The sequence below is a fragment of the Anabrus simplex genome, chromosome 2 (assembly GCF_040414725.1).
Source record: "Anabrus simplex isolate iqAnaSimp1 chromosome 2, ASM4041472v1, whole genome shotgun sequence".
In the NCBI taxonomy this organism is placed as follows: domain Eukaryota; kingdom Metazoa; phylum Arthropoda; class Insecta; order Orthoptera; family Tettigoniidae; genus Anabrus; species Anabrus simplex.
Window position 1 is genome coordinate 1,165,779,493 of NC_090266.1, and position 72,089 is coordinate 1,165,851,581.

Here is a 72,089-nt window from a genome sequence, read left to right on the forward strand (position 1 = left end):
TCTACTTCCTTGGTAAAAATTGACATAACCCTACTCTGACTATGAATTTTCACCTTTGGTGATATCAGTTTGGCTTTCCTTAACTGAGAGCCATCAGGAAAATCTTTATTGAAAGCACTCTGGTTAGTGTCATGATGGCGTTTTAGATTACTGGCCTTGAACTGTGACAAAGTTGTTTGACACAAAAGACATATTGGCTTACCGTTTCTTTCTACAAAAATGAATTCCTCCTCCCAGTGAGTATTAAAGAGTCGATTGTCCTCTTCATATTTACGCTTCTTAGACAGCATCGTAACTGTTCGGACAGCAGACCACAACTGTAATCAAACAGCATAGAACAACTGCACACAGAAAAGTATCGGCACTCGCCATTGCCTACACGTGAACGCGATTGACTTCACCTCACGACACTGACTCACTGACACACTCTCGCTCTCAAAGCACTATCTAACGGAAGGTCCCGGAACTATCTTCACCTCCCATCTCTCACCACTGACCTACAGGGTTAATAACGTCAAGCCGCACACCGTTGCTACTGACCGTGAGATGATGTTAGTTTCCATTAATTATATCAATTAATTTTACTCTAAGCTTGGTGTCAAGGGCCGCATGCGTCTCGGGAGCCTCGTTGTGGACAGCCCGGTTATAGAGTGTACGCCATTTTACCTACACTGTAGGCACCAGTCCACGAACTTGTTAACTGTAGTTCGTAGTGTGCACAGTACAGCCACATTTCATAAATAATTAGAGAAGTGGACTCCGCTGTACATGAAGGAATACAGTGTTTTTTTTAAGATCGACGACACTTACTTCTTCTTGTGTAGTATTTGCCTTGTACTGGGAAGCATACATCAGGGTATATGAACACCGAACCTCACAATAATTGGATGGCAAAGACGTATACATTCTTGTAACTTGAGAATATTCGTACACTGTGGATAGCCGGTGGCCGGAGATGGAGATATGATATTTGGAATCCTATCAAGAAACAATCCAAACTAAACCCCATGGCGTAACAGCCCCGAAGAGCCATGGCATACCAAACGGCCGCTGCTCAGCCCGAAGGCCTCAAGACTGTTAGGCGTTGTGTGATGAGCAGGACGAATCCTCTAGGCCGTTATTCTTCGCTTTCTAGACTGGGATCGCCGTTTCACCGCCAGATGGCTCCTTAACTGTAATCACATACGTTGAATGGACCTTGAACCAGCCCTCGATCCAGGTTAAAATCCCTCACCGGGCGGGGATCGAACCCGGGGCTTCCGGATAAGAGGCAGGCACGTTACCCCCTACACAGCGGGACCGGCTATTTGGAATCCTATCACCTGCACAATATGTTAATCCTATTTCAAATAATAGGATTTTGAAAGAATGTTATTTTCTGTGATGGCCAATTTTTGTGTAGTTTAATTTTAACAGGAGAGGCCTGGTGTAGGTATTCAAAATTGACGACCTATAGGCGACCTGCGCGTCTATTAGGCTGGGGCCATATCTAAGATGAATTCTAATGACGAAGGCGGCACACACAGTCCCCAAGCCAGAGGAATTAACCAATTAAGGTTAAAATTCACAACTCGGCAAAGAATCAAGCCCGGGACCCCTTAGACCAAAGGCCATTATGCTAACCGTTTAGCCATGAATCCGAACATTTGTGTGGTTTCTTGTAAACAACATTGCTGAATGATATTGTTCAATATACGACTAATAGATATTTCACCGAGCTCGATAGCTGCAGTCGTTTAAGTGCGGCCAGTATCCTGTAATCGGGAGATAGTGGGTTCGAGCCCCACTGTCGGCAGCCCTGAAGATGGTTTTCCGTGGTTTTCCATTTTCACATCAGGCAAATGGTGGGGCTGTTCCTTAATTAAGGCCACGGCCGCTTCCTTCCCAGTCCTAGCCCTTTCCTGTCCCATCGTCGCCATAAGACATACCTGTGTCGGTGCGACGTAAAGCCAATAGTAAAAAAAAGAAGAGATATTTGAATCGTAGCAGGTTACATGTGTTCAAGAAAAAAGAGGACCAAGTGATTCATCCGATGTAGTACGAAGTTGTACTTCAAAAGAGTAAGATAAAGGTAATCAGTCATTCTGTCTTTGAGGATCACTCGCCAATAACCAAAATAAAATCCATGTAGGCCTATACGCAGAAATCATAAATCCTAGCTATACTTCTTAGAAGTGAATATGTTTAATATGTGTAGAATGGGTTACTTTAAATGTGTTAAATACGGGAATTGTCGTTTTGTCCCAGTATTTTTATATCTTACAAGAAAGAATAGGTTAGCTGTACGCTTCCCGTCTAATATCATGATGGCGGTGCGGTGAAATTCTCATCTCGAAAGCCATGCTGGATTACGTGTTCCTCAACCCAGTCTGACCGGAATGTAGCATGCTGGAAGATAAGTATTTCTTAACACGGTGTGATTGGAAACAATGCTTCATAAACAATGTATTTCGTGTCAACAAATATAAAAGCATTCCGGCACGAAAAACTTCATGTAGTTCCTTCTATGTTTAACACGCAAGTCTTACAGCTAATGTCAAATGTAATGTAGAGGGAACACTTGACCCTAATTTCAACTTTTTCAGTATTAGGCAGTTTCGAGTCTTAATTTTCTACTAACACGACCACTATACTATGTTCCACGGTCTTCGATAGCTGTAGACCTCTTGCATATCGTGGTGATTACCGCACACTCGTTAATATGCGAGGCGAACATGTAGCGATAAAACAGCTATTAAACCGTGCACAGCAGCATTCTAAGGTTAATTAGCTCCTGTAATCTAATACCTCCAATGGAGCGGGAGGAGCAGGATGCTCTACTCTACTTGATCGACCGCGCTTTACGATCCAAGAGTTATGCGTACATTAGATCTCTGTAGTTCACTCCATCTCGTCTTACAGTATTGAGTACATGCACTTTCAAACTCAGTTAGTCGCTGCCGCTCTGATTTCAAGGTATTGGGCTCGATTCAAGCTGAAGGTGGTGGTAATTCAGGGTGTTTCAATATGACAACTCCACGTCGTCGGCTTTCGACATGCTAAAGACCTCGCGCTAGGCACGATTCTTACGCCTCGTCGTTTCATAAAAAATCCACAATAATTGAAGGAACTTAAAAAGCATACTCTTATTATTATTATTATTATTATTATTATTATTATTATTATTATTATTATTATTATTATTATGTCCGACTCGTTGGCTGAACGGTCAGCGTACTGGCCTTCGATTCAGAGGGTCCCGGGTTCGATTCCCGGCCGGGTCGGAGATTTTAACCTTAATTGGTTAATTCCAGTTGCATGGGGGCTGGGTGTATGTGTTGTCTTCATCATCATTTCATCCTTATTACGACGCGCAGGTCGCCTACGGGAGTCAAAAAGAAAGACCTGCACCTGGAGAGCCGAACCCGTCCTGGGATATCCCGGCACTAAAAGCCATACGACATTTCATTTCATTATTATTATTATTATTATTATTATTATTATTATTATTATTATTATTATTATTCCCGACCCAATCGAATGACTGGAATCACGCTGTGGATTTTCATAATATAATTCATATTATTATTATTATTATTATTATTATTATTATTATTATTATTATTATTATTATTATTATTATTATTATTATTTCATTATAGTATCCGCCTCTGTGGTGTAGTGGTTAGTGTGGCTAGCTGCCACCCCCAGAAGCCTGGGTTCGATTTGCGTCTCTGCCACGAAATTTGAAAACGGGTACGTGCGCTGGAGCGGGGATCACTCACCCTCGGGAAGTCAACTGAGTAGAAGAGGGTTCGATTCCTACCTGGGCTATCATCGAAGTGGTTTTCCGTGGTTTCCAATTCTCCTCCAGGCAAATGGCCGAATGGTACCTAACTTAAGATCACGGCCGCTTCTTTCCCTCTTCCTTGTCTATCTCTTCCTATCTTCCCATCCCCCCTACAAGGCCCCTATTCAGCATAGCAGGTTAGGCCGCCTGTGCGAGGTACTGGTCCGCCTTTCCAGCTGTATCCCCTTGCTGAAAGTCTCCTGCTCCAGGACACTGCCTTTGAGGCGATAGAGGTGGTATCCGTCGCCGAGTCCGAGGGAAAACCAACCCTGGTGGGTAAACAGATTAAGAAAGAAAGCAAAAAAGGCATTATTATTATTATTATTATTATTATTATTATTATTATCATTATTATTAGATTTCAACGAAAATAAAATAAATAAAATATCTGAATTACAGGAGAATTATTTACAATTCATCAGGGTAATCGATAATACCTTCATGTTACCCTCACTGTATGTTGATATACTAGTCAAGAAATTTTGAAAAAGAAAGAACAAATCTACTTTAATGTAGGCTTACAACTCTTTTTTATTAATTATGTTTTACGTCGCACCGACACAGAGGTCTTATAGCAACGATGGGAGTGGGAAAGTACCAGGAGTGGTAGGGAAGTGGCCGTGACCTTAATTTAGGTACAGATCCAGAATTTGTCTGGTGTGAAAATGACCATCCTCTCCCTCTGATTAGGATGATCAGCTGTGAGAAATATGAGTAACACTTCACAGAGTTGTTATCGTGAGAGTTCACTCAATGATTATTAGTATTCCAACGTCGTTGACAGGATTGAAAATATATGGGAGGAAATCACAGCAGGTAATTAGAAATGGAAGTGATAATCTAAACAATGATAGAACTAAATTACGTCTCAAAATTAAAAAAAACAAGGATTTAAGAAATGAAGAAGCATACAATTGCCACACAGAAGTCCATTTAAGACCATGCCTATGAACATTTTAACATAAAAATAATATTTCCATGAGAAAATCAAGTTACATCTTCTACGTATTGTGCATACAGCTTGACTACCTGTGCTGGGGTAACAGAAAATTAAGGACGCAAAGAGTGTTCTATATGCACTGGTCAAAACAATTAGGGGATCAGTTAAGATATCTAGGTACTGAAGTATTGTCATCGGCAGAATAAACTGGAATGGTTCGACGTCTTTCTGTCGGTTCTACGGAGTGGAGAAAACAAACATACTGTAGGCGAGATAGTGGTATTAACATAATGTTGCTGCAGAGGGTTTGGTGTTGACTTGTGTTTACTCCACCAAACGAATTACACAAGCAGCTGGCTTCAGATAGTGTAGTGAGCAGGTAGTGCAGTGCAACAATAACGTGACTTACCCGAAGCTATGGCATGGAGAGCCATAGGAAGCTTGGAAGCGGGACAGACACCGAGGTAGTTGGCTGCAGCTATTGGTGTCCCAAAGTGTAAATTCCAGGACCTAGACGCGACTTCAGACAACAGGAATCGTTAAAAGAAGGCAAGGCCAAGGTCGTCCACGGGTAACATCAGCAAGAGATGACCGTTATCTCCGGTTAACAGCCCGTCGAGACAGGAGGCTGAATGCAACTCAGATGCAACGCACCCTCCAGTCAGCAACAGAACGCGCAATATCAACATAAACAGTCCGAAATCGCCTTCGGGAATGTGGCCTCTACGCACGGAGGCCTATGGTGTGTGTCACATTAAAACCATGACACCGTTTAGCCCGCAGAAACTGGGCGGAGGAAAATCAGGATTGGAGTCGTAAAGAATGGCGCCGGGTTCTGTTCACAGATGAGTCAAGATTTTGTGTTCAGCCGACCAATTATCGTTCCCTCACCTGGAGAGAACGTGGAACTCGGAACAATCCTGCTTATGTGCAGGAAACACCACCATATAATGGTGGTGGACGAATGGTGTGGGCAGGAGTCAGTAGTGGCGGACGTACGGACCATTATGTCGAACAGAATGGCGCTTTGACTGCTCAGAGGTATAGAGACGAGGTCCTTCGACTTTTCGTTGTGCCCTACGCTGGTACCATATGAGATGGGTTCCTTCTGTGAGGCTGAGGGAGGTGCCAGCATGTTCACCGGACTTAAACCCGATTGGGCATGTCTGGGATGCACTTGGCAGGCGCATTGCAGCCAGACAAGAACCTCCCAGAGGTGGATATTACACTCATGGAAGAATGGCCAAATATCCCTCAAGAGCTGATTGATAACCTCATACTGTCAATGCCACGCAGGTGTGCAACTCTACTGGCCGTCCGAGGTGATCACATACCATATTAGAGTAGCCCCATATGGTAGCCCCATGTTGCCTCGCTCTAAGTAAACGCCATGTAAACCTCAAGTAAAGAGTTGAGATAGCAAAATATCGTACTGTATCACACACAAATTACAATTGTAACCAATATCTGAATCAAATACGTTACCATATGTGTATTGTGTATGATATCTCACCTGATCCCTTAATTGTTTTGAGCAGTGTATATGAGCGGGAATGTGTTTAATGATCCTTGCTCATTCAATGGCGCCAATGTAAATAATTATCTCACGATGCGCCTAAATATGGAGAGGAAAGTCCTGTTGATTGTAACGACCCACAAATGGAGTTGTGAGCCGTTATAGGATAAGGCAGAAATGCACTTGGTGTTATTAAAAATTAAAGCCTGCCCATCATGTGTGTTATATTCGGTAGTTTTCTTTATGAATTCTTCCATGACTTGAAGAATGTTCTACCTAATATTGAGTAGATAGTGAAGAATGTTCAATTGATGTTCAGTAGGTGTTCCGACTATCCCTTATGTAGACAATTAGGTATATTGCCACCATCACTGGTTATGTGTCCCTCGGATGCTACAACTTTCCATTGGATTCTCCCGTCCGTGTACTAATCATGCTTTACTATGTATGCGGCTAATATGAACATATGTTCCATATATGCATACACTGGGTCACTCTCATCATTTGTAAAGCGAATTACCCGGCGAATACTCGCAGTGTTGCATCTGTGTATCAGGTAGCGGATGAATGGAGTGAAATTACATGACTTGAGAATATTATCTCTGGACCTGTCTGATATTTCTTAAGAGTAGCAATTTTTTTAACTCTTACTTGAGTAGGGTTATAGGGTAATGTAACCAGGTTCATACCTTTAATCAGACTTCATTTTAATTGGGCCTATTAACCGAATATTATTCAACTACCACATAGACCGACTGAGTTGGCTATATGAGGTTAGATGTGCGCGGCTGTGAGCTTGCATCCGGGAGATAGTGGGTTCGAATCCCACTATCGGCAGCCCTAAAGATGGTTTTCCGTGGTTTCCCATTTTCACACCAGGCAAATGCTGGGACTGTACCTTAATTAATGCCACGACTGCTTCCTTCCAACTCCTAGGTTTTTCTTATTCCATCGTCGCCATAAGAGCTGTCTGTGTCAGTGTGAGGTGAAGCCACTTGCAAAAATAAAACTCCCACATAGATACTAATTCTGCGGGTACGCACAGCAAACATGTTTGTAGGTACAATTGCTTCTGAGAAAAGTGCTCCTCGGAGGAACTCACACTACATAATGCGGTCTTTTTTCTTGAGTGACTGCTCATCGTCTGCATGAAACACCTCAATAGGCACTAACCTACCGTGCCCGTGTTTACACAGCTGAATCTTGGGACAGTCAAGGAGGATTTACGAAAGTGGAAATGCTAGAAACGAGAGGAACTTATGGCACTCTGATGTTTCTTGAGGCCATCAACAGGCGAGGATACCTTAAAATGCATGTTATTCTTATTATTCTTATTCTTATTATTATGATTATTATTATTTAGTTTAATTACCTTAAAACATGGGCCTTAATGCAGGAGTAATTGTTTTCCGTGTTATTAATTCAGACATCTTTTGTTTTGGAAAATTCTAAATTACTATGGAGGGAATTATATATTTTTCACCAATAGGGAGCGTGCACGGCCGCTCTTAGCGCCTCTAGTGGAAAAAATCTGTAACATTTTGGTGATCTTGTCTTGAGCGGTCAGTCCAGGCTGTGTAACTGTGGGTGTGAAATTGTATTAGTAGTAGTAGTAGTAGTAGTAGTAGTAGTAGTAGTAGTAGTAGTAGTAGTAGTATATCAAAATGCCTAAATCAAATAGAAACTGTTGTGCAGTGAACTGTCACAACACACAAAGAAACACGCGTGGAAAGGAATTACATTTCACACATTTCCTGGTCGTCAATAGGAATCGGACATATGCAGGAAGTGGATTTCGGCTGTTGGAAGGATAGAGTAAGTACAGTAGGCTACCTTATTTCATTTGTGACGTAAATCACACATTTCAAACATATCAGGTATGCCAAGTCAAGAACACGATCATTTAAGTACACTTTGAAATACCGTAGTACATTTCATTTCAATTATGCATTGCAGCAAGTTCGTATGTTTACATTCATGTCCTTCCATGCGCATGTGTCTTGACTACGCCGAATAATAATAATAATAATAATAATAATAATAATAATAATAATAATAATAATAATAATAATAATAATAATAATAATAATAACACCTAATGAATGTTTTCCTGCATTTCAGTGCAGACGGAACTCCATCGGAACCCACCAAATGCTCCGTCATTTGCAGTGAACATTTTGTTGGAGTAAAGCCTAGTAATATTGAAAATCATCCATCATATATACCATCTGTGTTTCAAGAGAGCTATAAGAAGAAACCGAAAAGAGAATGTGATGTATCCCGGTTTTAAGAGCGAGTAAACGAATGAAATGTTCAAATATACAGACGTCTTCTAATCAGGAAACTCATGAATTTATTGTGAAAAATGAGTGTGAAAAACTACATAAGTCGGTGCAAGCAGCATTTGAGATTGAAGCAACGACTTTCGAATTCACTTGTGTTTTTAGTGGGAATGATGTAGGCACACAGTGCTAGTCAATCACAGTACCGGTACCTCCAAATTTTTCGGAAAAGGTGGATAAAAGTTGTGGTCCCAAAACCCCCTTGGACATATGCAGAGGATTTTATGGATACCAGAGCATAAAAAATGAGGCACAGTTTAATTTGAAACATTCCGTTTTTTACTTTCTTTCTTTGTTACTAAAGTGTCTGTAAATATAAGTAATAACGATGTTTTTAATGAAAATGAAATTGGGTATAACCTATGCTGCCTTGGCATTCATATTTGGTGTACATCGGACTACTGCTCCGCGAATATTTTTTACTGCTCTCGGAGTAGTCAGAAACGCATTACTAATGTTATTTTGTGGTCTAGCAAACTATCCCTGCAATATACTTTGCCTAGCGCTTTTAAAACATTTTATCCTGATGCAAGGGTTATAATAGATTGCACAGAAATGAAATTAGAAACGCCAGCAAGAACAGATGAGAGATGTTACATGTATTATTCGTACAAGTCATGTTATACATTTAAATTTTTATTAGCTGTGGCCCCAAACGGAACTATTGTTTTTGTTTCCCCTTGTTATGGTGGAAGAACTAATGATACTTTTATTGTTAACAATTCAGGCTCCCCAAATCTTTTGAGTGTAGGGAACGTCATATTAGCCGACAAGGTTTTCCCAGGTTTTAAAACACGGTCACCTCATTCTTTACTTGTTATGCTGACTTTTCTTCACAATGGGAGATTTACAGAAGATGATGTGTTACAAACTCAGAGTGTAGCAAGCGTGCGAATTCATGATGACAGATGCATACACAGGGTGACCGTTTTCAAAATCTTGAAAAATATTCCTCAAGATCTGTATCCGTATATCAGCGACATTGTTTACGTAGCTTGTGTGCTAGCAAATTTCTTGGCACCAATAATAAAGAACGTAGAACTGTAACCCCTGCACATAATACACTCGTATAAATCTTTCTTATCAGAACTTCGCTTAGCAAGATGACGTGTTATCTACTTATTCCAACTGAATTCCTGTTTATTTGCTTACCGGATGCTGTCTGTCAATAGTTTGTCAAATGCACAGTCAATTTTACCAGAAATCTCACTCGCGAAATTTGACTTTTCACAGATTCATAGATATGAGGTAGTTACAATATTGTTCCTTTCGTCCTGTGACAACAATATCAGGTTTAAATGTATTTTTATATGTACAGCATTACAACTTCCATAGAATTACTTCAAATTTATCTTGACGACAAGATGCAACGATATTTTTTGCCATAACTATGAAGCAGGTCTTCCAGCGGAACGCACTCTCACCGTATTAATTCTCGAAACTCCGCCAGAGCGCTCTGTTACTAGTACCGTGCACGCTCCCTATAGAGCATGTCAAAAACGTATCAGATGTAAGGCTTTTCAGACGTTTGCTCTATAAACCAGCGTTTCGTCTTAGGTCTGACACTGAGTCATCAGAGTGGGATGTGTCAGACCCTACCCACTGACGCTGGGGTGAATGCAGGTGTACTTGTCGGAAGCCCTTATAAGAGGCACAGTCTGATAACTGCATACGGGAGATAAATCTCCACCTACATCCATCTACACCTGCATACACCCTAGCGTCAGTCTTTTCTTGAGGATGTTTCAATTTTGGGAAGAGGCACCTTAACCTTATCAAGTATTGCATTCCAATTATCAGTTCCCGATTTACAGACGAAATTTCCAATAGTTTGTTTTCTCTCAATCTATCCTACCTCTTGCTTTCATGAATGACCGGTCCTGGTTATCAAAGCAAGGACTGTCATATTAAAAATTAGCTACAGTTCCCCATGTACTGAAAGTCTGCATGGTTGAGTACAAGTGTTCCGCTCACGTAACAATAATGATACTTGAATGTAATATAGTTCAAAGTCATTTCAGGCCTGAGTGTTACGTTTTCCACTGAGATTTATCGTAATTTACTACAATCGATTTCACCGAGTTAGTGTATAATCCGCTTGTTAACTGTTCGATGGGGCATCAATTAGTAGGCTAAGCTTGATCAGAAATCTACTCCCATTTCTGTCCGCTATGTAACTGGTTGTATTTTTTGTTTGATATTTTGTTGGAGATGAGGAAAATTACCAATGCGTCTGGTATTTGATGTAACCCTGTTGATATTCCGTGTTGTATTTCTCCTCTTCCTCGGGGTTCTCTGCCGTTGTTTTGGTGTATTGCCATGGTAACGTGCAAACTCCTTCAGTGATGCTCCCCAAGTTTATAGTCTAAGGGGAAAAGAGTGCCTGCTGGGAGCTCCGAAACTATGAAAGGGATAGTTCTATAGATACCTGAATTAACTGAGGACTTAACTTTGTAAAGAGGTTAAGTGTCAATGATATCAAAACCGAGGCAGAAGTATCTTTACCCGTAATAGCATAAGACCATTAAGGAACGAATATCCTTGATCTGTGGAAATAAATATGATACAGAACGAACCACCAGAAGAGATATCATATAGACTAACATATCTTTCCTGAAAGTGCTACTTGTACCTTAGCACATTGTTGTTGTACTTGTGACTGTGAATCATGCACACCTACACTAGTGTCCCGAGAAATAAGCTTCTGTGGTACGCAACATAACATCAGTGAGTACGGTTATACTACGTATATAAGTGTCTTGACAATTTCCTTTTGACACTTATTGACACTTATCTGTAATGTTTAATAATAATAATAATAATAATAATAATAATAATAATAATAATAATAATAATAATAATAATAATAATAATAATAATAATAATAATAATAATATGGAGGTTTCACGCAAACAGATCAAGGATACTCAGAGGTTCCGAGGTAGGTACATACAAATGAGAATCTTCAATCAAGACTGATAAATGTATTTTAAACCAGCAAAACATAAACAGGAAAAAGAAGGACCGCTGATTTTATTACCTTAAAAGGCTGAAGATCACTGACCATCAACAGCCGCATGAAGTCAGATGACAAACCAGAATTAAATGTCAAAAACACAATTTAACAAAATTGAGCAAGTCATAACACATGAAAAAGTAAAGAATCTAATATAATCAAAGGAAAAGAAGGACACAGGCAGGAATGGGAAGCGAAGAATTCATTCGGCAAAGGAAAAACATGGAATAAAAAGAGAACTATCACCACTTGATTAAAGAGTACATGAAGTTTTGATGGAAAATAATACTTAGAAAATTCTGGCAGTCAATCATCACGATGTACAATTTTCAATCACAGCACTCGCAGCCATTACACAGGGAGAGGGTAAAATATGATCCCCTGAGTAGAGGCCAGTAATAAGAGCCTGACTAGGCCCCGGGAATTTAGAAAATCCTTTGCTCTCCGAATGTCTTCCTCTGAAGTTCAATAATAAAGATGGAAATAGCGCATGACCAGCCCTCCACACACGCCACAATCGAAGCTGAACTGAAGAATAGGTGGAAAAGCCTCAGTTTATATTGGGCGTGTGTGGAAGGTGCTGGAAGTATGCACAATTTGTTCGAGAAAGTAGACAAGAGATGACGTAGCACTGACGCGGTGAGCAGGTGAAAAGAAGCTTGCAATCACCAGTTGTATGACGACCAGCAGAGCAAGATGTTGGTGAACTGTAGCGATGTAAAAAGTGGACGAAAAAGGTAAATGACATAGAATCTTGAATACACTTTTGGGGAACGTTATATATCTTCTTTATAAAATACAGCTTTTTGAGTGAGGCGTGACACTGACGCGTCACTTGAATGTTAAGTCTCATATACATGGTGTACCAGAAATAAATACCTAATTGAAGAAATGCCCGGAAAACTACTTAATCCTCAATATAAAAAAATAGGCTTAAGTGCTGCTATATCTTGAAGTATTCCTATGGTTACGTGTAAAGGAAACTGGACCTATCCACACAGTACATGAATGAATGAATGCTAGTTGCTTTACGTCGCACCGACACAGATAGGTCTTATGACGACGATGGGACAGGAAAGGGCTAGGAGTGGGAAGGAAGCGGCTGTGGCCTTAATTAAGGTACAGCCTCAGCATTTTCCTGGTGTGAAAATGGGAAACCACGGAAAACCATCTTCAGGGATGCCGATAGTGGGATTCGAACCTACTATCTCCCGAATACTGGATACTGGCCGCACTTAAGCGACTGCAGCTATCGAGCTCGGTCCATACAGTACTGTAAGGACGTGCGTATGCATGTTTTCCCTTATACACAGGGTTACCAAAATGAACACAACGGAAATTGTTCTGATGGACTGCATATTCGTACGGGGCCGGGAGGCGTGCGCAGTCTTAAGGAAACTAATGGAGAGGAAGTTAATAATAATAATAATAATAATAATAATAATAATAATAATAATAATAATTATAATAATAATAATAATAATTGTTACGGAGATATCCGTGGATCAGAAAGAGGTGAAAGAAGGTGCTGGGGTGAATGGGTCTAACTACAATATCAAGAATTGAATTAAAACTTTAAAAGGTTATATTTCCTTTAGAATATCCAACTTAACAATTTTCTTCACTTCGTTAACATAACAACATGACAGGTACAATTAGCAATCTTGAAACAAGATTAGAAAATCCCAAATTAGTGAATTTTACACCTTTTGGGCTTCAAGCCCTTAATTTACAATTTCTGAGATACCGGATCCAGTTTACAAAACTTACGAAATCTCAATTGTTAGATAGGGACGGAAATATACCGATTTAAGAGCACTTGCTTCAAAAGTTACAATATTTAGCCTTCTAGAGGTACCCTTCAGTATTATAAAACTTTGAAAAGAGCTTACATGCTCTCGATTTCTTACAGCCCACTGAAGGCAAAATTACATCACAATCTTACACTCACTGGCCTCACAAGGCACGAATTACAAATGGAAATAATTTTACATAGGGTTATCTAGTACCCAACCCAATGGGCCTTTGCGGACAAAGAACACGTTAAATAAATGGCCCGAACACAAACGGAATGGAGGCGTACACTTGCGCTCCTAGGTAATGAAATATTTACACCCTAACAGGCTCTGGGCCCGACGAAACAGGGGCTGGTCCCAAGCTACTGAGGTGACTCGCATGGAAATAATATTTAATACATTACAGTAAGAAAACAGTTACGAAATCGTAGTCACCTCAAACCAAGATGAAGGGGAGCTCGAGAGGGTAACTCACTTTCTATCCCCGATTTACAGTTATACATTAACCGAAAGAAAATTTACATTTTAGAACGTTTTGTTACAAATTTAAAAATTCGGACCTTCCCCTCAGTAAGTCTGCGGAGGAAGCTACAGAAAAGCTATCTCTAGTATTGTGATGTTTGGGACATCACTGAATATTTTTAATTATTGAACTATATATTTAATTGATAATATGTATATATTTAATCACTGATAGGTCACTTTAAATTAATATGTATATATATAGGGCTTTTATCATCCATTTCAATCATCATTTCATTTCTTTGTATCGCGGCTATAACGTATTCTGAACGAACAAATTATTGGGTAAAGTATTTCAACATCACGCATATTTATAACTTGCAGTAAATTTTCCAATAGCCGTTGTGAAGTGACCAGAGTCAGCAGGCTAATTTCAGCCCAGTTCCAGGAAAAGTACGTCATCGAGGTTACGAGAGATATTACCCTCTCCACCTCATGAAAAGACAGTTGATACATTATTAACACCCACTTTTCAAACTCAGCTTCGAGACGCTTTATTTCAGCGGGAAAGTTCAGCCTATGTGAATGAACGTAATGAAGCAACGTGATGGATTCACAGCTGTACATCGGAGAAGGGATGAGACCTCGAATCTTACTGGACCATGTGATATGGCTGATGGAAGGAGACTTTTGAACCAATATATACCACCGACAAGGGCTGGAGAGGACACTAACTAACATTTTCACATTCAGACTCTCATTCAGACTCACATTCAGATTCGTATTCGGAGATTCGGACATTCTGATTCTGATTCTCAAGCTTGGAAGATACTCTTACTACGATTCTACGTCTACACATCGGAGAAGATTTTAACTTAGTTCACTTCGCATCTGAGTATATTCTACTCAAAAGTTACTCTCATTGGGACTTGTTATCTCAATGACGAGAGGTAGTCAACGGGAGACCGGTTCTGACTGGTATAGGGCAGGAGAGCTTTTATTATGAGTTTAGCTGCGCTACTGTTCCGTAATTCGGAAGAATACAAGTGTATTCTCTCCATGAACATAACCCATGGTGGTTTTGCACTTAAAATTAGGACTCATTACGACTTTATGTAAGGAGTACAATAGGAAGTGTTAAAGACAGGAAATGTGGAGGTAGGACTGGAATCCAACAACAGATGAGGCAGCCTGTACGAGAGATCCACCCATCTTCAGCTTCAATACAACAGAGTCTACATTTGGTGAGCTTATGGCATAAGTTACTGCAAGTCTTCGCGCAACAGTTCATTTTCTTAAAGTTAATTTCATTCACTTTTTCTTTTGCTTCCGTAAGTTCAGATTTCGTTAATACGCCGTTACGTCACGTTTTTCATCTTAATAAATAGCTGTTTTAATTTGTATTTTATGAAATGATTATTAGTGATCCTTAAATTACAAGTTAGTGTACTTAATGATTTGTGTTCCGTTCACCTCACCCCTGGGAGTTTTTGAGTCTAATTACGAATTTTTTATTTATTATTATTATTATTATTATTAATTATCTACTTTTGTTTTCAAGCCATAAGCTTGAAGACTGGCGCCCTTGGGATACTGTTTCTGGAGAAACCATGACATATCATTTATTTATTTTAATATTAAAGTGACCCGCCACGTTATAAATTTGTCATTAATCTGTGGGCCAAGTGGGTACGTCACATATTGTCGCCACAACTGAGGGGCTCGTAAATCATTAAGTACTGGTATAGAAGGATAAAATCAGTAGTTTGGGGGTAACTGTTGTGTATCCACAGTATATTTTTCTGGTGTGTTTGATTTTGGGGGTAACATGGCTGAGCAAGAGGAGAAAGACATGACGCTGCGTAGTGGACACGTGCTGAAGGGTAGTACTTTAAGTAATTCTAAGGAAGAGTTAGATAAATGTGTAGAGGAAGAAACTGATATTAGGAGCGAAGATAGCGAAGGGAATAAGAGTAGGAATGACGAAGTTACGTTAGATTCAGACGATAGTACGATGGGGGGCGAGACGGAGGTTAGGGTTAGTCCTAACAGTGAGAGTAATAATAATCAGTTACTTGAAATGATGCAGTTAATGTTAAGTAAGATAGAGGATAGTAAATCTGAAATAAAAAATGAAATGGAACAAAATAAATCCGAAATAAAAAAGGAATTGGAACAAATTAAAACAGATGTAGAACAAACTAAATCAGAAATAAAAAATGAAGTAGAACAAACTAAATCAGAAATTAAAAATGAAGTAGAACAAACTAAACGAGAATTAAGTAAGGCATTGAATGAACACAAGGTCGAAGCTAATAAAAGGATGGACGAACATAGCAAACAGTTACAAGAATTATTTAAGCAAAATGAAAGATTTAACAAGCAGATGGAGGAATAGAAAGAGACAACTAAGCAAAACAAACAAGAGGTAGAAAAGAAATTTGTAGAGCAGAGGAGTGAGTTGTTGGGATTAATGGAAAAAGAAAGCAACAACACTAGACAGGAGTTAGAGACACAAGTGACAAGTATTAAAAATAAAGTTGAGATCCAAAAGGAAGAAATAAAAGAATTTAAAGATCAGGTACAAAACAAGATCGATACCGTTAAGTGTATAATAGAAGACAACACTAGGGAACAAAGAGAAAAGTTTGCGATAGTAGAAGGCAATACAGTGGAAATTAAGACATTGAAAGAAAAACAGAACACTGTAGTGAATGAAATTGAAAGAAGAGATAAAGATGTAGATAACCGCATAGCGATGGCAGAAGCACGCATACGACGAGAAGTAAGAGAAAGGCAAGGTAACACTGAGAGACAAAGTCATGGAGGGATTTACAGCAAGGAAATCGAATTACCGAAGTTCAATGGGAAACAAACTAACCCATTAGAATTTCTTAAAATAGTAGAAAAACGGTTTGGGAAACGGATTGAGGAAGGGTTTATGGACTGGGAAAAGGCGATCGACATTATTGATCATGCTTTTGTGGGAGAGACGCGTTCCTGGTTTTCAGTCTATAAATGTAACATAAAAAGTCTGGAGGAATTTAAGACGAAGTTCACAGACAAATACTGGAACGAAAACGTTCAAAGCCGTGAAAGAGAAAGGGTAGTATTTGGGAAATTCAAACATAATGAATGTGTCTCTATGACTGAGTATTTTTTGTCACATGTTATGATTTGCCAGAATTTAGACGGAATCACGGCTGATTCAGATGTAGTCAGATTACTGTTACGACATTTTCCAGACAGGGTACGCGAAGCAGCGTGTATGCAAAGTATAAAAACTATTCAGGAAATGGAGCAGTTATTAGGGAGTTTTGATGCACTAGGAAACATTGGGCATAGAACAGGAATCTCACATAATTTTGTTCCTCATAGTGAACCAAGGGACAATAGGAGACAGCCAAACTACGAGAATCGTAATCAGTTTCAGCCAAGGCATAACGGTAAGGGTGGTGCACCTGCAAATAGATCGGGAAATGCCCAACAAGTCAGAGGACAAGTTACTAACGAGCCAAGTGTAGGTACACGATCGCAACCTTTAAACTAAATGCAGGCTGTAATGATGGGTCAGAATTCCAGCCTTACCAGAAAGTAGTTAGGAATTGTGTTATGAAACTATTGCCATATGACCTAGATGTTAAGGGAGACCTTATGTGTGAGCCAGATAATAATTATTTAGATTCGGGTGAAGAAGTGATTAATCCTGTGGTTCAATTAGAAGTTTGGGGGGCGTATGTTCACGCGTTAATTGATACTGGAAGTCAGAAATCATGTATAAGTTCAGAATGGTATGACTCTTTAGTTAAACAGGGTATTATGATAGAAGAGATGCCTGTTAAGTCTACATTCATTATTACAGCTGTTGGTAAAAAGTCGAAACAAATATGCAAGCAGGTTGCGGTACCGATTTGTATAGAGGGTTTTATTTCAGTACAGGTATGTTTGGTTATTCCTCACCTTGTATTTGATCTCATCTTGGGATGTGACTGGCTGACTTTAAAATCGGCTCAGCTAGATTACGATGATGCAACGGTAAATCTGAAGTGGGATAATAAGTATGTCAAACTCGAACTGAAAAATGAAATTCAGAGGAAAACGAATGTTTGTTCTATGTGGAGTGTTATTGAGGTTTCTAGATATGAGGAGAAACCCAGTGAGGGGTTTAATTTGTGCCAGTTGTGGTTGAAATAGGATCAGAAGGATGCCTTATTTGAAGCTGCGAGTAACAGTAAATTAGAGGAAGTCCAGAGGGACGAATTGTTGGCAGTGTTATGTGAACACGCTGTGATTTTTTCTAAGAAACCCGGTAAAACACATGTTTTTGAACATTCTTTTTCAGTGCTGGATGACAGTCCTTTCAGCGGGCCACGCTATGCTATCCCACACAAATATGCCAAGGCAGTTGACGATCAGATACAAGCTATGTTAGCTGATGGGATAATTGAAGTGTCTAATAGCCAGTATGTAAATTCTTTAATCGTTGTGCCTAAGAGTGATGGGAGCGTTAGAATTTGCATTGATGGGAGGGATATGAATAGACGTATTTGTACTGACCAGTTAAAATCACAGACTGTTGAAGAGTTAATTCAGGGCTTTGAGGGTAAAAAATGGTTTTCATCTGTTGATTTAAGAAGTAGTTTTTGGCAGATTCCTTTGAGAGTAGAGGACAGGCCTCTGACAGCATTTAGTCATAAGTACAGCTTGTATCAGTTTCAGCGCGTTCCCTACGGGACGAAGAATAGTTCTGCAGCCTTAATTAGAGCATTAAATATTGCATTAGGTGATGATACAGGTGATTTCGCCACGGTTTATATTGATGATCTGGTGATTGCGTCTAGGACCTTTGAAGAGCATTTGTGTCACTTAGAGAAGGTGTTTACTAAGTTAGAGCGTGCTGGTTTTACTTTGAAGTTAGATAAGTGTGTTTTTGGTAGACAGGAGGTCACATTTTTGGGACACCGTGTATCTGCGATAGGGGTTACGCCTGAGAATACAAGGATTGAGAAAATATTGAATACCAGTACACCTAGAAATATCAAGGAATTAAGGTCGTATATTGGAGTATGCAATTTCTTTAGACGCTTTGTACTAAGATTTGCAAACTTACTTGAGCCGTTTAGAGACTTGTTAAAAGCCGGCAGTAAGTGGAAATGGACAGAAGGTCACCACAAAGCTTTTAGTGATTTAAAGGAAGGTTTCAGGCAAGCAGTTGTTCTTAAGTACCCCGTGGCAAATAAGAAGTATGTGTTACTCACTGACGCATCTCACTATGGTCTGGCTGGTGTATTATGTCAAGAGGATGACAACGGAGACCTAGGAATAGTGTCATTAGCGTCTAGAGGTTTAAGTGGACCGGAGAAACGGTATTCCATTACCGAGCTTGAATTCTTAGCTATTGTGTATTCCTTAAGTAAATTTAGGATGTATGTTTTAGGTGTTAAATTTGAGATTAGGACTGATCACCATGCTCTTTCATTTATACCTACATGTAAGCTATCATCCAATAGGGTTAGTAGGTGGATACTGGCCTTACAGGAGTACGATTTTTCTGTTGTGCATATAAAAGGAAAAGACAATGTCCTTGCTGATCTGTTGTCCAGAGATCAGAAATTGTGTGATGAAGGAAGTTTCCTGAAAACACAGGAAGACATTTTAATTTGTGCATGCCTTAGTAAGGACAATAAGCCTGCTCTAAACAGATTACGCAACCTGTTGGTGGAACAGTCTGTGGACGAAGAATGTAGGGAACCTTTGTCTGTACTTCAGGGAGGTGAGCAGGTTACTGTGACTCGCGGTAGACACGTTTTTAAATTGTTAGACGGATTTCTAGCTAGAAAATGTAGCGAACATAAATGGGCTATATGTGTACCCAAATCGCTACGTGTGGAGTTAATTTGGTTCATCCACAGGGAATTAGGGCATTATGGTGCTAATAAGGTTCTGTATGAAATCCAACAGAATTTTATCTGGGACAAGATGGGAAGAGAAATCAAAAAGGTTCTTGCCACTTGTGATCTATGTCAGAGAAGTAAGATACCGAACCGTTACTTAGAGGGACCTCGTCAGGCAGTAATTGCAGAAAGATCTGGTGACTTGGTGTGTATCGACCTTTTCGGTCCTATTGTAAAAGGACAATACGGCTTTCAATATATTTTCGTTTTGATAGACGCTTTTTCTAAATTGGTCAGATTATACCCTATGAGGAAAGCAACAAGAAAATCCTGTAGTCGTATAATCCAAGAGAAGTATGTCCCTGAATTAGGTACTCCTCAAAGAATATTGTCAGACAGTGGACCACAGTTTACATCGAAGAAGTGGAAAGCCGTAATTAGAGAATTAGGTATTACTCAGGTCCATTCATCCATCAGAAATCCTCAGGGGAACATGTGTGAACGGGTGATGAAGGAGCTAGCGCGCATGTTTAGGTCACTAGTTCACGAGAGGCATTCCGCTTGGGTAGCGAATTTATCCCTTATAGAGACATGGATCAATGCCGTTCAGCACGAAAGTACTAGATTGACACCTTTGCAAGTTCATTTCGGTACTAAGCCACAAAATGAATTGGTGAGAGTATTGGGTATTACTGAGGTGCCGCAGCGTAATGCTGAATTTTATGTTAGATTGGCCAGAGAAAACCTAGTAAAAGCTGGCAACCTTCGAAAGAAGCAGCAAAAACGTAAGGTATTGGATGAATTTGAGATAGGTGACCTTGTTCTTTTGAGAGTTCCCATGTTATCTAACAGTGAAGATAAAGTCACAAAAAAGTTTTTCCTTTTATATCAAGGACCAAATCGTATACATAAGAAACTAGGACCTTGTGCTTATAAATTATCTGACGGTGATTGCATTTTAATGGGTACGTACAACATTAGAAGTTTACGTAAATATATTACGAGTCCTGTGGATTTTCCATAGTGCTGGAATATAGGTCAGTGAGCCAGCCCACGCTTATCTCTTATATAATATACACCTGTCGCAGCGTGGAGTGACTGCTCTCTGGTAGGTGGAGTTTCCCAAGTTTTGTTTTGCTTGCTACATGATGTGTGTATACGATTGACACGAGTTCATTACCAAGGTTACGTCTGTTCTCTTTACGTAACGCCATGTATGGGTAATTTAGTATTTGATTTTATATAACGAGGATCATTAATATTGCAGTTTAAAATTTGTAAATTCCCCGTAGACAATAAGAAGTCATCATAAAGACTTGCAATAATTTTACCCTAGGCTAAAACCACGTGAATGTGTTAGCGTGTGTGAAGTGACAGTCATACAGCAAGAACGTATAAACACTTGAAAGAGTAATACGATGCATTTTGTTTGTGTAAATTTTGTACAGATCTAAATTGAATTGTCAAGTATTGCATACACTGGATTGATAAAATCAGCAAGAGGTGACGAACATTTGAGAAAGTGAGACATCAGAAACTCGCTAAGTTTTAATATTGTGTTTTAATGGAAATTTTGAAGTATTATATATTATCTGTTATTAAGTTGTAGGTGGAATCATCAAGTTGTAATTTTGTAAAATAGTGTTGTGTTGTATACAGTAATGAATGAATGTACAGTTGTTTTGGAAACAAGTGTATCGTAAGTGGCAATGTGTGGGTGTGAGCCCTCAACGAAGTACTACTTGTTTCAGGCTCAGAGGGGCGAATGTGATGTTTGGGACATCACTGAATGTTTTTAATTATTGAACTATATATTTAATTGCTAATATTTATATATTTAATCACTGATAGGTCATTTTAAATTAATATGTATATATATAGGGCTTTTATCATCCATTTCAATCATCATTTCATTTCTTTGTATCGCGGCTATAACGTATTCTGAACGAACAAATTATTGGGTAAAGTATTTCAACATCACGCATATTTATAACTTGCAGTAAATTTTCCAATAGCCGTTGTGAGGTGACCAGAGTCAGCAGGCTAATTTCAGCCCAGTTCCAGGAAAAGTACGTCATCGAGGTTACGAGAGATATTACCCTCTCCACCTCATGAAAAGACAGTTGATACATTATTAACACCCACTTTTCAAACTCAGCTTCGAGACGCTTTATTTCAGCGGGAAAGTTCAGCCTATGTGAATGAACGTAATGAAGCAACGTGATGGATTCACAGCTGTACATCGGAGAAGGGATGAGACCTCGAATCTTACTGGACCATGTGATATGGCTGATGGAAGGAGACTTTTGAACCAATATATACCACCGACAAGGGCTGGAGAGAACACTAACTAACATTCTCACATTCAGACTCTCATTCAGACTCACATTCAGATTCGTATTCGGAGATTCGGACATTCTGATTCTGATTCTCACGCTTGGAAGATACTCTTACTACGATTCTACGTCTACACATCGGAGAAGATTTTAACTTAGTTCACTTCGCATCTGAGTATATTCTACTCAAAAGTTACTCTCATTGGGACTTGTTATCTCAATGACGAGAGGTAGTCAACGGGAGACCGGTTCTGACTGGTACAGGGCAGGAGAGCTTTTATTATGAGTTTAGCTACGCTACTGTTCCGTAATTCGGAAGAATACAAGTGTATTCTCTCCATGAACATAACCCATGGTGGTTTTGCACTTAAAATTAGGACTCATTACGACTTTATGTAAGGAGTACAATAGGAAGTGTTAAAGACAGGAAATGTGGAGGTAGGACTGGAATCCAACAACAGATGAGGCAGCCTGTACGAGAGATCCACCCATCTTCAGCTTCAAGACAACAGAGTCTACATTTGGTGAGCTTATGGCATAAGTTACTGCAAGTCTTCGCGCAACAGTTCATTTTCTTAAAGTTAATTTCATTCACTTTTTCTTTTGCTTCCGTAAGTTCAGATTTCGTTAATACGCCGTTACGTCACGTTTTTCATCTTAATAAATAGCTGTTTTAATTTGTATTTTATGAAATGATTATTAGTGATCCTTAAATTACAAGTTAGTGTACTTAATGATTTGTGTTCCGTTCACCTCACCCCTGGGAGTTTTTTGAGTCTCATTACGTATTTTTTATTTATTATTATTATTATTAATTATCTACTTTTGTTTTCAAGCCATAAGCTTGAAGACTGGCGCCCTTGGGATACTGTTTCTGGAGAAACCATGACATATCATTTATTTATTTTAATATTAAAGTGACCCGCCACGTTATAAATTTGTCATTAATCTGTGGGCCAAGTGGGTACGTCACAGTATTAATAATAATATTTATATTCTCTACTAACAGAAGAGTAATCATTGCCATCTTTCTTTTAACCTCCTTTGAATATATTACACTAAGTTTATTGCATTTCACATTTTATTTCACCCAGGAAATTTATGGTTGAAATTCGCACATGTAACACAGACCTATAGTGTTTCGCACTTTGTGGCGCCATTTACAGGTAACGCAAACATACGGTGTTCATCACATAAGTGTACTAACCACAGGGAATCGTACTATCACCTGGTGTTCCTCATATAATGGGTACTAATCATAGGCAAGCCAGCACCATGGCGTCGCTCCTATAGAGGTACTAATCACAGGTACTATAAAAACCGACAGCGCACTCTATTGCTACTAATCACAAACCTATTGTGTACCTAACATAGTGGTACTACGCGCAAGTAATAGGGACCTATGGTGTTCCCCGCGTGCGGGTACTAATTACAAGTAGTCTCATGGTTGTAATTCGATCATCCCTTGGTCGCCCCTTTTAGTCGACATGCAGGGGATACCGTGGGTTTATTCTTCGTCTGCATCCCAGACCTCCAGGGGGTTAAGAAAGTATTCAGTGGTTTAGTGCTTTTATGGTACTTGATAATGAAATGTGATGTGGGTAAATGAAGATGAATGTATTTAGACAAGCTCAAATGATATGTGATGTGGGTATATGAAGATGAGTATATTTAGATAAGCACAAACACCCAAGGAAATTGCTAGACGTGGCTAAAAGCTGCGCTTCTACAAGGAATTCAACCCGGGACATAACGAACTTTCAGCCAAGCAGCTGGAAAGCTTTTCCTTCAATAAACTACATGTAAAAATTAGGTTTAAACTGGAGATAAATAGTAACCTTCCACTACATGATTGCTCGTAATATTTTACCATAACACAACGTCTTGCAAGAATGTATGGGCATAGTCTTCATTGAATCCAAGGAATGGCTTTCTCATTGAAATACGTAACTCCTACAATCTGTGCTGCTCTACAAACAGATTAGACAAACAAAAGCTCACAGTATATTGATGATGGAGTGATTCTGCGAATAAAGCGGATGGAGCCTTTAAGAAAGGAAGCTTTAAACCAAGAAATGGTTATATTTTACCATAGGGATACGTATATTCCATTGAGAAGTCTGCACACTTACTGTTAGTCTAAGAGGATCGTCTGTCTCCTGTATCATCAGAACATAATCCAACCTTGGTTGAACACCATTACCAGGAAACGAAGCTCTCACCATAATTTCTGGGATTAGTGACGATTTAATTATCTACCTAGATGCTAAATTCAGGTGATTAATAAGCCTTCGTCTTCAACTCTATGTACGTCTTAAGACATTAACCCTTTAAGAACTAGTTTTCGAACATACAACTGGTCACCACCTTGGGTTTTTCTGCCTTTTATAAAGCCAAGTTCTCGTTAGAGCCTAATTTCAAGTTGTAATCTCTCCTGGATTGATGTATAGTCTGTCTGCGTTTCGGTCGAATGTACCTAAAAGTTTTGCTTCTCTCAACTTCACATTCACTTCTTTCACTGTCCAAAATTTCACTACTGTTCGGTTAAAAGATAAATTCTCGCTGTCATTTTCATCGACATCTCACTTCTTTAGACTCGTAATCTTTTTTCTTCATTTAGCAAACGACTTGACTCCGCCATTGAAAATGAAAATCTACTGCAAGTTTCCGATCACTCGACCGGGTCAGGAATGGAATGAATGAAGCCCCCATCTAGAGGCTAGGATATGAACTGTGCCCGCTCCCGAAGCCTGTTGCACTCCTCTGGAGCAATGATTAATGACTGACAGATGAAATGAAATGATATAGGAGAGTGTCGCTGGAATGAAAGATTGCAGGGAAACCGGAGTACCCGGAGAAAAACTTGTCCCACCTCTGCTTTGTCCAGCACAAATCTCACATGGAGTGACCGGGATTTGAACCACGGAATCCAGCGATGAGAGGTAGCCGCGGTGCCGCCTGAGCAACGGAGGCTCACTGACTCCGCTATTATTGCTTACAAATCATGATGCTGTGGCTAGTCACACACGCAGCCATAGAAATACAAAAATGTTTTCCAGTCTGTATTGACGAATCATATCAACCCGGGGCATAATTCGAAAGCAGAAAGACAGATGACACTAAATATTGTATTGCAGAAGCGTTCGTACACGTAGTCCTACGTGCATAGTAACTAAAGCAAACATTGCCGAAATGTACCAGCACGTCCATAGGCCATCTGACACGTACAGTAGTGAACGTGCCGTTACGTGCTTAGTAATTAAAAGGTTAACAGGGAGCGGCCAGTAAACAGACTAAAGGAAACGAGTCCCAATTTAGCATGACTGTTGAATTCGTGGTCAGAAGCTATGAACCTCCAGAGTTAAGTGAAATGCAAACCACATGGACGTAACATTTCATTTCGAAAATCCCCATTCACTGGCGAGGATTGTACCATGACTGTCTTGGTGAAAACCAGGGACGATGTTATCCAGCTCTCCTGAACTTGGATATCTGTTTTCGCAGGACACCCCGGGTAAATCACTCTTAATATTTCTTAGTTTTGTGTTCTTTTTTCATTTTCATATAATCTTTTTTTATAAATTACGTAACACTTGTCTTCGTTTTCACAGAAGTAACTGTTCGCTTTATTCTGTTTTCGCTTAATTTTTTGTATTATTTGTTTGCTCTTCATGTAATTATTTTCCTGCTGTACTAATGTTACCATATACTACCATCGGGATATCTCTCAATTGTAACATAATGGTTAATTCATAATATAAGTATTGTCATGTTACACAATGTGCGTTTCAACAGAAAGATCACTTACCCAGACAGGAATCCTGCGGAAGTTCATGCACTTACCCTACTGCGACACTAACAAGTCCATGAACTAACTGAAGAAAGTGGCAAGCTGTTCTCGAAAGTAATCTGTCACTTCGCAGAGTGAATCTATTTACACGCACCGGAAATGTGTACAAACACACACAGCAATGTCAGAATTACATATAGAGTGGTTCAGTATCTCTCACTTAATTCTTGAGAGTAATTGTACATTATTATAGATATATGAAAACGGATATGAATATAGAAGATGATCTCCTTGGTAAGTATCCCAAAACTTTCGAATCCAGTGTCGTTATGCTGTCATGGTTCCAGGGTCATGTTGTATGTTACAGGCACTAACTTCGTCCGAAGAAACAGAATATTCCGTCCATTACATTTTTCAAGATAATAAGTGGCCTGTTGCCCTTTCATGGTACCTCGTCGTTTCCTGCAAGGTTATCTACATCTACCCACACCTTGCTCCAATTTAGAGGGTATTTACTTCATCAGAACTGAAATTACAGGCACATGGGCTAACAGATTCTTCTCCAAGGTTCTCTTTTGGTGACTGATCTACAATTTTAGGGTCAGGTTGACTTTGACAAAATAGTTTTATTACCACATACATTAAGTCACTCATTTTCGGAGTATGTGAAATCGCTCACCTTATTTCATAAAATTCTTGCAGTTTAGCAGTATATAACATGCAGTACAGCCTGACAGAATCATGGAATTGGTAGCTTTATCTGTTCTTACCCTATTTCTTTCCAAAATTAACACACGACAAGCAGTGAACGGAATTCAGAACATATTTAACTTCATAACTATATCCAACAAGAAGAAACGTAATTTTCAAATTAACATTACCTGGGCATTACTTGTTCTACGCGTATTCCATAACGCGTATTTCTAACCGTCACACAAACATTTATTTATATTATTCCTCTCTAACAAAGTGTTACTTTACATAGCCAGTAAAATTAAATCACCGAGCTCGATAGCTGCAGTCGCTTAAGTGCGGCCAGTATCCAGTATTCGGGAGATAGTAGGTTCGAACCCCACTGTCGGCATCCCTGAAGATGGTTTTCCGTGGTTTCCCATTTTCACACCAGGCAAATGCTGGGGCTGTACATTAATTAAGGCCACGGCCGCTTCCTTCCCACCACTCCTAGCCCTTCCCTGTCCCATCGTCGCCATAAGACCTATCCGTGTCGGTGCGACGTAAAGCAACTAGCAAAAAAAAAAAAAAAAAAAAAAAAATTGAATCATTTCATTCTAATATGAGCATTACTTGTTTTAAGAATTTACATGTAAAAACACCAATTCACCAGACGAAAATCATTCAATTACAAGAGCTCAATGCAAAATATACACACCACGACTAACTGAAATCCGGAAAAATAAATACTTAACTGCTGAGTAGTAGTAGTAGTAGTAGTAGTAGTAGTAGTAGTAGTAGTAGTAGTAGTAGTAGTAGTAGTAGTAGTAGTAGTAGTAGTAGTAGTAGTAGTAGTAGTAGTAGTAGTAGTAGTAGTAGTAGTAGTAGTAGTAGTAGTAGTAGTAGTAGTAGTAGTAGTAGTAGTAGTAGTAGTAGTAGTAGTAGTAGTAGTAGTAGTAGTAGTAGTAGTAGTAGTAGTAGTAGTAGTAGTAGTAGTAGTAGTAGTAGTAGTAGTAGTAGTAGTAGTAGTAGTAGTAGTAGTAGTAGTAGTAGTAGTAGTAGTAGTAGTAGTAGTAGTAGTAGTAGTAGTAGTAGTAGTAGTAGTAGTAGTAGTAGTAGTAGTAGTAGTAGTAGTAGTAGTAGTAGTAGTAGTAGTAGTAGTAGTAGTAGTAGTAGTAGTAGTAGTAGTAGTAGTAGTAGTAGTAGTAGTAGTAGTAGTAGTAGTAGTAGTAGTAGTAGTAGTAGTAGTAGTAGTAGTAGTAGTAGTAGTAGTAGTAGTAGTAGTAGTAGTAGTAGCCTCTATGACAATGCTCTTCCAATTCATTATTTTTCTAAAGACCGGCCATGTAAATACGTCATACACATATACAGGGTGTTAGGGTTATACGTGCAGATATGAAGCTAGTCGGCAAAGAAAAATACATCTCACAATATATGCTATGTACTTTTTACCTTGTCCTATAAGTTTGCCCATAACAGAGCCAAATATTTCAGGACCTCATGTGTTTTGAACGGCCGTAGCAGGATGCGCCGGTTACGTCATTCTGTCCACGCGTAGTGGAAGTACAGTAGCAGAGTATAGGGCTTGTTGAACCTGTTTCTTATCGCAGGCCAACACATGTTGTTGTGCACTTCCCCTAAAGGCTTGGCAAGTAGGAGAGGTTGACTCACGTGCCTGGCCACTTGCCATACTCGAAAACCGGTCTAGGGTAGTCTGTTTGAAAAGTACACGGAATTCTTGCAGTGACGTCGAAGATCCGTACCAGCACATGCATGCGAATCTAGTGTTGTGTAGTTGTGTGTGATTTATAAGACGTCATTGGCATTACTCAGTGATCCAAGCTGACAAAATTAAAGGAAATTGTTAATAAGTAATGAAAAATGGGCGCAACATTTCTGTGCTGTTATTGCGACAGTCTACGATGAACTTCTGACAATAGACAATGCGAGTTGTCCATGCTTATTCATAAACTATTCAGGTCAATGAAAGGACGGTGGACACTGAAAGAAAAGGCTATAAGTATTCAGTGAAATTGTTATTAATGAGACAAATTTCAAAAACCGTAGTTTCATCCATCGTGAACATTGCTCGAAGGAAAAAGAGCTACCGGTACTGTGGAATTGCCGCCGGGCGTTTGTAATATAAGGCTTATTCTTCCTTTTCCTAATATTTTTACCCTCCAGGGTTGGTTTTTGCTGGGACTCAGCAAGGCATCCCACCTCTACCGCCTCAAGGGCAGTGTCCTCGAGCGTGAGACATTGGGTCGGAGATACAATTGGGGAGAATGACCAGTACATCGCCCAAGCGGCCCCACATGCTAGGATGAACAGGGGCCTTGCGGGGGATGGGAAGGGATAGAAAAGGAAGAGGGAAGGAAGCGGCCGTGGCCTTAAGCTAGGTACCATCGCAGCATTTGCCTGGAGAAGTGGAAAACTACGGGAAACCACTTTCAGGTTGGCTGAGGTGCGAATCGAACCACCTCTACTCATTTGACCTCCCGAGGCATAATGGGCCCCGTTCCAACTTTCGTACCCCTTTTCAAATTTCGTGTCAGAGCTCGAAATCGAACCCGGGCCTTCGGGGGGTGGCAGCTAATCACACTAACCACTATACCACAGAGGCGGACAGAAGGCTTATTACTGGACAGTAAGTGCCGATAGGTAAAGTGATGACTGTAATGGACCCGCTTAATTAGAACTTCCGTAATCATAATAATATTACTACTACTACTACTACTAATAATAATAATGTCTTTACGTTCCACTAACTAATTTTCACGGTTTTCGGAGACGCTGAAATGCCAGAATTTTTTACCGCAGTGTTTTTTAATGCAAGTAAATCTACAGACACGAGACTGGCTTATTTGAGCACCTTCAAATACCACCGAACTGAGCCGCCATCGAACCTGCCAAGGTGGGATCAGAAGACCAGCGCTCTATCGTCCGAACTACTCAGTCCGGCATTAGAGGTTGGAATAAGTTGGTCGTGTGGTTAGGGGCGCGCAGCTGTGAGCTTGCATTTTGGTGATAGTGGATTCGAACTCCGCTGTCGGCAGCCGGGAAGATGGTTTTCCGTAATTTCCCATTTTCACATCAGGGAAATACTGGGACTGTACCTTTATTAAGGCCTCGAACGCTTCCTTCCCACTTGTATCCCTTTTCTCTCCCATCGTCGCCGTAAGACCTACTTGTGTCGGTGCGACGTAAAACAATTTGTAAGTACATGTTTCGGTAATTCCGGAGACATGTCCGCAATTATAAGATTAATAATAATTCGGACTTGTTAAAAGTTCACTATTTTCTTTAGTGTTTTCTGACAGATTACCAGCTACGAAGTTTGAGTGGGGCGTTTAACTTTTATTTTCGTAATAGTTAGTAATAATGGACTAACACAGTTTTTATTATAATATTGGTAGGTGGCTTTACGACGAATGCAAGCTGACAGCCGCGCGCTCCTAATCACACGGCCAACTCGCTCAATAATAATAATAATAATAATAATAATAATAATAATAATAATAATAATAATAATAATAATAAATGTTTACGTGCCAATGGAGACGCGCGGTTTCGGAATTTTGCCCGCGGGTATTCTTTAACGTGCCTGTAATTCTACCGATCAGAAGCGGACGTATTTGAGCACCTTCAAATACCAGCGGACTGAGCCAGGATCGAGCCTGCTAAGTTCATGAAACCAGAGCTTGAACCGTCTGAGCCACTCAACCTGGCAACGTTTATTTTGATACGTTTAATAGGCACTGCAAAAGCAGAATGCTTTAATTTACCATTAAACAAGTTCTTTTCGTTTGGAAGCACGAAAAGGAAGTACGTTTAATTTATTTATTTTTATAACATGTCCCTTATTGATATGAAGCAAAACGTTCGATGTGCTTTGACAATTCAGTTCTGATACTACTCACTTGGAAATCCTATCCCACGCATTCTTTCGTTGACGTAAGAAACTTTATTTACGTACACGTCAACACGGGGTGTTTCTGCATACGGCGAGTTGGTCTCCCAAGAATCCATGGTATTGAAATCACACTGTGGGAGAATATTTCACGTAAGCAGTTTAACAAATTCACTAGACCTGTCACGGGCCGGTCGGTCGTCTGCTGTTTCTAGCGACGGGGGTGTGGTGGGACGGGTTCCCGCCCCTACATGAAACCACCGGACTAGAGGTATGAGCTGTCTGTCTGACCTTGACCTGAATAACAGCTGTCAGAGAGGCGAATTATCGTCCGTACCAGTACGCGAGTTACTTCGTAGTAGTAGTATTTGAATAATGCCAGTGTATGAATACCACGAATACCATGATATGCTGCTAGTGCATCGTGTGGCAGAACAGAACACGGGTCGCCCTCAATGAATCTATCGGAAAATCGGAAAAGGCTTTCCAACAGACGGGTGCCGAATCCAGCAACGATACTTGCTGTACTGCAGCGTATTCGCGATGCAGGTTGTGTTACATCACGCTTTCAGAAGCGATGGCCTAAACGGCCACGTGTAATTCTAGACGCGGAAGAAGACATCCTGACAATGGAAATGAAATGGCGTATGGATATTAGTGCCGGGAAATCCCAGGACGGGTTCGGCTCGCTAGGTGCATGTCTTTTGGTTTGACTCCCGTAGGTGACCTGCGCATCTTGATGATAATCAAATGAGGATGAAGACAACACATATACCCAGCCCCATGCCAGGGAAAATAACCATGATGGTTCAAATACCGACCCTGCCGGGAATCGAACCCGGGACCCCTGTAACCAAAGGCCAGCACGCTAACCGTTTTGCCATGGAGCCGGGCATCCTAACAATAGTAAACGATGATCCCGGGCGCCGTACGCGTAGTATAACACGTGCCGTTGGTGTACCAACTTGGACCGTACTTAGGGCACTGCATGAAGAACGAGTGCATCCTGACCATATTCAACGGGTGCAGTGTCTTTGACAGCTGATTACCATTTTCTTACGAGTTGATGTACGTCGCCACGACACAGATAGATATTACGGCGACGACGGACAGGAAAGGGCTAGGATCGTGAAGAAGCAACCGTGGCCTTAATTAAGGAACAGCACCAGCATTTGCCTGGTGTGAACATGGCAAACCACGGTAAACCGTCTTTAGGGCTGCCGACAGAGGAGTTCGAACCCACTATATCTCACTCATGGGCTGTGGAACATCCCCATTCAGTAGGAGAAGGCAATTTCCAGCACCGGTTATGAATTAATACCTGGATGGGTGTAGTAGGAAGTCGGTTACGTGGACTAATCATCTTTTTATTAATGTTACCTTGCTCCTGTAGATAGAGTACGTTACTTGAGCTTTCAGAGGACGTGTCGCTTCGACTACGCAGAACCACGTGGATTTTACACGATGGTGCAGACATTTCCTCAACGGTGGACAGGACGATGTGGAACTATCAATTGGCCAGCCAGATCTCCAGACGTTATTCCAATGGATTTTAATGTCTGGGGGAACATGAAACACAAAGTATATCGAACTGAAGTAACCACTTCGGACGACTTCCGTGAACGTATTGTTTAAGCAGCAGAGGATATTCTGAACAACCCTGGTGAAATGAAATGAAATGAAATGTCGTATGGCTTTTAGTGCCGGGATATTCCAGGACGAGTTCGGCTCGCCAGGTGCAGGTCTTTCCATCTGACTCTCATAAATCCGAGCAGGGAAATTGATGTACCGGTAACAAAAATTATAAATCGAGAGTTTCAGTGCGCGAGTGCGGAAGACGTGCTTGTTAAAACGCTAGACATTGACCTTGAACGCATTTCGGCAGTTGCTCAATCCTACACTGCATGTTTCTTTTTTTTTTTTTTGCTACTTGCTTTACGTCGCACCGACACAGATACGTCTTATGGCGACGATGGGACAGGAAAGGGCTAGGTGTGGGAAGGAAGCGGCCATGCCTTAATTAAGGTACAGCCCCACCATTTGCCTGGTGTGAAAATGGGAATCCACGGAAAACCATATTCAGGGCTGCCGACAGTGGGGTTCGAACCTACTATCTCCCGAATACTGGATACTGGCCGCACTTAAGTGACTGCGGCTATCGAGCTCGGTTTTTTTATTCTTTACGTGTGTCCGAGAAATTTATATTTTGTTTCTTATTCACTACGAGTTAAAACAGAAGACACTTTGCGTTTTTAAGGGCCGATGACCTTAAAACAGCAATCATCATCATTAACACGTATAAAAATTCAAAAAATGCTTGTTTTATATTCATCACTACTGAAATATGAAAACAATTCAATCAAATTACTTATTTCATTCCCACACTCGTAGAGGGGTGGGTGGGCCGTCAGCTATACGTGTAGCTCTTGGGCCATGGAGTAAGGAAGTAGAGTTGTGAGGATGAAATAATTCAAGTTGGACGTATGTCTTTTACATACAATAAATTGAATTGAACATGTTAGTAAATACCTGAACGCGCAGAGAGATAACCGCAGCAACAACACGGACCCCAGAGGAGGCCCGCAGAACACACCACCCAGGACAGAGACCCCCCCAAACACCCCGTTTATTGAGTACGTTTTCATGGTACGATGTTGACATAGTACAATGTTGACATACATACCTGGGTAAATAAATAAACAAACAAACAGATAGAAGTGGTTGGCCTTGAACTTTCTGTGCCGAGTGAGACGAGTTCTTAGTCCAGATATGTGAACAAAACAAGCACTGAGGTCATTGACCATGCTACACTTTTAAAGGCTGCAGAGCAGATTAAAGGCGATGTATCACAAGGCCAAACTTAAACATGTAACAGAACGTAAGATGTAACTCTGTCACATGAGAAACGAAACACACCCGGGCTGGGGAAACAAACACAGATCTTGCAGCACTGTCTTGAAGCACAGGACAGAAGTACACCGGGACACGACACAAAAGGTGAATTAAAGACGGAAAAAGTATTGTGTCACATGAAGCAAAAAAGATGTTATAAATAAACGAAATAAACTAAATAATAAAAATAATAATTTTATAAAAATAACAATAATATTAATAACAAAACATCAAATATGAATAACAAGTATACGACTTAAAATGAGAGTAAAAAGAGGAATAAGACGAAAGTATGAACAGGTGAATAATAATAATAATAATAATAATAATAATAATAATAATAATAATAATACCGGTAATGTTATTTGCTTTGCGTCCCACTAACTACTCATACTGTTTCTGGAGGCGCTGTAATTTAGTCCCGCAGGAGTTATTTTTACGTGCCAGTAAATCTACCGACACGAGGCTGACGAGCACCTTCGAATGCCACCGGACGGACCCAAGATCGAGCCTGCTAAGTTGGAAACAAGCAACCAGTGCTTTAAACGTCTGAGCAACTCAGACTGGCCACTTTTATTTTGCTTTATTTTATCATTACACATATGCTTTTCGTTTGCAAGCACGAAATAATAATGTAATTTTTTACGTCCCAATAACTACTTTGGCGGGTTTTGGAGACGCCGAGGTGCTGGAATGTTGTACCACAGGACTTTTTTTAATGCAAGTAAATCTACAGACACGAAACTGGCGTATTTCAGCACCTTCAAATACACCCGAATTGAGCCTCCATCGAACCTGCCAAGATGGGATCAGAATACCAGCGCTCTATCGTCCGAGGTACTCAACCCGGCATTAGAGCTTGGAATACGTTGGTCGTGCGGTTAGGGGCGCGAAATTGTGAACTTTCAGTGGGGAGATACTGGGTTCGAACTCCAATGTCGACAGCCCTGAAGATGGTTCTCCGTGGTTTCCCATTTTCACATCAGGAAAATGCTGGAGTTGAACCTCATTTAGGTCACGAACGCTTCCTTCTCACTTCTACACCTTTTCTGTCCCATCGTCGCCATAAGACATATCTGTGTAGGTGCGACTTAAAGCCAATTTTGAAAATCATCATAATTAGGACATTATACAACTGTCGAGATCCATAGTTATAAACGATGAGAAGTATTTTCTAGGCAGACATTATTGGCGAGTAGTCAATAATAATAATAATAATAATAATAATAATAATAATAATAATAATAATAATAATAATAATAATAATAATAATGGTATATGCGTTACGTTTACGGTTTTCGGAGAGGATGAGGTGCCGGAATTTAGTCCCGCAGGGGTTCTATTTACGTGCCACTAAATCTACCGGCACGAGTGTGACGTATTTGAGCACATTCAAAAACAACCGGACTGGGCCAAGTTCGAACCTGCGAGGTTGGAGTCAAAGGACCAGCACCTCAACCTTCTGAGCCACACAGCCCGGCAGGAGGCACGAAATGTAGGTACGTTTAATTTATTTATTTGTATAACATGTCCATTATTCGTTTGAAGTAAAACGTTGGCTGTGCTTGCCTAGTTCAATTCAATCCCATGCTTGCTTTCGTTGGCGTAAAGACATAGGTTTTCAGGTCATTTCCATACTCACTAGACCATGGGGCTGACGACCACAGGTATCCCAATCCCCTAAATGACGTAACAGCAAATGAACCAGTATTAACGCTGACAATTCGATACAGCTCCAGGGTCCGAAACCGATAACTAGGGTTGTCTGACGGAAACTAAATACTAACAACAAAACCAGTCTGGCGAGAATGTAACGTAACATGGTGAACACCGGTAGCAGCCTTCAGCTGTTATCGTAGTTCAGTTGCTCGTAAACATAAAACCAGTTTGGCAAGTATATTACGTAACATCTCGTGGCATTGAAAAGGTAGCGTTCAGCTGTTACGGTAGTATATCTGCTCTGAAACATAAACAGAAACCAGTTTGGTACGGATGGCGCGTGACTTGCCTGTTATCAACGGAAAGCTATTCATTCGCAGAACAGGCATACTACCTATTCTAAAAACATCATATCACTTTGCTCTCGGAAATAACTTCCGCGGATTACTAAAAGTTTGATATATAGTGGTTAGTCACATCGTTCTCTATTGCTACAAGAAATATCTGCACGTATACACCTAACACCCTGTATATATATGTATATATGTATATATTCCTGTACAACAGTACGGTAAGGTTCATTTTCCTTTAAGCATCAACAGAGAAAAATGAACACAACGAAAATTGTCCTGATGGACTGCATATCCATATGTGGCTGGGAAGCGTGACCAGTCTTAAGGAAAATATGGATACAGAGAATTGTCAGATACTTGGTATTAGAACTAGACCGCCGATATTTTGTTTCTACGCTAAGGAATTAAGAATATCTCTGAGTATGAGCTGTATGGGTACAAAAGTAGCATTATTTTGTTTTCACAAGGACGATAAAGGTATGAGAAATCATAATTAGGAATGAATTAATCATTTCATTTTACTTAATTGGCACGGAGTGAAGAGGAAAGCCCTGACTTAGAAAGAAGAAGAATTAAAAGATAACGAGAGGGTAACAATACTTTAAATTACCTCTTTTGAGCAAGCTTCTGACCGAATCTCCCAGGTAGGCTGTGTAGCACAGTTAGCTGTACGCTATAGGTCACACTAATTCATAAAAATCTTCTCATGGTGATGGCATAGGATGGGGTTAGGCAAGAGAAGGGAGCGACCACAATCTTTTTTAATTAATCGCCTGGTGTGAATAACGCTGAATACCATCATATAGGCTGCTGTCAGTGGGGTTCGAACTCACCATCTTCTAAACTCAACTAACAGCTACACGGTACGACAAGCGCAGACAACCTGCTTGGCGTAGTTAAGCTGTCGTCTCCTGGTCTGGAATGATCTAAATCAAATCCTGGCACAGTTAATTAACATTTAACGCCGTTTAGTCTGTCCTGATTAATTTAATGACAGGTTAATAACATCTCCCAGGGAAAATTCCGGCTTGCCGACGTCTCGTAAGGTTTATACTAATGTTGTCATCAGTGCTGAGATAGTTGGAACTTTTATCTCTCAGATTGTCCGCCTAATCCGAAACAACAGGTGCCGCACTTGTTAATATCAGGAAAAAGCAAGCGAATGTCATATTTAGCAATTTAAACGCTTACCTCACACCTAGCTAAATTAGGTAACATACATACCATATTTGTTAAAGATGACAACTCATTTCTGAATATATTTGTTTGGTAAACATATATTAAAATGTACCTACGCGCTGTGTAATGTACTGTACTGAATTGTGTTTTCAGTCAGACCACCTGTTGATGAGCACCAGTTACATTAAATGACGCACTGTGATAAATTAAACGCCACCACAAATGACAAGTGGAAAGTAAGTTATTACAAAGTTGTACATTCCACTGGGTTGTTCAGAATGTTCTGATCGTTTTCCTAACCAAAATGACATTTTTCTATTCCTTTAAAAAGCAAAAGAGATTCATCGAATTATCCTGTACTTAATTACATTCGTCTGACGAAAACTTCTGGCGTAGAGAAGCAGCCATCCAAGTGATTATCTACAATGTTAAAATAACCAACAGAATTTTCGTTCACGGAATGAAATAAGTTGTGTGGTTAATGAACATCCCAGCAAATCTTGTACGACTATCTTCCGGTGACTAAATGTATTTCACGGTTCGCTTTGTTCTATTGAAACATAATACTACCCTTATCACACATTAATTCCGACCTTTCTCAAGCATGTTTTACCACAATGTATTTGCCTCTTCGCAGTACTTCCATCTGTTTTAGGGGCAAAAGATCCCCATGGGTCGACGCCCCAAACAAATAGCATTTATAATATATATACTGTATATATATATATACAGTATATATATATATATATATGTTTTCATATCCAATTGTGTTATTTAAACGCATACTAAAGAATGGTTTTGATAACCTCTTTGCATGCATATTCTACTTCAATATTTGTTCTAGTGGGTCGTCAACCATGCCCCAGCAGCATTTTCACATTATTATTATTATTATTATTATTATTATTATTATTATTATTATTATTATTATTATTATTATTATTATTATTATTCCTAAACTTTCGCCGACGATAAAGGGTCGTCACTAATGTGGACTATGCTCAGTGTTATGACCAGATGGCCTTCCTGACGCCAACCCTAAACGGAAGGATGAATTTTCTATTGTGTGTTTTTGCGGTGGTTTCTAATGTGATGTGTATTAAGACGAAATCGAATACCAAGCCCTCGAACTGGTGGAATTAACCAGACATTGATTAAATCAATGGCCTGGCCGGGAACAGAATCTAGGGCACTCTGAACAGAAGATTAGTACTCTGAATATTCAGCCACGAAGCCAGACCACACTATACAGTATTTTCGTAAACCATTCATTTTTCTTTTCCAATAATCATTCGTTTCGTGACAGGTTCCCGTGCAAGACGATGTCGCCAATGGACTACTAGTCTATGCAGCTTTCCTTCGATAGTCTGTATGAGAACCAACATTGTGACGGGAAGTGTACATGAACTTCGCTAAACGCTTGGTGTGAGTACAACTTTTGGGAACTTTTTGAGTCCTGACTCCCTAGTTAATATTTTAAACATTTCTCAGTGTGTATACATTTATGAAATTATCGTCTGCTGCTGAAGTCTTTTCAGTGAAATCCACGTATTTTTGGGGCTAAAATTTTCAAATTTGACTTTCGCACATTGTTTCCAAATCATATTCACCAACCATATCTTTCACAAGCACTCAAATTCCTTTATGGGAATACCGGGAGTACGTGTTAACAGCTTTGAATTTACACCTCATACTGGAATATGAAAATGAAAATCCACAGCCTGTTTCCAGTCATCCGAGCGGGTCAGGAATGGAATGAATGAAGCCCCTATCTAGCGGCGAGGATAGGAATTGTGCCGGCTGCTGAAGCCTGTCGCACTCCTCTGGGGCAATTATTAATGAACTAGCAAGATACCCGTGCTTCGCTACGGTATTATACTGAAATTTATAATTGAATGCTTATTGTTTTAGATATATAATCCGCCGAAATTCGCGAACTGACTCGTTTTCTGCGAGAATCCACCAAAATTCTCGATCTGACTGGTTTTCTATTATTTCACGGCACGTTTCCTCCCATTTTTCAATCTTCCTTTCCAGCAATTGATTTCGTACTTCCCGGGCTAGGCTCAGGTATTCCTCCCGGTCAGTTGGATCCGTAAATCTTTGCCATCTTTTCCTATAATCATTTTTAATATGGATAAAATCCTTCAGGAGATCCGGCGTGGTGTCATATTGGGTGCCTTGGCGGCACTGAACCCGCGGCCGGACTACATTCTTAGTCATTTGTCCAGGAGCCGTTACCAGCGTGGTCCGCACATTTGACGACGGTCCGGAATACTATTATTATTATTATTATTATTATTATTACTATTATGTGTTGCTGGAATGGCTGATGACAGGGAAAACCGGAGTATCCGGAGAAAAACCCGTCCCGCCTCCGTTTTGTCCAGCACGAATGTCACATGGAGTGACCAGGATTTGAACCACGGCACCCAGCTGTGAGAGGCCGGCGCGCTGCCGCCTGGGCAACGGAGGATACTTATAAGTACATTAATAACAGTAAAATCAATTGGATACACCTCCTTCTACACCCCACCGCCGTTAAGTTTATTTACCGCCACCCCCCCCCCCCCAAAAAAAAAAATATTAAAATTATGCTTGTTTCTTTATGTTTAAGTGAGATTCCAAATACCAATGTTCACGTCTATTACCTTCAGTTTTGAGATATAATTATCCCCATAAAAATAATTTACTTTTTTCACTTCATTTCACAATACTCCCCCCCCCCCCCGAAGTGAATTTTCCCCTCAAAAAATACTTGTTTCTTTAATAGTAAAGGATCTTCTAAATACCAATTATCACGACTCTAACTTCTTCAGAGTTTTTGATTTATGTGTCCTCATGAAAGGAATTCAACTCCTTACACTCCCGCCCTCCAAGATGGTTTCCCCAACAAATGCGTTTTTCTTTGTTTTTAAAGGAGATCCAAATACGAATTTTCACGTCTGTAACAACTTTATATTTATTAGATGTATGTATTCTCATACAATTAAGTCAATTAATTTTTCAATTCTTTCACCCCCCCCCCCCCCCGCCTTCAAGGGATTTTCCGAGAATACGTGTTTCTTTACTTTTAAAGCAGATTGTAAATATCAAATTTCACGTCTGTAACATCTTCATTTTTGAAATATCAGTAGGCTAATTAAAAGAATTCAACACCATTTTCAGTCACTTTTACACCCCCCCCCCTTCCACCCGAGTGGTATTTCCGGAAACTAAAAATACACGTTTCTTTATGTTTAATAGAGATAAAAAATACCATTTTTCACTTCTGTAACATGTTAAGTTTTTTTAGATATACTGTAAAAATTCTCATTTTAAAATTTCACCCCTTTTGAGTTCCCCTTAAGCGGAGTTTCCAAAAACAAATCACCTATGATTCTTTACATTTACAGGAGATTCCAAACACCCACTTTTTACGTCTGTAACATTTTACGTTTCCAAGATATTCTGTGGATATAGTCTTTCAAAAAATTCACCCCAATTTGTCACTCCTGTTTAACCGCCATTAATTGGATTTTCCAAAAACTAAAAATACGTGTTTCTTTTTTTTTAAGGAGATCCCAAACACCAATTTTCAGGTCTGTAATATCTTTCGTTTCTGAGATATATGTATCCTCATTAAAGGCATTCAACCTATTTTTCACCCTTTTACACTCCCCCTATTAGGATTTACAGGATACAAAAAATACATGTTCTTTTATTTTTAGAGTAGATTCGAACTACCAATTTTTACATCTGTAAATTTTAAAGTTTTAAGTTGTAGACACATTCATTTTAAAAAATTCACCCCCCCCCTTTTCACCCTCCAATATTTGGATTTTCCAAAAACGAAAAAAATACGTGTTTCTTTACTTTTAAAGAAGATCCAAAATACCAATTTTCAGGTCTGTAATATCTTCAGGTTCTGAAATATAAGTAGCCTCATTAAAGGCATTCAACCCATTATTAACCCTTTTACACCCTTCCTATTGGGATTTTCCGAAAACAAAAGAATACGTGTTTCTTTATTTTTAAAGGAGATCCTAAATACCAATCTTTACATCTATAAACTTTAAAATATTTGAGATATAGATACACCCACTTTAAAAAATCACCCCCTTTTCACCCCCCCCATTAATCGGATTTTCCACAAACAAAAATATGTGTTTCTTTATTTTTAAAGGAGATCCCAAACACCAATTTTCAGGTCTGTAATATCTTCAGGTTCTGAAATATAAGTAGACTCATGAAATGCATTCGACCCCTTTTTCACCCCTTTTCACTCCTCCTATTGCGATTTTCCGAAAACAAAAAATACGTGTTTCTTTATTTTTAATGACGATTCTAAATACCCACTTTTACATCTGCAAACTTTAAAAGTTTGGAGATATAGAATCACTCATTTTAAAAATCCCCCCCATTTTCACCCTCCCATTAATTGGATTTTCTAAAAACAAAAAAATACGTGTTTCTTTATTTTTAAAAGAGATCAAATGTACCAATTTTCAGGTCTGTAATATCTTCAGTTTCTGAGATATAAGTACCGGTATCCTGATTAAAGGCATTCAACCCATTTTCCCCCATTTTCACCCTTTTTCACCCCTCCTATTGGGATTTTCTGAAAATAAAAAAATACGTGTTTCCTTAATTTTAAAGAAGATTCTAAATACCAATTTTTACATCTGTAAACTTTTAAAGTTTTGAGATATAGATACACTCATTTTAAAAATTCGCCCCCTGTTCACCCCCCCATTGATTGGATTTTCCGAAAATAAAAAATACGTGTTTCTATATTTTTAAAGGAGATCCCAAACACCAGTTTTCAGGTCTGTAATATCTTCAGGTTCTGAAATAGAAGTAGCTACATTAAAGGCATTCGACCCGTTTTTCACCCTTTTCCACCCTTCCTATTGGTATTTTCCGAAAACAAAAAAATATGTGTTTCTTTATTTTAAAGGAGATTCTAAATACCAATTTTTACATCTATAAGCTTTAAAAGTTTTGAGATATAGATATTGATGCGAGCTGAAGAGAAGACTAGCGGGGCGTGAGGTGGGACACGGGGGAGCAGCTTTCTCTCTCTGTCGTCTCGGCTATGTCTCTTCCTAAAACTATCGTCAGCCAGCCAGCAGCCAGTCTGCCTTTGATGATGCAAGTGGCCAGTCGAACAGTTCGGTAGCGTTCATCTTGTCTACGTGTCGGAAGTGTTGAACAGCGATTTAGATACTGAGGCTTACATAACTGTGTTATAAAACATTTATGTTATTATAGTGCTACTTTGTATTACAATTATGGAACCCTGCCGGAAGAAAGGAAAGACTATCCACAGCGAAGCTAGGGAGGTTACCAGGCATGTTATCCAAGAATGTGATGAAGAGGCACGAGAAGGGCAACTGAAACACTTACTGAGGCAAACTAATTTGCGTGTATCTAATTACACGGGCATTTCAGTCAGCACAGTGAGTAGAATTCGCAAGGAAAGTACAGCAGCTGGCGATACGTCACTATCAACACCAGGGAGTCTCCTGGTGCCTGCCAGACACTTAGTATTTCGCAATTTATTTGATGGTTGTGTGTATCAAGGAAAATGACATAGGGACACAAGGCTTGCTGAAGCTAATGTAGGCCTATAGTCTATTGTTTTAAATGTTAATTTATTTGATGGTTGTGTGTGTCAAAAAAGTGACATAGGGACACAAGGCTTGCTGAAGCTAATTTAGGCCTACAGTCTATTGTTTTAAATGTTAATTTATTTGATGGTTGTGTGTGTCAAAAAAGTGACATAGGGACACAAGGCTTACTGAAGCTAATTTAGGCCTACAGTCTATTGTTTTAAATGTTAATTTATTTAATAGTATTGTGTATATAAAATGTGACATAGGGACACAAGGCTTACTGAACCTAATTTAGGCCTACAGTCTATTGTTTCAAATGTTAATTTATTTGATGGTTGTGTGTGTCAAAATGTGACATAGGGACACAAGGCTTGCTGAAGCTAATTTAGTCCTACAGTCTATTGTTTTAAATGTTAATTTATTTCATAGTATTGGGTTTAAAAATGTGACATAGGGACACAAGGCTTGCTGAAGCTAATTTAGGCCTACAGTCTATTGTTTTAAATATTTTGCGATTAATAATATTCTATAAAATTATGTTCTTCAGTAAACTAACTGGTCGAATAATGAATAAGTTATTTCCCCTCTCACCCATTTCAGACGGTACAGCACTGGATTTCTGAGCTTACAATAAGTTTGTGGGTTCAATCTCGGCTAAGTGCAATGGTATTTGAAGGTGCTGAACTACGTCAGCGTCGTGTCGATAGCTTTAACGACACATAAAGTAACCCTTGCGGCACAGAATTCGTGACGCACAAGCGGGAACATTGTTATACAGAATAGTAGAATAGAATACCCCTTCCCCGAGTTCCGGATCGACTGGAAAGAGTAATCATTTATTGCTATTTTTGATATGAATGCCCTTCTTGTATCTATTACCACATTAAACATTATAATTACTCCTAATCATTATTTACACCCAATCTTAAATTGCAGTTTTTAATTTTGTTTCCTTATAATTCTTTTTGTCCTAGACATTAACAGTGTTATATTGTCTAGAACAACACGTAGGCCTATCTTGCCCGTACTCCTATTATTAATTAGTGTAAAATTGTTTATAAGTCCGAACAGATTTCTCCTTAGCTTACAATAGACATTATATATTAACTGAATGAGGGAATGACTGCATGTCTGGATGAGTTGCATGATTGGATCGTAATCATAAAAATTGTTATACGCGCATATATTCAATCTGGTTCATTATTATTATTATTATTATTGTTATTATTATTATTATTATTTTCTTCACGTAACGAACACGCCGGTACATGTGTGTGTGAGAGAGAATGCACTCGTAACTCGGCACACTGACGAACGAAATTGACCTGCCTGTAGCTCACTTCTTGAAACTTACTACATTTGAAATATAGGAAATAAATATCGTCCTCTTTTTAGTGATCTAATCGTCATGGGACATTTTGTAAAAATGTGTAAAAAGTATTATAATAATTAATGCAGTATATATATTAAAATAAAAAATAATAACAGAAGCTCTTTCGATTTGCACCTTGAGGATGGACTCCGCTCCTGATAAAATCGCATAAATTCCCAGTGTCAGTGGAAATTAACCTAGATTACTATTATTTGGAAACTGCCTTGTCTTACTATTTCGCTGGTCAGATGTAGTCTATTAACAGATGAATAATGTTACCCACCTGCGATATATAAAAATACATCGAGTGCCTCGCAGGAAGAGACCAGCAAAGGACACTGCGACTGCGAGGACGAACGTTTTCAGAAACGCAAGTACATACACCAGCTTGGTGACGTGAAGCCAGGAACGAGGGGAGAAGCGAGGCCTAACGCAATCCCGGCCACATTCCTAGCGGAACTCTTCTCTTTAGCTCCCATCAATACACTCATTTTAAAATTTCACCCCCTTTTCAGCCCCACCATGAATTGTATTTTCCAAAAACAAAAAATACGTGTTTCTTTATTTTTAAAGGGGATCGCAAACACCAATTTTCAGGTCTCTAATATCTTCAGTTTCTGAGATATAAGCATTCTCTTTAAAGGCATTCAACCCATTTTTCACCTCTTTTTACCCCTCCTATTGGGATTTTCCGAAAACAAAGAAATACGTGTTTCTTTATTTTTAATGAACATTCTAAATACCAATTTTTACATCTGTAAACTTTAAAAGTTTTGAGATATAGATGCACTCATTTAAAAAATTCACCCCCCTCTTTACCCTCCTATTAATTGGATTTTCCAAAAACAAAAAAAGTACGTGTTTCTTAATTTTTAAAAGCGAACAAAAGTTCCAATTTTCAGGTCTGTAATATCTGCGGTTTTTGAGATATAAGTACCGGTATCCTGATTAAATGGCATTCAACCCCTTTTTTACCCTCTTTCACCCATCCTATTGGGATTTTCTGAAAATAAAAAAATACGGGTTTCCTTATTTTTAAAGAAGATTCTAAATACCAATTTTCACATGTGTAAACTTTTAAAGTTTTGAGATATAGATACATTCATTTTAAAATTTCACACCCCCTTTTCACCCCCTTAGCGACGGAATATCCAAAAATCCTCTCTTAGCGAGCACCTACATCTTAATATGAATATATCCTCAAAATTTCATTCATTTATGTCCAGTAGTTTTGGCTCGGCGATGATGAATCAGTCAGTCAGTCAGTCAGGACAAGTTATTTTATATATATAGACTAGCAAGATACCCGTGCTTCGCTACGGTATTATACTGAAATTTATAATTGAATGCTTATTGTTTTAGATATATAATCCTCCGAAATTCGCGATCTGACTCGTTTTCTGCGAGAATCCACCAAAATTCCCGATCTGACTCGTTTTCTATTATTTTACGGCACGTTTCCTCCCATTTTTCAATCTCCTTTTCAGCAATCGATTTCGTACTTCCCGGGTTAGGCTTAGGTATTCCTCCCGGTCAGTTGGGTCCGTAAATCTGTGCCATCTTTTCCTATAATCATTTTTAATATGGATAAAATCCTTCAGGAGATCCAGCGTGGTGTCATATTGGGTGCCATGGCGGCACTGAACCCGCGGCCAGGCTGCATTCTTAGTCATTACCCGTCCAGGAGCCGTTTCCAGCGCGGTCCGCACATTTGACGACGGTCCGGAACATTATTATTATTATTATTATTATTATTATTATTATTATTATTATCATTATTATTATTATTATTATTATGTGTTGCTGGAATGGCTGATGACAGGGAAAACCGGAGTATCCGGAGAAAAACCTGTCCCGCCTCCGTTTTGTCCAGCACGAATGACACATGGAGCGAACGGGATTTGAACCACGGAACCCAGCTGTGAGAGGCCGGCACGCTTGCGTCTGAGCAACGGAGGATCCTTATAAGTACATTAATAACAGTAAAATCAATTGGTCTCACCTCCTTCTACACCCCACCGCCGTTAAGTTTATTTACCGCCACCTCCCCTCCCCCCCCCCCCCAAGAAAAATTAAAAGAAGGCTTGTTTCTTTATGTTTAAGGGAGATTCCAAACACCAATGTTCACGTCTATTACCTTCAGCTTTGAGATATAAGTATCCCCATAAAAATAATTTACTTTTTGTACTTCATTTCACACTACTCCCCCCCTCCCCAAGTGAATTTTCCCGCAAAAAATACTTGTTTCTTTAATAGTAAAGGATCTTCTAAATACCAATTATCACGACTCAAAATTCTTCAGTTTTTGATTTATGTGTCCTCATTAAAGGAATTCAACTCCTTTACACTCCCGCCCTCCAAGATGTCCCCCCCCCCCCCAAACGCGTTTTTCTTTGTTTTTAAAGGAGATCCAAATACGAATTATCACGTCTGTAACAACTTTAGTTTTTATTAGATGTATGTATTCTCATACAATTAAGTCAATTAATTTTTCAATTCTTTCACCCCCCCCCCTCATTGGATTTTCCGACAATACGTGTTTCTTTACTTTTAAAGCAGATTCCAAATATCAAATTTCACGTCTGTAACATCTTCATATTTGAGATATCAGTAGCCTAATTAAAAGAATTCAACACCATTTTCAGTCACTTTTACCCCCCCCCCCCCGCTCCACCCAAGTGGTATTTCCGAAAACTAAAAATACACGTTTCTTTATGTTTAATAGAGATAAAAAATACCATTTTTCACTTCTGTAACATGTTAAGTTTTTTGAGATATACTGTAAAAATTCTCATTTTAAAATTTCACCCCTTTTGAGTTCCCCTTAAGTGGAGTTTCCCAAAACAAATCACCTATGTTTCTTTACATTTACAGGAGATTCCAAACACCCACTTTTTACGTCTGTAACATTTTACGTTTCCAAGATATTCTGTAGATATGGTCTTTCAAAAAATTCACCCCATTTTGTCACTCCTGTTTAACCGCCATTAATTGGATGTTTCAAAAACTAAAAAATACGTGTTTCTTTATTTTTAAAGGAGATCCCATATACAAATTTTCAGTTCTGTAATATCTTTCGTTTCTAAGATATAAGTATTCTCTTTAAAGGCATTCTACCCCTTTTTCACCCCTTTTCTCCCCTCTTATTGTTCCTTTATTATTAATGAAGATTCTAAATACCAATTTTTACATCTCTAAACTTTAAAACTTTTGAGATATAGATGCACTCATTTTAAAAATTCACCCCCCTTTTCACCCTCGCATTAATAGGATTTTCCAAAAACAAAAAATATGTGTTTCTTTATTTTTGAAAGAGATCAAAAGTACCAATTTTGAGGTCTGTAATATCTTCACTTTCTGAGATATAGGTACCGGTATCCTGATTAGAGGCATTCAACCCCTTTTTCACCCTTTTTCACCCCTCCTATTGGGATTTTCTGAAAACAAAAAAATACGTGTTTCCTTATTTTTAAAGAAGATTCTAAATACCAATTTTCACATCTGTAAACTTTTAAAGTTTTGAGATATAGACACACTCATTTTAAAATTTCACCCCCCTTTTTCACCCCCTTAGCGACGGAATATCCAAAAACCCTCTCTTAGCGAGCACCTACATCTTAATATGAATATATCCCCAAAATTTCATTTCTTTATGTCCAGTAGTTTTGGCTCGGAGGTGATGAATCAGTCAGTCAGTCAGTCAGTCAGTCAGGACAAGCTACTTTATATATACAGATGAAAGATGAAATGATATTATATTGGAGAGTTTTGCTGGAATGAAATATGACAGGGAAAACCGGAGTACCCGGAGAAAACCTGTCCCGCCTCTGCTTTGTCCAGCACAAATCTCACATGGAGTGACCGGGATTTGAAACACGGTATCCAGCGGTGAGATGCCGACGCGCTGCCGTCTGAGCCATGGAGGCTCTTCATACTGCAATAAACAATTTTAAATACTTTAAAACTCAATATGAAACCAACCGATAGGTGTAAGTCTTTTTTTGAAATATTGATTGTGAAATAGTAAATGCGGCGTTTATAACGATGCTAAGCATAACTTCGTCTGACAATACAGCAGTGTCGTGCAAAGCACGCTCTATGCTCGGTTCATATGGCTATGACCGAACCTCGCTTCTCACAGGCGAGGCGAGCTATGTTCATTCAAACTTACCCCTTCGTACTCGCTCCTTCACGCGCTGTCTCAGGCACAGGTAGAAGTGGTCGCTTCCCTTCGTTCTTGTTTACCCGTACTCTGCTGTTTGTCTCGCGCACCTTTATCTACCAAAACATTCGCTTTTGCCTCAATGGTGGACTTATGACTGGGCATTTAACTGTCCATAGTAAAAATCGTATTTGACTGTAATACTGAACTCGGGCGGCCTCGTATATATAGGTAAGCAATACTGGAAAATAATGTACTAAATATCGTTCCTGTCGGATAAATGGTTAATGAATTTCACGTGCTGCCACGTGTATTCCTCCTGGCTAGCATATTTTACTGCTTTTATATGGAAACTAAATACACATGAATGGTCAGCGTACTGGCCTTCGATTCAGAGGGTCCCGGGTTCGATTCCCGGCCGGGTCGGGGATTTTAACCATCATTGGTTAATTCCAGTGGCCCGGGGGCTGGGTGTTTGTGCTGTCCCCAACATCCATGCATCTCACACACCATACATAACACTGTCCTCCACCACAATAACACGCAGTTACCTACTCATGGCAGATGCCGCCCACCCTCATCGGAGGGTCTGCCGTACAAGGACTGCACTCGGCTAGAAATAGCCACACGAAATTATAATGCATAACCTATATATTTCACTACTAAATATACCAAAGACATTTGATATCAACTGTTCAAGTTAAGTCATTATAACACATAAAGTTAAATATAAACCTAGAAACTAATTTAAAAGTTCCTTTTTTTTTCAAGGTTTTCTATGACTAGTTCACAATTAATAACAAGTCATTGACTTGGTCTGGGTATAGTTGACTCCTACGACTTGTTAAAAGCATTCCAGCTTTATTAAAGTTTCTTTCGCTACTTGCAATGGTTGCTGGGATGCACAACGTACGTCTGGCAAATATTGACAGAGTAGGCAGACTGGTTTCGTGTTCTTTCCACCATCGCAGTAGGTCGTCATAATCTTCACCAGCATTCATATTGCAGTACATCCCTACTTCGTCGCCAGCAGCTGAGCTGTCGCTTATCCATTCACTGAATTTGTTCTTTTTCTTCGAAGGCTGGTCGATGCACGCACTATGCGACGTTAAAGATCTACAGAGAGAGAAATATAAAATTAGAAATAAAGAAACTTAACGAGCTGTTTGATGGACGTTGTAATGCAATCACTTAAGTAATTACACACAGAAAATTATATTACGAACCTGATATATCAGATGTTGTACAGATGCGTCTGACTTCGTCCATTACACCCTTCCTCATCTTCTTCTAACATTTTCAGGTGGCGAAACGCAGGCTACAGAAATGTGGATATTTTGTGTACAGTTGAGACCTGTAACATTTTACTTAATAGCTTGTGAGGTCTAATTATTTTTTTACGGATTTCCTGAAAGTAAAACCAAGGTTCAACATAATATTAATGTAATGATTATGTACATATTACTTAAATGACAGGAAATGAAGAAGTCAATCATTAACAAATAGCTCACTGACAGAGCAGTGCTCCCGCTGTTCATGTCACCACAAGAGTACTAAGTGAATTGTTGGTGTTGTATCATGTTCCAGATCATCGGTTGCTTCTTTGAATGGTTTAAGGAAAGCTACCATCTCTTCTGCAACTGAAGCAATCTAACTTTTGGAAGGCATTATGATTTCGCAACAGCGCAACAATTTGATCATACTGCTTAAAAAAGACTGTAACATCGTATAGAGACTATTCCACCTCGTCATTCCTTCTTGCTGTACCGTTGTTTGAAGCTGGGCAGCAAGACCGCTCTTTTTCAGATACCTCACTACTGCCTTTGCGGCGTTTATTATGTTTCCAGATACAAGACTGGGCGAGTTGGCCGTGCAGTTAGGAGCGTGCGGCTGTGAGCTTGCATCCTGGAGATAGTGGGTTCGAATCCCACTGTCGGCAGCCCTGAAGCTGGTTTTCCGCGGTTTCCTATTTTCACTCCATGCAAATGCTGGGGCTGTACCTTAATTAAGGCCACAGCCGCCTCCTTCACATTCCTAGGCCTTTCCTGTCCCATCGTCGCCATAAGACCTATCTGTGTCGGTGCGACGTAAAGCCACTAGCAAAAAAAAAAAATGTTCCACAAGAAATCTCGTTTCATCGAATACGTGCGCAAGTGCTGTATTTATGCAGTGAGCAGCACAAGGCAGACGTCTATGTTCTTCGAAAGTTTCTTTATGTTTGAACCCTGATCTGTTACAAAAAAACATGTCTTCATAATCACACTGAGGAATGTTTAACTCGGACATTCCTTCGTGAACTTCCTCAAATATACTTACACTTGATTTTGTGTATTTGAAAATTTTGTAGTAAAAAGCACATTACTGATCAGCTTCCACTCTCTGTCTATATGCTGCGTAGTCAGCATCAGATGGATTTTGTATTGGTCAGTCCACATATCAACATTTGTCGTGCATAGCAGAAGTAATCAGCGGCATTATTTCGCTTCGTATTTCATCTGCCTTTGCTTGAACGTTTCTACTCATGGTGGAAGGATGCGGTAACACATCAACAATATCTCCTTTTCCAAAATTAACACCGATATTAATCAGTTCTTGGCCTAATTCTTTAAAGCCTTCTCCGGCAACAGTGTTAAACGGTCGGAAATCTTTGGCACACATGAAAACACACGCGCTAGTTATGGCTTGCTTTGTAAAGCCTGGCAGTACTTGGCGAGAAAATCCAGCATTAAATTTGCAAACGTGTTTTTTTAATGAGTTGTACCGGATTTATATGTTAACAGTGCATTGCACATTTCACAGGAAACATACCCTGTCTGCTGACTATCTGCAGTGAACACAAGCAGGAACTTCTTCCAAACATCAGAAATGAGCCCATCTCTCTTGATTAGTTTATATTCACTGCTTTGAATTTAACCATAACGCTGTCTGTCGATTCACGTGGCACGGTGAACTTCAGCTCAAAACTAACGGGTAACTCAACCATTCCTTCGCCCTTTTGTAGCTCCGAATTCCCGGGATTTGCTCTATGTAAACAAGGGATTCCCTATATCTGGAAAAACTACATTGCTTGCAACGTCAGTAAAGCAAGCAAGGCCACCATTTCTATAGAGCTAGCTTCGCTTCGAACATGCCCTGTCGAATGAATTGGAGCAAACTCGGACATTTTAGGAGAGCCTCCGTGGCTCAGACGGCAGCGAGTCGATCTCTCACCGCTGGACACCGTGGTTCAAATCCCGGTCACTCCATGTGAGATTTGTGCTGGGCAAAGCGGAGGCGAGATAGGTTTTTCTCCGGGTACTCGGGTTTCCCTGTCGTCTTTCATTCCAGCAACACTCTCCATTCTCATTTCATAGCATCTATCAGTCATTAATTAATCACTTTGGGAGTGGCGACCCCATCGTACTAATAGCCTATATCTGATTCATTCATTACATCCCTGACCCGGTCAAAGACTGGTAAATAGGTTGTAGGTTTTCATTTTTCGGGTATTTTAGCGTACACGCTCCACTCATGCGTGATACTGGTTGCATATGCAGCAAGGCACATGATGTTCTGTCTTGGTTACCCGTCTCAAGTACGAACAATGCACGACACTACTATACAGTGCTGAGAAAAGCACCCCGCATTAAATTAGTAAAATGATAAACGTCTGCAATTTTGGAAATTGGTTAGAAATACCTTGGACTATGATATACTAAGAGTAAATTATGATTTGATGGCCCATTATTATTTTAAATAGATCTCCATTTTAGGTTTTCTGTAGAAGGCCGGGAAAACAGTTTGTTGGTGTAAATTGAAATAGCTATAACACTGAACATTTAAAAGAACATATGTTATACCACCCTCCGACGTAATAGGAATGCGGATATAATTTGGCGTAAATAGATCTTAGGGTGGCCCAAACATTCGTTTTTTATTGACATTTGAACTCAATTATCCCTACTTTTGATTCCAACAAATGCCTGTGTAACAATCCACTCTTTTGTGTCGAACCATGCCGTACAATTCTACGCCGAAATTTTCACTCATTCATATTCCAAACGCTACAAGAACGTACAGCTCATACTAAATTAAACCGAAATTACTCATGGAGATAAATTTCATGTTTCACCTTTAAGTTGATTAGGAGAAATCTATACCTTCTCGAAGAGATGACAGATATGGAAACTTCGAACATATACTTGTCGACGTTTTGTCAGTCATTAGTTGTGTAAATATTTCATAATCATTAAAGAATTACCGTATTAATGAAGAAAGTACGGAACCTCGTTATCCATAGAGTCAATAAAGCGTTTCGGGACTATGATAACATCTGTTGCCTTTTCAGATGTCGTAAGGATATCAGGGAGTCACTCCACTATCATATCGATGGATTTTTTAATACCACGTATCTAGCAATGCCTCTTCGTGTCCATTTTTTCCTTAAGACTGGTCACGCCTCCTAGCCACATGTGGATATGTAGTCCATCAGAACAATTTTCGTTGTGTTCCTATTCTTATGCAAATGTGTAAAGGAAAATGAATCTCAAATACATTATACTGCAGGAGGGCGTAAATATGGCTTGCAAACATACACTCCTTTACACAGGAAAATGAACACAACGAAAATTGTTCTGATGGTCCGCATGTCCACATGAAGCTGGGAGGCGTGACCAGTCTTAAGGGATATAATGGATAGGAAGAACCTTGTCGGATTCGTGGTTTTAAAACTAGGCCATCGATATAACATACTGGCTTTAAGACCGAGGTAGTTTTCATACATTAGTAAAGTGTGGTACTTAATAACTTACGTTACAGAAAATTAAACATAGATATTTCAATACTTTTACAATGTGTTTAGGCATGTTCCACATTAGAACTTGAAGCACAGAGCTGAGGGCATCGTTCCATGACACCGTTATCTTCGATGTTAAATATGAGTACGAGTTAGACAAACTTACTCCAAGACCTGGAGCATCTGATGTTATCTAAGTCAATAATTACAGCTATACACACTTCCACAAACACCACAACGACAATAGCTTACACACGCTTCGGGAGGTGCATGGACATATACGTACTAACTCATAAAACTGAATAACCACAAGAACAATATTTTATTTTAACTGATTAAGCCTTTCTTTGTAGGAAGTGAACATATAAAGGAATGGATTATGTATGATCTCCAAAATTCTTCATCTTCACTCAGTACTACTTTCCATAGTTCCTCTCTGCTTCGTTCCGCTCTGCAAATGAGTCATCTAGTTTAGGTCTACCAATAGATTCCTACCATTCATTAACCCATCATCCGTATCTAAGCTACAATATTTATATCCACTCGTACACTCTGGTTCGTTCAAAGCTCTCCTTCCTAACTTCGCTTGTTTCTTTGTTATTGTGACGGATCGTTTACAGGTATATTTTTACGCTGTATTTATATATACTACGGGTAAATCAATATGTTACAAAACAGTGGAGTAATCACATTCAATAAAAAGCAGGGTTTCACCAAGGAGCAGGTGAAAAGAGAAAACCCGTGGATCGAGGTACATGAATATTAAGTTGGTAAATGAAATGGCGTATGGCTTTTAGTGCCGGGAGTGTCCTAGAACAAGTTCGGCTCGACAGATGTAGGTCTTTTGATTTGAATCCCGTAGGCGACCTGCGCGTCGTGATGAGTATGAAATTATGATGAAGATGACACATACACCCAGCCCCCGTGCCAGCAACATTAACCAATTATGGTTAAAATTCCTGTCCCTGCAGGAAATCGAACCCAGGACCCCTGTGACCAAAGGCCAGCACGCTAACCATTTAGCCATTGAGCCGGACAATCAAGTTGGTAAACCCAGTGTAATAAACAGGCTTAGAAGTTGGAATAAATATCAAGAACTCATGCGATTCATCAAAGTCAACAGTATGCATTCGATGGGGAGCAGTTAGGCATAAGAGTAATACATAGTAAACAAAGGGGTAGGGCAAGGAAAGAGAGACTGAACTGAGCAAGACTTTACTTGGAATAGGTATATTGAATAAATAAAAAGTGACATCAATTAACTACAACCATGCGAAACAAATTAACAATCTGGTCTTTCGTAAAATTTACTTGAAAAATGAAATAGTACAATCTAAGCACATAGAAATAATGAGGGTACTAGATAATAAGAAAATGGCAGATTAAGATACAAAAATCAATTTGGTAGGTTCGATCCTGGCTCAGTCCTGTGGTGTCGGTATACTTACTGGCACGTAAATAAACACCTGAGGAACAAAATTCCGGCACCTCGGCTTTTCCGAAAGCTGTCAAAAGTAGTTAGTAGGACGTAAACAAATTAACATTGCATTAAATGAAGGTACACAAAGAATTTTACAAAGGAGGAAAGCGCTAAAATGAAACTACTAGGTGCTCAGTGCAAGCACAAGAAGTTTTTTCTTTTCTATTTGCTTTACGTCGCACCGACACAGACAGGTCTTATGGCGACGATGGGATAGGAAAGGTCTAGGAATGGGAACGAAGCGGCCGTGGCCTTAATTAAGGTAGAGCCCCAGCATTTGCCTTGTGTGAAAGTGGAAAACCACGGAAAACCATCTTCAGGACTGCCGACAGTGGGGTCCGAACCCACTATCTTCCGGATGCAGTATCACAGCTGCGCGCCCCTAACTGCACGGCCAACTCGCCCGGTAATAAGAAGTTTTACAACGAACATAACTTTGATTGCTACCACGATTTTCAGGAACTAAACACTTCTTAAGAAAGGGACACACCTTACGTATTTTAAAAGAAGCTAGAAACGAGAAACTGACTTGTGTATTGACATACAATGTAACTCGAAAATAAGAAAATATGAAGAAGGGCGTTATAAGGCAACCAACTAGCGATGAGACAGTCGATAACTCAGCCTACATTATAAAGGTAATAATTATCACAGCGAAGTACGATATCCAATTTGAGGAGAGATTTGAAGATACCAAAAGAGATCATTAGAATTTAAACCATTAATCTGAAACACATACATTATGCAAAACTGGTAATAAATCAACTCGAAGAAAAAAGAAAATAAACTTCGCGGTTTTTAAATCGAGTAAGTCCGTAAAGATACAAAGATACGAGTCTTCAAACATCTGCCACAACCGAGCTCGATAGCTGCAGTCGCTTAAGTGCGGGCAGTATCCAGTATTCGGGAGATAGTAGGTTCGAAACCCACTGTCGGCAGCCCTGAAAATGGTTTTATGTGGTTTCCCATTTTCACACCAGGCAAATGCTGGGGCTGTACCTTAATTAAGGCCACGGCCGCTTCCTTCCCACTCCTAGCCCTTCCCTGTCCCATCGTCGCAATAAGACCTATCTGTGCCGGTGCGATGCAAAGCAACTAGCAAAAAAAAAAAAAAAAGCAATTGACACATATTAAGAGAAGTTCGAAACTGAATTGTGCACAACGTTGCACAAATGCTGAACTTAATTTAAAGGTAGTAGAAGCATCCGACATCGGTTCATACAACTCTCAAAGATCAGAGATTTCATTAGATCATTATACTTAAAAATTGCAATCGAACGACAAACTTGGCTCCAGAATTCTTGGAGTTGACAGTTACATATTTCGGGTCGGCCGTTGCAGAATAGTCTTTGGCCTGGAAGTGGCCACGGTTGGCCCATGCTCCTACAGCTCTGCACTCCGACAGACCACCGAGCCGAGGACGCGCGGCCATGGGTCTACCGTTTTTCTTAAGTCGGGACGGCGAACGTATCGCCAGGTGGCAGCTTCTGATCCCCAAACGTGGCCTACCCTACTGATAATGAGGGTTGTCAGTCGTTTCTTTTCGGGCCGATGACCTTCGATGTTAGGCCCCTTAAAACAACAAGCAGCAAGCAGTCGTTTCTTTCCTCTGGACACAAGGGGCGCGTGTTGTTTGAAAGTCAATTGAGCGCTGTCAAGAGCAAGGTTGTCATATTTTACGCCGATTATTTAAACATGTTAGCATTTAATGTATTATTAAGACAAAATATAAATATACAATCCTGATCGTGAACCACAGCATAAAACAACATCGCAGAATATTTTGTTTTGTGCATAACCCGTGATGTGGTCGCGAATTATGGGAGGAAGGAACGGGTGCACTGGCAACAGATCTATGAGAATTTATGTTGGGGATTGAGAACTTCTGTTTTAAAGCCCACTACTGTCATAAAACACCCTCGCTGGGCAAGTGAGGGGCCAGGAGATCAAACGAATGCTGTTTTCTTTGCTGCCGGCTGATGATCAGTTGCCCGTACCAACTATACACCTTCTCCACACATCTCCATCACGAACACAAATCTCCTGGCCTGAGAGACGGCGTCACGGTAGAAGAGGCTCGCCTCGCCATTCAGGATAGAAATGATAACAATTCAGTAGTAGTTACACATTATCGAAAGATGAGTTATCTGCGAAATCCATCCCGCCCAACCGGGCGAGTTGGCCGTGCGGTTAGGGGCGCTCGGCTGTGAGCAACTCACCCGGTGGTTACTAAACTACAACCATGTTTAATTGACGGAATTTTAGGAGAATCCACGTAACTTAGAAGTACAATTTGAACCAGATGACAATAAAATCACAGTGTTGTTAAGTTTGCCTTTCTTTCGGTATTTTTTTTATTTGCTTCACGTCGCACCGACGATGGAATAGGAACAGACTAGGAGTGGAAATGTATCGGCTGTAGCCTTAATTTAGCTACAAAATGAAGTGAATGTGAGAAAACATGGAAAACCATCATCAGGGCTGCCAAAATTGGGGTTCGAACCCACTATTCCCCAATGAAAGCTCACAGCTGCGCGACCCTAATCACACGGTCAACTCACTCAATTTTGAGTACCTGAATACATACATCATAAAATATGTATCTTATTTGGAGTCGGTTATACCTTTCAGCATTCAGTCTGCGATCCTTTGTGAGTAAACTAATTCCCCCCATAAATTTCTGTTATCAAATAGTTCAATGGCCTCGTCTAGTTCCACAAACATTTTCTTTACGTAAATAAAACCTAACACTAACCATCATCCCATCGGTTACCCTTTAATACAGAGGTTGAGTTCATTATTCCCCCATTTGTTCCAGATGCCCCTACACTGAAGCCGGTTCATGAACTCAGCTTCATCCATCGAGTTCATTCCTAATTCAAGCTTTACTACATCAATGCGAGTGCCCTCCTGGCATTGTTCCCACCTGTTTGTACCAGCAATTGTTCTCGAAATTTCATGTTTCTTATTTCTGTTTATGAATTAGATGCCTTAAATCAACAAAGCTTTCATATCCGTACAGCAAAGTCCATCCAGAAACAGAGTGATTTAATATTAATATTGTCTGAGAGCTCACTTCTTTCTTACAGCTCACGTTGTTCATATCATGTTTTCCTTTATTATCCACAGCATCTAAAATTAAGAAATATGAATGTTAAATAGAATAGCTCGTACTGTTTGCTAGTGGGTCGTGACATTTTACCTTATTTTCGCGATGTCATTTCTACTGTACTGTTCTAGGTCTGATCTAAAAGAGCTCACAATATTCGGTAATATTGTAATGTTCAGTTTGCAGAGAATTAATAGTGCCCCAATGACCATCAAATCGCTTTTATATTAAACACCGGTTGTCTAGTTTCCTAAATTTAATTCTCTGTACATGGAGCTCCACTCATTGTGTACTCATTTGCCAAGTCAACACTGAATGATACATTGTTTGGCTTTGTTTAGCGTGATATGTGTATATGCTTAACACGGTTTGCCGTGAGTACTGTCAGGTGATCCGGGGAAACTTCGTGTTCCCATTCAAACTGGTTTCCCTTTTTTTACATTAGCCGGGCTGAGTGGCTCAGACGGTAGAGGCGCTGGCCTTCTGACCCCTTCGATCCTGACTCAGTCCGGTGATATTTGAAGGTGCTCAAATACATCAACCACGTGTCGGCGTGTCGGTAGATTTATTGGCACATAAAAGATCTGCGGAACTAAATTCCGGCACTTCGGCATCTCCGAAAACCGAAAAAGTTGTTAGCGGGACGTAAAGCCAATAACTTCATTATTATTATTATTATTATTATTATTATTATTATTATTATTATTATTATTATTATTATTATTATTATTTCATTTTTACATTAATGAATACTGATTGACAGGAGAGGCACAAAAACACACCAAATGGAAACGATCTTCGGAAATATGAAAGGTACAAGCCGTACTTTAAATGTGTGTCTGATAATTGAAGGACGGGAGGATGCTGATGGTGTTTATTGTTTAAAAGGGCCTAACATCTAGGTCCTCGGTTCCTAATGGTAGCAGATGAACCGAAGTGGAGTGATCATTAAAATGTACCCACTGACTAGAATTTAGATGATGATGATGATGATGATGATGCTGACGATGATGAATTTAAAATAATCAGTGGATCTAATTCACAATCCGTTATTCTCTCATAAAATGGTTAGAAATTAGACGAAAAATGTGTTAAAATGGAACAAGGCATTGTCTTTGAAGGGAAACAATATATTTTATCAATTTTTTCTGCATTGTTCCACTTCCATTCTAGATTAGTGGTAAAAGGTCACCGCCTGGATCCCACAATCGTAGGTTCAAATCTGGCAGAAGCTGCCTGATATATGAAGAGTGGAAAAAGATTCAGTTGGAAAGTTAGAAAATCTCTGGTGACACATTAACTGTTTACTAAAAACTCATCCATAGGCTTCTTTACCGTCTAGTAAAGCGGTGCATAGATGATATGCAGGCTACCTAAATGGTCTCGTACCAAAATGCCTTCATACAGTAATTCGTATCATATCATGATTATTATTATTAGTAGTAATAGTAGTACAATGGCGCAGGCCCAAAAAATAAACAACCGCAATAATAAGTACCCAAAATTCCTCCGTGGCTTGGTCCTGGCACAGGAATGTACTGACTCCACGCAACTAACTACCGCACATACATGAGGAGTGTCTGTTCAAAAGTGGCCATTTCCACCTTAAGAACGTTGTGGGAAAAGCGCAAGACACGTTAAATAAAAGGCACGTGGAACGTATTCATGATCGTGTCTGTACAACTTTTAAGGAATTACATCTTCCTGGTCTGGATTCATCATTGCAGTCGCTAATATTCAACTACTTTAATGCATGTGGACGGAATACTGATTTATTTTTTGGAAGTGGAAATATTACCTTTTGAAAACAGACTCTTCTCAAATGATTTTGAAGACGATGGTGATGATGATTATGATGATGTAAGGGTCTCACTGAGATTGGATATGCTGAAGTAGTGAAGACTGAAGCCAGCATCCATGAGAAGTATACCTGACAATGGAACTTGGTGAGGTAGTTCAGTTGACATTATCGAAGCCATCTTGATGTAATTGGTTGTTACCACAGCTGCTTTACTGCAGGTCTCGCTCCAAGTGATAAGCATTTCCGTCTAATTACAGTTCAATTGACAAGATAAATGCATGGCTTCCAATAGCGCACTTCATTCTCGGTAATGAACAGAGATCTCCAAGAGATCAATGTTAGTCGTCATGTACAGTTGTCAGAGGTGAGAAATATAGATTCGAATTTGCAACTCCTTCTATTAAACACCAAACTCCTCTTATGGAAATATATTACGGACATCGCAGGTTAACCATGCCGTCTAGTTTGAAGAAAGATGGTTGCTTTTATCTCAAGCCAAGAGGCAGATATTACCTGATTAAATGTACTGTAAAACACAACTAGTAAAAAGCTTGAACTTCTAGTGAACTTAAGAACCTTGGTTCCATTTTTGCCCACATCAATTGAAGAAGTTCAATAAAGAAGAAGAAGAATACATTACAATAGAGTCACTAAACCAGAATGTCGTTATGAATCAAAGATGCTAAGTTTGAACAGGAAAGCATTGAGAAAAGGATCGCAAAATCATAAAAAAAATCCTAGGCCCAAAACTCACTGACGGACAATATCGTCTGAGGCAGATAGGAAATCAAACAAACACAAATCTTGACAATGACATAGGACACGCAGATCCTACGGGCATATTAAAAGAATGCATCCAGACAAACTCGCCAACAAATAGTTGAATTCTATGAAAACAGGAGTAAGGCTAAAACAGACACAATGAAATGGATTCGCGAAATTAAAACCGATTCGAAACAGAGAGGAATTGTAAGAGCAGATGTCCCAAACAGGGTAATCTTCAGATCAAAATTCACAAATGGCAATTTGACCAAGTGGAAAGACTAATGAAGAAGACTAGAACAACCTGGTCTGAAGACAGAAAGGAAGCCCACAGTAAAAGAATGAAGGAAATATGGGCACAAATGAATGCAAATTCACGCCTCTAAGTACTTTGTGTAGTCTTAATGGGCTTATTCAAATATAATAATAATAATAATAATAATAATAATAATAATAATAATAATAATAATAATAATAATACCCAGCCAGGTCGAAGATTTTAACTCAGTTTAGTTAATTCCTCTGATTCGGGGACTTGATGTTTGTCTTAATGTACATCTTCATCTAGCCCCTACACACAACGTACCACGCTAAAGAAAGCACCACAGAAACATGGAGTAGAAAATGGGTTTCGCGCCAGGAAAGGTATCCGGCCGTAAAACTGTGCCGAATACAATGTTCGGACTCCAGATAACTGAAAATTGAAAATCCACAGCCTGTTTCAAGTCATTCGACCGGGTCAGGAGTGGAATGAATGAAGCCCCATCTAGCGCCGAGGATAGGAATTGTGCCGGCTGCCGAAGCCTGTCGCACTACTCTGGGGCAAAGATTAATGAATCACAGATGAAATGAAATAATATTGGAGAGTGTTGCTGGAATGAAATACGACATGGAAAACCGGAGTTTCCGGATAAAATCCTGTCTCGCCTCCGCTTTGTCCAACACAAATCTCATATGGAGTGACCGGGATATGAACCACGGAACCCACCGGTGAGAGGCCGGCGCTCTGCCGCCTGAGCCACGGAGGCTCTCGCCAGTTAACTGAGAAAAGGCCAAAAAGAATAAGGAAGAGGAAAAAATCTGTGCGGGTTAATCACCGAAATGAAGATAACTCAGATGATAATATTTGGCTGTGTTCTGCGCCCAACACGGCAGAATCAATCCTGCCTCAGTTCAGTGATATTTGAAGGTATTCATATACGTTAGACTAGTGTGGGTAGATTTGCTGGCACGTAAAAGAACTTCTGCGAGACGAAATTCGGGCCTCTCGGCGTCTCCGAAAACCATATACATTATGTTAGTGGGACGTAATATTTCGGTTTTTGGTTTTGGAGGGAAAAAGGAAGTAAACTGTGGGAATCCTTCATGTCTCTCGGATACATTGCTCCGCATCCTCAGAATAGAAATGTTTGAAATTCGTAAAACATGTTATCAAAAGGCCAGCAGTCAAGTGCCAATGATGCCCATCGCTTACATGATACATATTTTGAAGATTGTCATGCTCACAAATGCGGGCCAAGACTGCATCAATATTTTTGCTTTTATTTAAGGCATTAGGGAACATGGGGTCGTCAGTCATATACAGAATGTCCCAAAAGTTCATATTTTAGATCGAAATGGTAGCAGAAGAAGACACAGTTAGTTCTTTTGTCAGACAATATGAGATCGTCGTTGCGTCGTACACCCAGTGAGTGGCAGTGCATCACTCCGCTAGATATAACCGTTCCTTGCCCATACTGTGTACAGCTATTCCTCTAAATGAGGAAGAAGTCTTAAGAAGCAAAGCTGTGGCCGCAGATAATAAAATACCCAACACTTCTGGGATGTTTGGGTTCTCCATATTTTACACCCGCCTACTGGACAACATCATATCGCCGAAAGAATGCCATGATGGTGGTGATAGTTTTGAGAGGACAAGCAACAAGATAACCATCCCCTCTGATTGGAAGCCAGGGTACAGACCGCTTAGTTTCTATTCTTAAAAATGTTTAATTTAGGGGCCACCTTAAAGTAACTGATAGACTAACACTCACAATTTAGTAGCTAAAATAGCCATATTTCCTTTGATGCAGGTTTCAAGATATTGTCGTCATAATCATCAGCCAAATAAAATTAACAAGAACATTGGAATCGCATCTTAAAATCTATAAAATAATGAATGAATGAACACAATTGTGAGTACCATGAGTGGGTGAAACCATTACTTATAACATACTCAGTAAACTGTCTGTCATAAAATCTCTGTCGTTATTAAATTCACAATATAATTGAATCCACTCTTGTTGAGTTTAAAACGTTGAATTGGTATGCTTGGAAAACTTCTCATATTTCTTAAAATGGACCTCGAAATTGTATAGACAGTTTCTGATTAATGAACGTCAATGTAGAAACGCTGGGGTGTTGTTTAAAACTGTGTTTGCAAGTTCAATCTGTGTTGAATGGAGAAGTCTAAAATTTCATTGTTTGCAAAGATACAGAGCGGGAATGATTGCATGAGTGAAAATGATCGGTGGTTCAACATTAACAAAACGGACTGCTAAGAATGTGACTCACAAACTGTGGTTATGGTGATGGTTGACGGTCAAGATCTCGTTTAAACAACCCAAACTAAATACCTCAGTTCCTGTATCAGCTCGGATGGCGAAACGCTTCTTGATGCTCGAGCACGAGTACATTCAGCATGCTTGAAATGGTGGCAGTTCTCGGCGACAAGAAAATATCCGATTATCTCGAGGGGAATGTTAGACTTATTTCACTCTATACTTCAGAATGCTGGCCACCCTCAGAAAGACATGAGCAAGCTCTCCATTGAATGGAAATTACAATGCTCCGATGGTCATTAGGAAATATTGAACTCGAGCACGTTAGAAACGATCATATCAGGTAACAGATGGAGTTGCGCCAGTTTCGGACAAGATGCGAGAACTCGCGTCACATGGTATGAACATGTCATGAGAAGAGACGATCTATCAATTACTAAGATAGCTATCCAATACAACCCAGGAGGAAATCGACCACGGTGGCTTGATCGTCTCAAGGAATACATGAGGATCGTGGGTGTCAGGTCTGATGATACCCTAAATCCTGGATCACAAAACCTACTTCAACAGTACACACATGCACAGAAACGGTATCCCGTCATAAACAATCAACACTGCTCCAATCCAGTACTGAAAAGGAGGGGAACGGAGTGAAAAGGTAGTGTTGAAGTCACAGTGTGTGTATTGGTATACATCCTTAAAATCACAACAGTCTTGTAGCGGGCTGTTTACTTGAATTAATGCGTTAGGCGAGGAGGTGGGGGTACGCCATGCCTGGTTTAGATCGGGACACCATTTTTGTGCATGCGACTACAGAGACACAAAACCTCGTTTTATATTCTACTGCATTTTTCACTTATTAATTTGCTGAAAGTATTTATTGCCGGGCTGAGTGGCTCAGACGGTTAAGGCGCTGGCCTTCTGGCCCCAACTTTGCAGGTTCGATCCTGGCTCAGTCCGGTGGTATTTGAAGATACTCAAAATCGTCAGCCTCGTGTCGGTAGATTTACTGGCACGTAAAAGAACTCCTGCGGGACTAAATTCCGGCACCTCGGCGTCTCCAAAAACCGTAAAAGAGTAGTTAGTGGGACGTAAAACAAATTACATTATTATTATTAAAAGTATTTATTCAATCAGGAGCATTCCATCTACTTATTTTCACCATGTTTACTGCAATTTCTCCACTATGTACACTATGACATATTTCGGTCCATGTAAGAAGCACGAGTGAGGCAAATTATTTTCTAGCTGCCACTAGGTCTCTCTTCTGCTTGAGGAAGGTCAACATATTTACCGAGCACAGCATCTACACTCGTCGGGAATAATTCGTACATTGATTTGCACGCTGTTCTTTGCAATACGCCCGCGAACTTTGACTGAAATATGGCGTAGTCATTCGTCTCTCCTTAGAAGGACGTGTGGCAAATTGTCCTCGTCCTTCCACTGGATCCAGCTTCCCTTCATTTCCCAGGATCATGATCGTACATCACAAACGTAATTATCACACTGTTCCAAACCAAGAAGTGTCTTTCTGTAACTGTAGTATGTGTAATACAAAAGCTCGTAAAATGTACGATGTTATGTGTACTTCCCCACGTATAAACGAAACATCACAATAACTACTCTGACAAGTTAGGAAGCTACTACAATGTACAATAATTTGGCACGCGAAAAAAGTACAATTTAATAAGGCAATGTTTTCAAATGGCCGTACTCGAAATTACGAGTTTTTGTGTTCTAGGGTTAACAGGACAACATGCAGAATTGGAGTGCGAAGTAGTGGACTCAACATTGTCACCAGAATAAACGTTAGGAGCAGGAAGAAGATAATCATCACTTCAGAACACACGTCACAGGGAAAATGGAAAAATATCCGATCTTTCCAAAATGCAGGTATCAGTGAAAGAAAGGAGGAGGGACGCGCAGGGCATCCAAAGGAAGGGCTTTTACGGTATAGCAAACCTCTTGCCGTCACTGGCGGAAGAAGACAAGAGTTAACGAAGGGAGGTCGGATATGAAGGATGGAAGCAATGTCAGACTCAGCGAAGGTTTCCGTGGTCACATCTCGAGTTCTCGAGTATAGAACCCCTGGCCACGTCAGACGAACAATGCTTGTTTTGAATTCCTCTACCGCCACTAGATGTTAATGCACACGTTTAAAGAACATCTTGTATACTAAAGACGGCCCCGTGGTGAAGGGTTAGCGTGCTTGCCTCTTACCCGGAGACCCCGTGTTCGATTCCCGGCTAGGTCAGGGATTTTTACCTGAAACTGAGGGTTGGATTGAGGTCCACTCAACGTACGTGATTGTCTGACGGCGAGATAGTGGCCGCGGTCTATAAAACGAAGAAAAGCGGCCGGGAGGATTCGCCGCAATGACCATGCATCAGTTCATAATCTGCGGGTCTTCGGGCAGAGCAGTGGTCGCTTGGTAGGCCAATGGATATCAGCGCTGTAGTGCCGTGCTGGCTGTTGTATACTCAAGGTATGCAATTGTTTTTTCTGATCAAGTACTCCTACTGATTGGTTACATAAACCAATGTGTCACACTTCAGTAAATAGGACGGTACAGAGAATTATTGAGGTTGTTGTACACCATGTCAGATATTGGAAATATTGTGACCAACAGACTCACGTTCTTCTTTCACTGTGTATATGTGTTTTATCGAAGGAGAGAGACAACGATTAGTTTGTGGGTGGAATTGGAGAGGATGAGGCCATTACGTATGTGTTAAATATTATCCTGCTACCTACATTAAGTTATGAGAAATTTCTGAGAATCCATAAGAATTGTCCTGAGAGGGATTCTAACCTTCCTATCCTTCTCAGTTGTTCCCCATTAGTTAAGTACATCCTATTCCAACATTCGTACCGAAATTTAAATCTTCCATAGTGGAGCCGGGATCTGAACTCGGGTTCCGGGAACCTATTATGTTAAATATCCGTGGTTGTAGAGATACAGTAGTGGAGGAACTGAGGTTACCCAACAGCTGTCTACATACATCGTGATTCACCTATGATATTAATTCAAAATAACTTCTAATTCACTGAGGATATCAATATTCCCTCTTCATATTCCTAAATGCTATCACGCGGGTCGTAAATGTTTGTGCTACCATTCCCCATGGGATTTATAGTAACATACACATAACCAACAACATTTTTATAGGAATCCTGAATGTTGTGGCTGAGAGTGGACGCTGGTCGTGCCGTATCAGATCGTTCGCTGGCAGAAGGTCGTGCTTCCTTTTTGTGATCGCAACCATACAACTAGTAACGTACGTCTGGATAATGACGTACAAGCAAGACTTTTAAATGCAAAGTGGGGAATCCATTAGCTATGCCTCGTTTTAATAAACAAAGAAGGGGAAGGGAAGTTTATATTTTTAAAATAAATAAAATAAGAGTGTTGGTTATGAAGGAATGTAACTAAAGCTTCGTTGTCTCCGTTTTGAGATACAGTGGGCTACAAGCGAATTTAGAAATTAAAAAACAGAAAAAAGTAAGCTGAAATTATAAGCCGTGATAGAAAAGTTTCAGTTTGGGGGGGGTTGTTGCAGCGGACATGAAACTTAGAGCAACTCCTATGCGGGTATATAAGCACGGACATGTAGGCAAAGGGATTAGTGTGGCAGTCGTGCAGCGCCGAGGTGCGTGCGTTAAATGCGGCCACGTGAACTGTGGCGACGTTATTACCAAATAGGACCAACGTGCTGTTATTCTGTTCTTGGATGCCGAAGGAAAAACACCGGTGGATATACATCGGGGCACCATGTCTGTCGAAAATCACCGTTGTGGAATAGTGTTCCAAGTTTTGTGCGGGTCGCGTTTCGATAAAAAACGGCGGCGGATCTTGGAGGCCAGCCTTATCCATTACGGACAACAAGCGGGCGATGGATATGGCGATTAGGGCCCTAGAGTCCTGATCTCTCCCCGTGCGATTACCACGCCTTCGGTCCTCTCAGAAAGGCATTGAGTGGTGACGCTTCCTGTAGGACGAGGATGTCCAGCAGACGACTACGGACTTCTTCACGCAGCAGGACACGGTGTTTTGAAACACGGTGATCTTCAACCTGGTGCGTCGGTGAGGTGAGTGCCTCAATGCTCACGGCGATTTTGCCTGATTGGCATCCCGATTCAGGACTGCACAACCATCGAACGGAAACTTTTTGATCGCTCTTCATATTTTTTGTGTTAAAAAATTTCATGATAACTCATGATGATGATGATGACAATGATGCTTGTTGTTTAAATGGGGCTAACATCGTGATCATCAGCCCCTAATGGTACGAAATGAGACGAAATGTTATGACAAATTAAAAGTCCAAAATCCTCCACTGACCAAAATTCAAAGCGTTACGACGAAAAATGAATGGGTGGATGGATATGAATTTAAAACGATCAGTAAAACTGACCCACAGTGCCTCACATACACAGAAGCTGGCACAGAACAATAGTACTACTAACCAAGGGACTGCTTCTATAGCACGTTACTGAATGGATTATGCTTGTAGTCGAAACGGCCCCAAAATCAAGGTCATCAGCCCCTCATAATGGTACGTATCGCTAGGAAAGTAGAACCATGCTATTTGTCATTTGGCGGTACTAATCAAAAGCAGCGCAGACTCGCGATATTCCACACATTATGGTACTATTCACAGGTAGTGTAATGCGCACATGGAACACAGACGTATGGTGGTTCGCACATTGTGGCGCTATTTACAGGCAACGCAAACCTATAAAGGCAATGCAAACCTATGGCATTCCTCACATACGTGGACTAACCACAGAGACCCGAAGTAGCCCATGGTATTCCTCACATAGTAGGAACTAAGCATAGGCAAGGCAAAACGATGGTGTCGCTAATCAAATGGTGTTGCTCATATAGTGGTACGAATCACAGGTACTGTAAGACCCTCATCCTGATTCGCACACTGTCGCTACTAATCACAAACCTATTGCATACCTAACATAGTGGTTCTACGTGGGTGTATTCTACATGTGCGTCCCCCACCCGCAGGAGGTAGTGTGTTCGGTCCGCGAGAGGTATTTCATTTTCCTCAAGTCCGCCAACAAGCCGGTTAGGACCACCCTATCCACCACCTGGGACGCGCCACATGGGAGTATCATCTCTCCCCTTGCTACGCCAGCTTAGTAGGTTCGTGGTTCATGGAAACGAATACATTGGAAGAATTGTAAGGCACTGCATTGCAATCTTGTTTTCACGCAATCACAGGCCGCGGTGAGTATTGCACGCCTTGTAAATGCGTATCATCGCAGCAGGTGCTGCAATATCCGAGAAACTCTGCGGTCTGGGGCTTCATTCCTCGAGGAAAGACTGCAAATGTGCAATGTCTTTGATGGTCAACATTTCGAGCTCATAACAAAATGATGTGTCATAAATGTATCATGATGACTAAAGTAGCAGCTCCTCTTCAAACATCTCTTAATTCATTTGTATAATTGTTTTGTGTTAATTCTACCCGTAATCAACTAGCGATTGACCGCGAGCAGAGAACAGGTGTAGTGAAGAGAAAAACTCGTTGCCTACAAGGCCTCCAACTCACATTACTGGGCTGAAGACCTAGAAGTTAGGCCCCTTTAAACAACAAGCATCATCACTCGCGTTACTGGCGTAACACTTAAAGAGAACACAACGTATTATGGTCCCGTACCAAATCCACTTGGATCATTATCAAATGAAGTCTAACACGGATCATTTACTTTTCTAAGGGGGGCTGTCGTAACCAGCGCCGTCATATTATTTCTCATGAAAACAAACTTCTGTCTTCCGTCTTTAGCTCGTCTACCACGAAGAAATCGCGTAGACTGTGTATGCAGCACGGCTGCAAGTTTTAGGCGTGACAACATCTACGTGCTGAATTTAGTGAAATGAAACGCAGGCAACGAGTATAAGAAATTCATTTGTAAATCACGGAATCAGATGAATGAAACACATTGTTCGCTCTGTATCATCGCATCGCTGCCGGCGCACTGAACAAGCAAGGCGTATCACAAGGTGGTGGGACGGACGAAGCAATGGCAGTGTCGGACGTACTATTATCGTTTTGATGGATGCATAACTCTTGAACGAATGGAGATATCTCCTTCATTCTTTCACCATCATGTTTGGCAGGATGAGATCTACCTATGTTCGATATTTCAGCGGTATTTATGTAATCGGAGGGAAGACACGGGTTTCCGCAGGTACTTTTAGCCTCAATATTCAATTTTCAAGTAGAATTAATAACACTGTGTTGCCATAAGTAATATGTTAGCTCTTCTCACGAAGTGTATATCTGTTCAAAATTTAAGATATAACCTGAAAAATCAAACAAACGATACGCGATTTCGCAACTGCGAGTCCAACGGTACTGAGCATGCACTCGTACTACGCTTCGCAGGCGCCCTGCACCTGATACCTGCGGAGGAGAAGAGTGAATTGCCGTCTTTCAAATGAGTGATGTATCGGGTCAAGGAGGCTAGCTACGTAACGACATGGGAACGATTACCTTGTGTTTTATGGTCATCGAGCAGTAGGTTGTTATATAGAGGTCTGTTTTTATCGCACATTGTTTCAGTACACACAGCCCTTCGGGTGAAGAATGTTATCTCGCCAAAATGTTGCAAACTCAAGGTATGCATAATGCTGCATTTATGAAGTAAGGTTGTACGTATATTGCTAATTGTGTGCCTGTAATCGAAACAAGAATGAAGCTTGTGTGTCAACGCAAACTTGCTCCAGCGAACAGTCTAGTACGGCAATATCAACAAAATAGCCAGAAAAATCACAAGTTAAATGAAGTTATTATTTATATTTATAAACGTGACTTTACTATGTATAAATTATTGACGAATCTAAATTGGTAACTGTTTGAACGTTTCTGTTAAGGGGACGAATTTTAAAAATAAAATTGATTTAGATATCTCTGTTATAATAATCTCACGGAGAAATGGTAACACAATTGCGTGCGTGCCCCTTAATGCCATTTAAGATTATGAAGACACAATATCGAAATCTTCAGTGGATCAGAGGTTATCTCAGTGTAACATCATACGCGAATATCCCTGTACACATACGAACAATGATGTCCCTAACCACTAAAATAGATCAATTCTAGTAAGTTATGGACCGATATATTCAGTTTTATCACAAACTTTTAATATTTGTAACATTTCAGTTTCATTTTAACACTCATTCTACCCAAGCAATATTTTTCGCACATTTCTGTGTGTCACCTACTCATTACTAACATCTCTGATCTTAATATGGAGTCAAATATCATAAAAAATTCTCCTCAAGTATAAGTTAAAAATGTCAGTCCTTAATGGTTCTCTATTATAACACTGTGCGTCCAATTTCCTCAACCACTCCATTAACTTCAATTATTTTCCTTCCAAATTTCTATTATATAATTAACTATTCTCACTTAATACTTTATACTGTATTACAAAACAGTACGTGACAATGGCATTGGCAGCCGAATGGAAGCCTATATCTGATTTATATACTTCAGACAAAGGAAATTTCAAGTATAATTCGTTTGTCTAGATTATATCATTTCCAGGAGTTACATTTCGCTCTGAAGTATACAGAGTTTATTACTAAAGTCTTCTTAAGCTCCTTGAGGAAAGATGAGACGAGGAAACAGTCACTATTATGTCACTGTCCCCGACAGAGGTTGTGCGGGGTCGACAAATTGTGGGCCACAATCAATAGGGCAGAGTGGCAGTTGATTGGTCCAGCAGACCGATAACTTTAAGAATGTCAAGAACAGAGAGGTGGGGTCGCAGGCAGTACCAGAGCGGGAATCACATTGGAGTTTGTCCTTCATTTGCGGTTAGCAAATCGTTTTGAGTATCAGCCTACAACAAAACTATAAATGTAAAGACAGCCATTAGACAGAAGAAATTTGGCCTCCCTTTAATATGTCCGCAACATATTTACAATGATCTGAAGGGTGAGCGGTTAATATGTTTCGCCACTTGATGTTAAATTATATATATATATACACTGACTGACAGAGCAAATGCAACACCAAGAAGGAGTGGTCAGAACTTTATGCCAATTGCAGGGTAGACTGACGTCACTAAGGTATGCTCATGATGTGAAATGCGCCGCTGTGCTGCGCACGTAGCGAACGATAAATGGGACACGGCGTTGGCGAATGGCCCACTTCGTACCGTGATTTCTCAGCCGACAGTCATTGTAGAACGTGTTGTCGTGTGCCACAGGACACGTGTATAGCTAAGAATGTCAGGCCGCCGTCAACGGAGGCATTTCCAGCAGACAGACGACTTTACGAGGGGTATGGTGATCGGGCTGAGAAGGGCAGCTTGGTCGCTTCGTCAAATCGCAGCCGATACCCATAGGGATGTGTCCACGGTGCAGCGCCTGTGGCGAAGATGGTTGGCGCAGGGACATGTGGCACGTGCGAGGGGTCCAGGCGCAGCCCGAGTGACGTCAGCACGCGAGGATCGGCGCATCCGCCGCCAAGCGGTGGCAGCCCCGCACGCCACGTCAACCGCCATTCTTCAGCATGTGCAAGACACCCTGGCTGTTCCAATATCGACCAGAACAATTTCCCGTCGATTGGTTGAAGGAGGCCTGCACTCCCGGCGTCCGCTCAGAAGACTACCATTGACTCCACAGCATAGACGTGCACGCCTGGCATGGTGCCGGTCTAGAGCGACTTGGATGAGGGAATGGCGGAACGTCGTGTTCTCCGATGAGTCACGCTTCTGTTCTGTCAGTGATAGTCACCGCAGACGAGTGTGGCGTCGGCGTGGAGAAAGGTCAAATCCGGCAGTAACTGTGGAGCGCCCTAACGCTAGACAACGCGGCATCATGGTTTGGGGAGCTATTGCGTATGATTCCACGTCACCTCTAGCGCGTATTCCAGGCACGTTAAATGCCCACCGCTACGTGCAGCATGTGCTGCGGCCGGTGGCACTCCCGTACCTTCAGGGGCTGCCCAATGCTCTGTTTCAGCAGGATAATGCCCGCCCACACACTGCTCGCATCTTCCAACAGGCTCTACGAGGTGTACAGATGCTTCCGTGGCCAGCGTACTCTCCGGATCTCTCACCAATCGAACACGTGTGGGATCTCATTGGACGCCGTTTGCAAACTCTGCCCAAGCCTCGTACGGACGACCAACTGTGGCAAATGGTTGACAGAGAGTGGAGAACCATCCCTCAGGACACCATCCGTACTCTTATTGACTCTGTACCTCGACGTGTTTCTGCGTGCATCGCCGCTCGCGGTGGTCCTACATCCTACTGAGTCGGTGCCGTGCGCATTGTGTAACCTGCATATCGGTTTGAAATAAACATCAATTATTCGTCCATGCCGTCTCTGTTTTTTCCCCAACTTTCATCCCTTTCGAACCACTCCTTCTTGGTGTTGCATTTGCTCTGTCAGTCAGTGTATATTTCAAATGCCTGAGAAGGTTCTCTTATTCGGCGTTTAAACTGATCGTAAGATTAATATTTCTAATTTAATTTTTCGTAAGATGAACTTTCAGCTTCATCTAACACCTCACTAAGTAACTTACGCTGACTTCACATCTATTCACAACAAACGGAAGTGGCTCAGATTTTGAGCACTCATACATACAACGGAGAGCATTTTTGGGTATCCTAAGCTCAAGGATTATAAAGGTTTTTTGAATCCATGACAAAAGCTATTATAACGATTCTGATGATGACGATGATGATTATGTTTTGGGTCATCAACCCATAGACTGGTTTGATACAGGTAACTACTAAATCTTACATCTACTATAATCCTATTTTTCATAGACTTGCCTTGGTCTACTATTACCATTCTTACCGCCTAAACTTCCTTCAGAAACTAACTTAACATTTTCTTGGTGTCTTAGGGCGTGTCCTACCATGCTATCT